Source organism: Lathyrus oleraceus, chromosome 7 (genome assembly GCF_024323335.1).
Source record: "Lathyrus oleraceus cultivar Zhongwan6 chromosome 7, CAAS_Psat_ZW6_1.0, whole genome shotgun sequence".
In the NCBI taxonomy this organism is placed as follows: Eukaryota; Viridiplantae; Streptophyta; class Magnoliopsida; order Fabales; family Fabaceae; genus Lathyrus; species Lathyrus oleraceus.
The window spans coordinates 353906397-353978485 of NC_066585.1; the positions used below are offsets into that span (position 1 = coordinate 353906397).

Consider the following 72089-nt stretch of genomic DNA (forward strand, 5'->3'; position numbering starts at 1 on the left):
TGCTTCACATTTCCCGACTATCAGCTGGTTCCTACAATGGAAGAGTTCTCCAAGCTTCTGGGTATACCTATTCTTGATCAGAAACCCTTCACAGGCTTGGAAAAAGAGCCTAAACCTGAAGTCATTGCTGCAGCCTTACATTTAAAGAAATCAGACATTGTCCTAGAAACAAGGAGTGGAGTTAAGGGTATTCTTGCTAAGGTATTGGTGGAGAAAGCTCAAGTATTCCTGAAGGCTATGAGTTATGATGCTTTTGAGGAGATCTTAGCCCTATTGATTTATGGCTTAGTACTGTTCCCCAATCCAGACCAGTTCATAGACGTACACGCCATCAACATATTTCTGACTCGCAATCCAGTGCCTACATTACTTGGAGACATCTTACACTCTCTTCATACCCGTACTACGAAGGCACGAGGAACTCTGATGTGTTACATACCTCTATTATCTAGGTGGTTTATTTCTCACCTTCCTCGATCAGTGATGAAGAATGAACAAGGGTTCAGGTGGTCCAAGAGGATTATGTCACTTTCCCATTCAGATATTCATTGGTGCTCTAGATCTATGGAGAATGTTACCATCATTGACCGTTGTGGGGAGTTCCATAATGTGCCACTCCTTGGCATAAGAGGGGGCATTACCTACAACCCTTCTTTAGCTCTACGTCAGTTTGGTTACGCTCGGACTGATGGTCCTCATGACATGCTTATTCAGGGTATTGTGTTCGACTACGACAACGATCTTCAAGGTTACCGTCAAAGGTTCATACGAGCATGGGGTAAAGTGAACAAGGTTGACAACAAGACTCTGGAACCCAAGTACACTATTCCTATGGAACCATATCTCAGATGGGTACGATCTCGTGCTCAGACTCTTATAATGCCATATCCTGCTATCCTGCCAGTTACCATGGAGCCTGTTGCTGAAGGAGATACTTCTTACATCATTCTTCATCCAGACATGCCCACTAACATGGAAGAGTTACAGAGGTCCTGGATCCAGTTGAAGGAGCAAAGAGATACTTTTGAGACTCATTACAAGGCAAGTCAGGAAAGAATCCTGGAGCTAACAAAACAACTTCACGAGGAGCGGAATCTTAACTCATACCTCAACACAAAGAGGAAACGTCCATGGGAGACTTAAAACCCCATTTTTTGTATTCATTTCATTTTTATTGTAAGCCCAAGGGGCAAACAAGTTTATTACTAATAAAAGTTTACTTTTTGGTGGTTTAAACAAATTTAAATCCTACGGTCCTTGAAAACATTGCATAAGCATCTACATACCATATTATTGCATCACAGGTTTCTTATGAACAGGTATCTTATCTTCTCGCTGTTTATTTCAGCAGAAATGGCTCTTGAACAGACTGTCAAAGATCTCCAGGCTCAGAATGCACAATTCCAAGAGTTGATTCTGAACTTGTCCAAGGGGCAAGATGAGTTGAAGACATTGCTGGCTAAGAAGAAGAAGAAGACTAGAAGATCAGGAGGCCTTATCAATCTGGGAAGAAGATTCAGAGGCCCTATCAAGACAAAGGAATAGGTTGATGATTATGAGTCTGAAAATTCTGGGAAAGAGGGAGGTAGTCCCCATGATATTGTGGGAGATTCTGATTCTGAAGCAAATTATTATCATGATCCTAATGAAGATAAGTACAAGATGCTGGTGGATAGAATGAATGCTATGGAGTTACAAAAATCTTCTGGGCTGGATTTTGAAGATCTAAGTTTAATATCTGGAGTGGTCATACCTATTGGTTTCAAGGTTCCTGCTTTTGTGGTGTATGATGGTGTCTCATGTCCCAAGCTGCATTTAAGATCCTATGTCCGGAGGATTCAACCACATACTGCTGATAAGAAGTTATGGATTCATTTCTTCCAAGAGAGCTTGTCTGGAGCTCAATTGGAATGGTACTATCAATTGGAGAGTGTCAATATCCGTGATTGGAATGATCTTGCTGAGGCCTTCTACAGGCAATACCAATACAATGCTGATTTAGCACCTACTCGCATGCAGCTACAAAGCATGTCCATGGGTGCTAAGGAGAATTTCAAGGAGTATGCCCAGAAATGGAGAGACCTGGCTGGCAGAGTTCAACCTCCTCTGACTGACAGGGAGCTAGTGGATATGTTTATGAGTACGCTGAATAGTCCTTTCTATAGTCACCTCATTGGAAGCTCATCATCTGGTTTCACTGAGCTGATAATAACTGGAGAGCGTGTGGAAAGTGGCATAAGAAGTGGTAAGATACAGGTGGGTGCCTCTTCATCAAGCACTGCAAAGAAGCCCCCTAGTGGAAAGAAGGAGTCTAATGCTGTGTATGGTCAACCTGGCCGTAACAGAAGTCACCAATCCGTAGGAGCAGTTCACATTTCTAATCCTACTCCTGCAACACCAGAGCTACCACAGAGTAATCAACAGAAGCCTAGAAGACAATTCACCAAGATCAACATGTCACTGGCCCAAGCCTTGCACCACATGTTGAAAGGGGAACTCATTACTTTGAAGGACCCTCCTCAGAATCCTAATACTTCCTCTCCTCGGTACAATCCTAATGCACGATGTGCCTATCATTCTAATTGTCCGGGACATGACACCAACAATTGCTGGGTGCTGAAAAATAAGATTCAAGATATGATTGAAGCTGGGGAGATTGAATTTGACCCTCCTGGGACTCCAAATGTGATTACTGCTCCCATGCCCAATCATGAGAAGACTGTTAATGCTGTTGATGAAGTTTCATATGTTTCCTCAGTAGCAGATGTGACTACTCCCTTATCTATTATCAAGAAGAAGCTGGTGCAGGCTGGATTCTTTCCAGGTTGCAACGAAGACTGTTTTTATTGTGCCTACAAACCTGATAGCTGCTGGAAGTTGAAAGATGGTATTCAACGCCTCATGGACAATTACACTATATTGTTTGAGAGAACTCCTTCTGTGGAAAGTATGTGTGAACACCTAACTCGAGGTAAGAAGTTTGAAGATGTGGATATGGTTGATAAAGTGCCAGTGAAGATTACCTCCAAAGGCCCTATCAAGATCGCTTCCAAGGGTCCTATCAAAATTACTGCTGAAGGCCTGGTGAAGACTGTTGCTGAAGTTAGAGTGCCTCCCATGATTATTACCACTCCTGGCCCTATTCCTTATACTTCTGATAAAGCTATACCCTGGAATTACGGTTTTGATGTTTATATCCATGGTGTTAAGCAGGAACCTTTGACTGATATACCTGTTACTGATGATAACCTTGATGTTGATAATATTGCTGGATCTAGTAAGATCACCAGAAGTGAAAGAATTTTCTCTCCTCCAGCTACCTCAAAAAATACAGTTCTTCCAACTACTACCTCCACTTCTGAGCCAAGTACTGATGCTCGAGGCAAAGGTCCTGTGGTTGAACCTGTGCAAGCTGAAGCACCAACTGCTGAAAATCTCTCTAAACAGATGGAAGAAGTGCTGAAGATCATTCGTAAGAGTCATTATGATATTGTTGACCAGTTGGGGCATACTCCTTCCAAAATTTCCATGTTGTCTTTGTTGCTGTGTTCTGAGGCTCATGCTAAAGCCTTGATCAAATTCTTAAGGACTGCTCATGTACCAAATGACATTTCTGTGGATCAATTTGAAAATTGTGTTGCACATCTGACTTATGATAATGGGTTAGGTTTTTCTGATGCTGACTTGACTCCTGCCAAAAGAAACCATAACAGAGCTTTACATATCTCCATTGAATGTAGGGGCACTACCTTGTCTCATGTGTTGATAGACAATGGCTCTTCATTGAATGTACTTCCCAAAGAGGTTCTGAACAAGCTCAGTCCTGAAGATGTTGTGTTAAGATCAAGTAATATAGTGGTGAGAGCCTTTGATGGTTCAAGAAGAGTGGTGCATGGAGAAATAGATCTCCCGATCAAAGTAGGCTCTCAAGTCTTCGATTCTACCTTCTATGTAATGGATATTCGTCCTGCGTACTCTTGTTTGCTTGGGCGCCCCTGGATCCACGGGGCAGGTGCTGTGACCTCCACTCTACATCAGAAGTTGAGATATCCAGTGAAGGGAAAGATCGTAACTGTTTATGGAGAGGAAGAATATATGGTCAGTCATGTGAATACATTTAAGTATGTTGAAGTGGAAGGTAAATATGTTGAGACTCCTTGCCAGACATTTGAAGTAGTTCCTTGGGTCGTTCCCGCTACTGAAGCTCCTCCTGTGGTTAAAAGAGTTCATGTGGTTACCAGAGTACCTCCTACAATGGCTTCCCTCAAAGATGCTAGAGCTGTGGTTGAAGAAGGTGGTTGTACTATTTGGGGTCAGCTTCCCGACATTCCTTACAAGTCTGACAAGTTTGGTTTGGGTTTCACTGCAGAGTCCCAGAAGGCTGTTCGTCGTGCTCGTGCTGTTCGTATCACCAATCCAGGGAACATGAAAGATCAAATCAATGTTGTGGGTGACTATAATGAAGACTACAATCTGGATAACTGGATTTTTCCTACTGTGGGTGATGGGCTCAACAATTGGAAGACTGAAGACGTTATTCCTATCTCCTTTAGTCAGGAGTAAATACTATTACTGTGTTGAACAATTAAACTTTTAAGCCTTGTGCCTTACCCGGGGCACAATGGTATGCTTGTTTCGGGATGTCATTTCATTTGCATACTTCATTCAATAAAAATCAATGGACGTTTCGTTTTCGTAAATATTGGGCTCTTTGTTTTTCTTTTATTTTATTTTCATCATCTATGTGTTCTTACACACACCCACATCACTAAAATGCAGATCCTTATCCACTCTGGGTCCTGTTGATAACAGTTCTACTATTGCCAATTATAATTTCGAGAATCCGATCTATCAAGCTGAAGATGGAAAGGATGAAGATTGTGAAGTACCTGTAGAGCTTGCTAGGTTATTACAACAAGAAGAGAAAGCTATACAGCCACATGAAGAGCCAATCGAAGTTGTGAATCTGGGAACTGAAGAAAACAGGAAAGAGGTCAAGATAGGAGCTGAATTAGAAGATGGTGTCAAGAGCAGATTAATTCAAATGTTACGTGATTATGTGGAAATCTTTGCTTGGTCCTATGAAGATATGCCAGGGTTGGATACGGACATTGTGGTTCACCATTTATCGGTAAAAGAAGATTGTCGTCCAAAGAAGCAGAAGGTTCGTCGCAGTATCCTGAAATGTCAGAAAAGATTAAAGCAGAGGTAATGAAACAATTTGATGCAGTGTTCTTAGCTGTGACTTATTATCCTCAATGGGTTGCAAATGTGGTACCGGTACCTAAGAAAGATGGTAAAGTACGTATGTGTGTAGACTACAGGGATTTGAATAAGGCCAGCCCCAAAGATGACTTTCCACTGCCTCATATTGATGTTCTGGTAGACAACACTGCTCAGCATAAAGTATTCTCTTTCATGGATGGTTTCTCTGGTTACAATCAAATCAAGATGGCACCTGAAGATATGGAGAAGACTACATTTATTACACAGTGGGGTACCTTTTGCTATAAAGTGATGCCATTTGGTTTGAAGAATGCCGGGGCAACATATCAGCGTGCTATGGTGGCTTTGTTTCACGATATGATTCATCATGAGATAGAGGTATATGTGGATGATATGATAGCCAGGTCCCAGAATGAAGAGCAACACCTTGATCATCTGCATAAGTTGTTTGAAAGGTTGAAGAAATACAAATTGAGATTGAACCCAAACAAGTGTACTTTTGGAGTTAGGTCTGGTAAACTCCTGGGTTTCATTGTCAGTGGAAAAGGTATTGAAGTAGACCCTGCAAAAGTGAAAGCTATACAAGAGATGCCAGCCCCCCGTACTGAGAAGGAAGTTAGAGGTTTCTTGGTACGGTTGAATTACATTGCAAGATTTATTTCCCAATTAACTGCTACCTGTGAACCAATCTTCAAGTTGTTAAAGAAAGATCAGGTAATGGAGTGGAATGATGAGTGCCAGACAGCCTTTGATGAAATCAAGAGATATCTCCTAGAACCTCCAATTTTGATGCCACCAGTTGATGGAAGACCCTTGATTATGTACTTAACAGTATTAGACAACTCAATGGGGTGTGTGTTGGGGCAACATGACGAGTCTGGTCGAAAAGAACAGGCAATATACTACCTTAGCAAAAAGTTTACCGACTGTGAAACAAGATACTCACTGCTCGATAAAACTTGCTGCGCTTTGGCATGAGCTGCTCACCGACTAAGACAGTATATGTTGACTCATACTACCTTATTGATTTCGAAGATGGATCCAATCAAGTACATATTCGAGAAACCTGCTCTCTCCGGATGAATAGCGAGATGGCAAATGATCTTAACAGAATATGATATACAGTACACTACTCAGAAGGCCATTAAAGGAAGTGTTGTAGCTGATCATTTGGCTCATCAGGCAGTGGATGATTATCAGTCAATGAGTTTTGAATTCCCCGATGAAGACATTATGATTATTACCAAAGAACCTGGACAATATGACGGACCTGAACAAGGATCCCGATGGACTATGGTTTTTGATGGAGCTTCTAATGCACTTGGTAATGGTGTTGGTGTTGTGATCATTTCCCCTGAAGGTTGTCATACCCCGATTACTGCAAGACTTTGTTTCTATTGTACCAATAACATGGCTGAGTATGAGGCATGTATCCTGGGCATCAAAGCTGCCATTGATATGAAAATTCAGTTCCTGGACGTATATGGAGATTCAGCCCTGGTAGTGAGTCATATTAAAGGAGATTGGGATACCAAGCATGAAAATCTTATTCCCTACAGAGAGCATGTGTTGTCTTTGATCCCACATTTTGAAGAGATTACCTTTGGACACATTCCACGAGGAGAGAATCAGTTGGCAGATACATTAGCCACCATGGCATCTATGTTTGAGATTAGCTGGGATGATGAAGCTCCCAAGATTACTATTGATAGATTTGAGAAGCCTGCATACTGCAATGAGATTGACACTGAAGGAGGAGAGGAAAAGCCTTGGTTCTATGAAGTAAAAAGATATCTTGAAACTCAGGAGTTCCCTGAAGGGGCATCTGTCAAAGATAAGAAGTTTCTGAGGAGGTTTTCTGCTAAGTTCTTATTGAGTAATGGAATTTTGTACAAACGCAATCATGATTCAACTTTGCTTCGTTGTGTGGATAAGAAGGAAGCAACAGAGATTATGGAAGACATGCATGATGGGATTTTTGGCACTCATTCTAGTGGTCATACTATGACAAAGAAGATATTGAGAGCAGGATACTATTGGTCTACCATGGAAGTTGACTGCTATCAACATTCCAGGACATGTCACAAGTGTCAAATCTATGTTGATAAAGTGCATATACCTCCGGCTCCATTAAATGTGTTGACTGCTCCTTGGCCTTTTGCCATGTGGGGCATTGATATGATTGGTGAGATCAAGCCTACTGCTTCTAATGGGCATCGTTTCATCCTAGTTGCTATTGATTACTTTACAAAGTGGGTAGAGGCAGCCTCATTCGCGTCTGTTACCAAGAATGTTGTGGCTTGATTCATTAAGAATAATCTCATATGTAGGTATGGCATCCCTGAAAGGATTATCACAGACAATGGCTCTAATCTGAACAATACCATGATTTCTGATCTCTGCATGCAGTTCAAGATTAAGCATCACAACTCTTCTCCATATCGTCTGAAGATGAATGGGGCAGTAGAAGCTGCTAATAAGAACATTAAGAAGATTCTACAGAAGATGACTGTTACTTACAAGGATTGGCACGAGATGTTACCATTTGCTCTTCATGGTTATCGTACTACAATACGTACTTCAACAGGGGCAACCCCATTCTCCTTAGTCTATGGTATGGAAGCAGTTCTGCCCATTGAAGTTCAGATCCCTTCCTTAAGAATCATGAAGGATGCAGGCTTGGATGAAGATGAGTGGATTCAGACTCGACTCGACCAGATAAATTTGATTGATGAGAAGAGGTTGGCAGCTGTTTGTCATGGTCAGATGTACCAGAAACGGATGATCAAAGCTTTCAATAAGAAGGTTAAGCCAAAGGTATATCAGGCTGGTGACCTGGTAATCAAGCGTATCATACTACCACAGGGTGATCCTAGGGGCAAGTGGACTCCTACATATGAAGCACCATTTGTGGTCAAAAGAGTATTCTCAGGAGGTGCCATGATGCTTACTACTATGGATGGTGAAGACTTTCCACAGCCTGTAAACGCAGACATAGTTAAAAAATACTACGCATAAAAAGAGACCCGCTAGGTTGACTGGCCTAGGCAAAAATAAGGGCATCCCGGCAAACCAAAAGGGTTCGGGCAAAAATTAGGGATATATATAAAAAAAATGTGTACCCGGCAAGTCGAAAACCTGAAAAGGCGGCTTGGGCAAAAAAGGGTATCCCGGTGGATTGAAAACCTGAAAGGGCAATCTAGGCAAAAGTTAGGGATTAAAGCGTATGACTATGTCTCGTTTGGATCACTCATGTAACTTCAACTGATGGTGCTACCTAAATCAAGTTCAAACAGATAAAGATCAATCCAATCATTTCTGTCTCAACAGCAGAAGATGAGATATTTGAAGATAATGGCAATAGTAGAATTGAAACTCAATAGGATCATTTTTCACATAGCTGTTTTCTTTGTTTTATAAAAAATTTACGACGAATTCCTCTTACTAGGATTTCTGTCTCCTTGTACAAACTTGCCTATGTATAGGTCACTTTGTGATATAAATAAAATTTTATCTTTGAATCCAGATTTACTTTTACTCTATTTACATAAGCGAAAACGTCCATTGGTTGTGTTTGAATGTATGTATGCTTTTGAATACGATTGATGTTTACCAGAAATGCATAAAATGCAGTAATAGTATTTACTAAGGACGAACGAGGGTAGTAGTTCAACGAAGCTTCGCCGGTTCATCCCCACTACAAATCCCCAGTAGAGCAAATCTATCTTTATAGATGCCTCGAATTACGTCTCCCCTTGAATTTATGTCCGTCTCTTTTATCCTCAGTCGGGATACTCAGGAACTTATTCCTTCAATAGAAGTACGACGAACGAATACGGGAAGTGACAAATACTATACTATCAAACAAGACGGGAACGAGTTCCTCATATTCTTCAGCAACGAATCGGGATTTATTTTCCCTAGCCAGCAGTTGTTATACAAAGATATCCGGACGCTTCAGGCCGCATGATTCATACATACATCATTTACATCATACCATGGCATATCCATAAGTGCATAATACATTTACTTAGATGCACCATGCCATGCATGCATACATATTGCATAAACTAACCTTTTCCTTGCAGGATGGTTATATACAGATAAAATACTATCAACAATTCACAACAGGTCAGAAACGATCTATACGAAGATCTAGTGCTGATACTTAATCATTACTCAAGGTGTCCTTGGATAGTAGGCAAACGGTCTATACGAAGATCTATTCCCTAGTCCAGGATGTTTTCAGGAGAGTTAATCCTGATACTCTTTTGTTCTTGGATAGTAGGCAAACGGTCTATACGAAGATCTATTCCCTAGTCCAGGATATTTTCAGGAGATTTCATCTTGACACTCTTTTGTTCTTGGATATTAGGCAAACGGTCTATACGAAGATCTATTCCCTAATCCAGGATATTTCCAGAAGAGATAATCATCACGAAGATTTATTTCTACTGGTCTATTCAACAATTCAAAACAGTTCAGAGACGATCTATACGAAGGTCTAGTGCTGATACTTAATTCAGAAAGAAATCGCCACGAAGATTTGGTTCTGACACTTAAATTAAAAGTATGTTCTTAGATACGATTCAGAGACGGCCTATACGAAGACCTAGTACTGATATCCAGTATCAACATCAAGATATTATCACCTCCTGATATTATGGATGGCATCTATAAGCCCATCTCCAGTTCTTCCAAGTGGCATCTTCAAGCCCACTTAAGCATATACAACCAGTCATCAGTGTTACTTTACGCACCAGCGAGTGCAAATTTTTGGGCTTTTGTGTTCAATCCCCTTCAACCTTCCAAGTCACGAATGGCACACAGGCCAATCTAACTCCTCAGGTTTCAGAAAATTGAACAGGGGCAGCTGTTGCACCCCAAAATTTGCCCTCTATTTTTAACTCTAACCAATTTTTTGTTTCACATTCATTTGCATCATCTTCATAGCATAACATTTTTTTCTGTCTTAATATTAGCCGGAATAATTTCTCGGAATTTACAAACAGACTAGTCAAATTAACTTTTTAACTGTGCCTAAAATTAGTCAACGAAAAAATGTCAAGTTTAAGTTTGCAAATGTCGGTAACATTAATCTGCGGTTCACGTGGCTTAATTTGACATGCTAAAAATATTTTTACGACTATTTTTGGTCATATGTTGATCAGTCTGAGCAGTTTAAACGGTCATAATTTTTATCTCAAAATCCGACCAAACGCTGTATTTTTCCGAGTCATTTATTTTGCGCTGATTATTTTGACGTGTTCATTTTATTTTTTCGAGCATTTTGGTGCCCGACTTTTTTTTTTTTGAGTCTATTTATTTTTATATTGGGTCTAGAATAAATAAATAGGTTAATTAGTTTTTATTTTAATTTTAACTATTTTAATTATTTAACTTTATTCAGTTTTTAATTTAATATTGGGTTTCAAAATAAACTTAGGCCCATTATCATTAACCTAATTTGTTCCTATATATATTTACTAGCATGACTGATAGAGGGAGGCCAAAAGACAGAACAAAAAAGAGAAACTGAGAGTGGGTGATCTATACTATCGTAAACACAGTTTGGTAATAGTTTATATATGATATATACTTTATCTATTTTGTTGATATATTTGTTACTGTGTTTCAAATACATGTTCATATGTGTGACTGTGTTATGTATTCCAGATACATGCGGTTTGGTTAAATATATCAGGATATCGCCGTTTTGCTTTTTTATGCACATAAGTATAACATGTATAATAATTTGGTTCATTGTATTATGTATTTGATGTGTTTGTTTTTATATAAGTTTTACATGTCTCATAATATATAATATAATATAATAATAATTTTGTTGTTAATAAAAATGCATATGGATCATATAATATATAATTTATAATATGTAACTAGTGTGTTAAATATATATATGTTTCTATTTTATGTTATAATTTGATTATGTTTTCGGATCGGATCGTGTCAATACGCCGTTTTCACATATACGTGTATGAGGCGTGACATTTGTGTTATCCGATCCAGTTGCGATGATCGCAATTTTGCGCTAGCTACGCCGTTGTTTTTTTTTTTTAATTCATATTTTTTTTTTAATACATATATTTAGATCTGCACATTTTTTTTCATAACTAACTACCCTGATTTTTCCTAAACCCTGACAATTTCGCCACAAACTCTAAATTTCAAACCTAAAACTTTAACCGTGTTATTTCCTCTAAACCATAAACCTTTTCTTAAACCTTAACAAACTTTATTATTATTTCCTATTTTCGCTCATATTTATGTTATTCATACACTGTAACTGCTTCGCCCTTGTAATATTTTAAGTTTTAACTTGTAATATTTTCAGTTTTACTTTTCGCCATCTTTATTATGTAACTGCACCAAAGCGTTGTAATAATTAGGGTTTTATTTTCTGCCATTTATTTTCTGCCATTTTATTTTTCTGCCATTTATTTTTCTGCCATTTAAATTCCTGACATTGATCCTATATTAACTGCGTGGTTTAGTAATGTAGGGCGTGAAAACCTACTAAATTAATTATTTAATATTTTTCTATAACCTTTATATTTTTTGTAAATAAATAATAAATACTAACTATTTTAATAACTTTTTTTATTACTTACTTATAATAATAAATCCTTATATATTTTGTAAATAAAATCTAATTGACCATTTTTCTAATTGAATAATAATAATAAACCTATTAATCTAATAATTTGATATTTTCTATAATCTTTATTTATTTTGTAAATAACTAACTTAATATTTTTCATATAACTCTTTTATTTTATAAGTTGTACATTAATGTATTTTAAATTCTTTTATTATTACTAATTTATTTTAAACTCATATTTTTCTAATAACTTCTAAAAAAATCTAACTTGTTTAACCTAAAATAATTTCTTTTAAAATTCTAACCTTTTTATTATCACTTTATTATTATTGTTATTTTATTATTGCTTTATTACCATTGTTTATTTATTATTTTATTATTATTTGCTTTTATCTATTCTATTTTTGCTTCATTATTTTCCTTATTTTAATTTTTTTTTATTTATAATATTAGGAACAAATGTATAGGTTGTAAATTTATTCTTTCTCGCCTGATTATTATGTATCTGTCCCATAGCCATGTAATAGTTTAGGAATTTATTTTTCTTGCTTTTATTTTTGTAAATATTTATTGCGTGGTTAGTAATTTAGGGAGTGCAAAAAACTAACTGTAAATAATTGAACTTAGAAAATTAAATTCAAGACAAATATCTGAAAAATAACACTCACACACGTAAGTCGATCTTTGATCGCCATCTGTACTTCCTAGGGTATTCCTCTTGGTTGCCTTCTTTAAATGGTCAATTCCCTCGAAAATAGGGGTGTCTTAAGCAAAGTCCCTTCAAACAGAAAAATCATCAAGTCCCTATAAACTTAAAAGATCAAGTCCCTACGAGGTTGCCTACGATATAATGATCTTGTCCCTTCGGTAAATATGATGATAGTCCCTACGAGTTGCTAAAGACACCCCTTATGTTGCCTTCATTGACCATACGATGACCCTACGCCCGTCCCTTAAACACATCCAAGGTAATGACTACCTATTCCTTAATAATAGGGACAGTCTTACCATTGAAAGAATATACGAGAACACGAAAGACTTAATCTAGGGTAGGTATCTCATAGTTACTTGCTCACACTTTTCGAAATTACTTTTACACCTCACAATTTCTAAACTAGGCTTTGTATACACCCATACGAGGGTCATTACAAAGTACTTAAAGAAATTTTTCTAATCACACACTACACTCTTGCAAACAAACAAAGTGAGCTAAGTAACTAAGAGCCCATGGATAACCATGGATATAAAGGGTGCTAATACCTTCCCTTTGTATAACCTACCCCCCGAACTCAAAATCTTTTTAAGGTCTTTCCTGTTCTTTTATGTCCTTTCCTTTTGGATAAAATAAAAGTCGGTGGCGACTCTTGCTATCCGCAACATTTAACTAAAGTCAGTTCTCCCACCGTGTTACACCATGCAAGCATGCATCATCCATTGCCAAATTTGGAAATTGAATTTGAAGGTGCAAATATCACAAGCAGCAGCTATAAATAGAGGCCTCTAGCATCAAAAATAAGGATCCTTGCGTGCCAACTTTCCTCCAATACCTCAAACCCTCACATTTGAAAGGAGAAACCTGAGAATTTTCTTTGAAAATTGAGTTTGAATCTCACTATTTGGAGATTCAAAACTCCAGGGATCCAAAGCTTTTGTTCAATTATAAACCACTTCTGCAAGCTTCCTGAGTGAGATCAAGCAAGAATCAAAGCAAAAGCAATCGAGTTCTGCACAACATTGAAGGTATTTTCCAAAAAAAACCTTCTCTTCGATTCTCTCTTAATTCTCATCAATTCTCTTGGATCCTTGGTTGTCTGAAGTCCTACCAATGTAGGCAAGAAGATTGAGATGCTTTGAGGTCAAATCGAAGCAACTCAGTTCATTTACCTCAAATTTCAACTCCATGTATCTCTCAATATACTTTGAGTTAGGATGAATTTAGGTCAGATTCGTGATCAGTGCCATTTTTAATTTAAAATCATGTCCTTCTTTTTCATTTTTGTGATGGTGATGAGTGGACCAGTCCGGCCAAGGTCGCCTGAGAAGATGGCCGGTTTTTGTGTTGGTGATAAGCTGGACTGTCCAGAGCCACATGATCATTCCATTATGTTTTAATCACGAACGTTAGTTTTAAATACTATTCGTGTGGCACGCTGACTCGTGTACATGGTGGAACACGCGTTCGGATCCACTTGATCTGCCACCTCAATTAATGAGGGAGATCAAGTGGTCCACGTTTTTTCTGAATATATGAATTTCATTTTATTTCCTTTATTTTCATTAATTCATATTAATTTTAATATTGATCCAAAAAATATGAGAGTTTCACCAAATAATTTTAAATAAAATCCTCTTTCATTTTCTGAATTAAAATCATTTTTTGGATCATTATTAATACTTTTCATGATTTAATAGATTTTGTGAATATTTTTATTTGTTTAAAAATACTTTTAAGTTTCCAAAAATTATGAAAAAAATTCTCCAAGGTCCTTTGACCTTGTTTGACCTATGATAAATCTCATGGCCATTTCTTTGGTATTTTGATGAGGTTTTAGGAAATTGATCAACCATTATTTAATTTAATGCATATTTTTATTATTTTTAATTGTTTAAATGCCAAATTAATTGTGTAGAGCCATTTTAATTGACTTGTTGAGTTTGACTTGTGTTGTTGAGCCTTGGTCAAGGTTGATTTGACTTTGTTAGGTTAAGATCATTAGATTTAGGGGATTGATGGAATGTACATTCCATCTCCCAAAATGAATGAATGATCTTAATTTGGTAAAAATCCTCCTTTGACCAATTTGTGTTGAATCTATTCCCCCTCCCTCTTCATCTTATTCCCCTTTTTCATTCATTCATGTAGTGGACCTATGACATCTCTATATCCTAAGGCTAGTTGATTGCAAAATCAACATGAGTATGGATGAGATTAGGTCCCCCATTTTGCATATTCTTTTTGTGTGTGGTATGTTTCGTGAGCATAGTTTATCATACTATGTCTCTAACATGCATTAACACCAAAATTCTATTGCCCGACCTTAAATAGTTGTGACTTCTACATAAGTCTAATTATGATTGCTTAACATAGCGCTAAATTTGTGACACAAAAGGCATAACATTCTAGTTAGTGATATTGTAAGTCTCCCCTCTTTCATGGTATTGTGTGGAAACTTGGCATTTTTTCCTTCCTTTGGAAGATGTCTTGGTTCAAGGATCCATGCTTGTGATAAGTGGGTTGAGTTTTCTCCAAAGAATGACTTAAATAAATCAAAGCAAAAGCAATACTATCTTATAATCAAATAACAACTAACATTTAATTTCAAGTCATTTACTTTTATGCACTTTAATTTTTAAGCTTTTAATTCATTTGCCATTATTCATACCATTCAATTTGTTTACTTTAATCCTATTTTCCCTTTGCCCACTTGGGCTATATTTTGTGATATATTGTGTTTGTGTATACTTGTTTGTTTGGTCTTTTGACCTTAATGTACATAATAAGAACAAAAACCCTAAAAACCATTTTTGTGTGGACTGTTGGTTTGATCTGAGACTATTGGACTTAGAATTTAGGCAACACTCCCTATGCAAAGGACTTGGCCAATGCCAACTTTCATGAAGTCAAGTACTTGTGAAGTGAACATTCATCTGATATAATATTGAAGATCCATTTGAGTTCATCTGCAACATGATCATTGTGAAGCTGTTATTATGAACATGTGTCTTATACCATCTTTGAAATCATCTGATACATGGGAAATTTTGAAGAAGATCATGGAGTTGCTAAGCTTGGATGTGGCTATCTTTATTTGATGCCTTGTCCTTCATCTTGCTACTTGTGTATTTATATTGCTTGATTCTAAAGTCCAAGGGAAATTTGGATTTCTATATGACATTCTTGTCTATTGGATTGCACCTCATTGGTCAGATCTTTTCAACTCTTAACTTTTAAATTTGTGCTTAGAATTAGTCTCTTCATCTCCTCCTCACTTCTTTAATTTCAAATCTCTCCCTCCTTTTAAAATCTTCTTTCCTTGTGTTTGTTTTCTAAGCTTAGACCATTTTGCAAATTAGAAACTTTGGCCTTATGCCATTGCATTTTCAAACTCTTTTCTTAAATAAACTTGTAAATAAACTTAACTATACTTGACTTAAAATTTTCAAAAAGCCAAAAAGAACTAACGCTCATTCAAACCATTTTTAGGCCTTTTGTGCCTTTGTCAAACTTTATTTTTTTTGTTAAAAGCAATGCACCCACTTTGAAATTGATACCACGAACTACGAGGTTTTGATCCCTCATTTTTATGTTGGTACGTAGGCACAAGTCCGAAGGTCTTTCAAACACAAAAATAATTAATGAATTCTTCTGTCATCCCTCCATTCCATTTTATTGCAAACATCATTTTGTACAAAAACACATATGCACACAAAAAAGGGCTCCCTAGGAGTATCTAGGACACTTTTGGTGCTAACACCTTCCCTCTGTATAACCAACCCCCTTACGTGTAATCTCTGGCATTTTATTAGTTTTGATTTGAAAACTTCTTATCTTTGGGTTTTGTTCTTACTTTTCCCTTTTCCCTTGGAAACAATAAAAGTGCGGTGGCGACTCTGGTTTTATTGACGTCTAGCTTATCCATAACTCGACGGTCATGAATTTACCGCTATAGAGCCCTTGTCATGGAAGATGTCTTGGTTTAAGGATTCATGCTTGTGAAAGAATGGTTGAGTATTCTCCAAATAATTACTTAATCAATTAAAAACAAACACCACTATCCCTTGACTAACATTTGATTAACTCTTGTTAATATTGCTTCACTTTCAAGTCATTTACTTTATGCAATTTAAATTTCAGTCATTTATCATTCATTTCCATTTACATTCCATTTAACTTGTTTATGTTTATGTTATTTTCACTTTGCTCATTTGAGCCATATCTTGTGATTGTATATATTGTTTGTGCATTTTAGTTTTGTTTGTGGTCTTAGGACCTTAAAATACTTAATAACAACAAAAACCCTAAAAAATGTCGGTGGACTGTTGATCTTGATTTAAACTTTTGGACTTAGAACTAGGCAACATTCCCTGTGCAAAAAGGACTTGGCCAATGCCAACATTTTGAAACCAAGCTATTATAGACTGAGCCTTCATCTGATGCAAGCCTTGGATCTTGTTTGAATTCATCTGCTACTCTGTCTTTGTGTTAATTATTATTTTGACCTTGTGTCTGATGCTCTGTTGTGAGTTGATCAAGGAATATTTCATCTGATACATTGGAAGACGATGAAGATTGATAGCTATTGGAGTTGCTTACTTGGATGTGGCTATCTTTATTTGATGCCTTGATCTTCATGATGTCTGGATATTGCTAATTGTTCCTTGATTATTGTTTGATTCAAAGTCCAAAGGAAAAGTCAGTTTTCTATATGACATTTTTGTCTGTTGGATTGCATCACATTGGTCAGATATTTTTAACTCTTAACTTTTAATTTATACTTAGGATAGTCTCTTCCTCTTCTCCCACTTCTTAAATTTCAAAATCTCTCCCCCTTTTCAAAAACTTTCTTTGCTTGTGATTTCAAACTTAGACCTTATTTTAAGTAGAAACTTTGGCCTGATGCCAATGGATTTTAAAACTCTTTCTTAAATCAAATTTGTAAATAAACTTAATCATATTGACTTAACATTTCAAAAAGACAAAAAGGAATTAACAACTTCATTCAAACTTCTGGACCTTTTGTGCCTTTCTTATTAACCTTTTGTTAAAAGCAATTCACCAACTTTGAAATTATTACCACGAACTACGAGGTTTTGATCCCTCATTTTTATGTTGGTACGTAGGCACAAGTCCGAAGGTCTTGTCAAACACAAAAATATAATTAATTAATTCTTTTCTCATCCCCACACTCTATTTTTCTCAAACATCTTTTATGCCAAAAACACATACACACATAAAAAAGGGTTCCCTGGGACACTTTGGGTGCTAACACCTTCCCTTTGTGTAACCAACCCCTTGCCTGTAATCTCTGGCATTTTATTAGTTTTGATTTAAAAACTTCTTATATTTGGGTTTTTTTCGTACTTTTCCCTTTTCCTTTGGAAATAATAAAAGTGCGGTGGCGACTCTGGTTTTATTGACATTAAGCTTATCCATAGCTTGATGGTCATGAATTTACCGCTACAAAAATTAAGTGGCGACTCTGCTGGGGAGTAGTTCTCAATGGGTTTAGCCTACCTTTTTATGTGTATTTATTTGTATATTTGATGTTTGTATATTTGTTTGTGTGATATAATTTTTCTGTTGTGCTTGGTGGTCTCTGAGTGGTGAGATAAGTTCTAACCCGAACTTGAGTGCAATTAAGATAGGAGGATGGTATAGTCATGTTCAACTTGTGTGGAGTAGTCCTTAACGAGTTAGCTTGAAACCCATCTACTCAGTGGAGACCCTTTTGGAGTTACTAATGGCACACAAGTTATTTGTGGTTAGGCATTACTTTCTCTGATTTGGGGTCCGAGAAGCTGAGGACCGTAGAAAATTTAATCCAACTTGGCCTATTTAGGACGTAGTGCGGAGACTGTTCAGGTTTAGACCTGATAACAATTGTTACGTGATACTACACTCAGACGAGTTTCTCTTGAGAATATTATGGGTTGATGAGTCAATCATCATAACCTGTAATATCTGATATATGGGATTAAGACTCTGGTAACTCTTTTAGAACATGATCTACAGATTTTATCCTTAGTACACTCCTTTGGGATGGTTCTTAACCTGACTCCATGCTCGTGACTCACAACAAACCCTTTGATTCTCGGTTGATCCGATCAAGTCTCATCAATATCAATGGAACTTGGGTATTGATAAGGTGAAAACCATAATCCACCAAAATGGATGATTGATCTTGATGATGACTTGATCCATCCCTTGACCTTTGTTTGTGTTTTCCTTGTGTGTGATCCCTTGTTTCTGATTGTTGCGTTCATGCATACATGCGCATCATAACATTCATCACAGAAAAATAAATTTCAAGGAACTGAGGTCTCATTTGCAAATATTTTCAGACCATGGATTGTGGATGAAGGAACACTAAGAAGTACGACTTTAGATGTCCTGATTTGAAAGAGCTAAGGAAGTTGTCATCTTCTGTATTAGATCCCTTGGACTTCCAGCAACGTCATGGGAAGCTCTTGTCTGTGTTATCTACTGATGTGGTTGAAGGACTTCTGAGTGTTTTGGTTCAGTTCTATGATCCTCTCTACCAATGCTTAACTTTTCCTGATTATCAGCTTGTGCCTACGTTAGAGGAGTATGCCCATATTTGGGTATACCCGTATCTGACAAAGTACCTTTCAGTGGATTGGAGGAGATTTCCAAATCTCATATTATAGCTGAAGCTCTTCATCTGAAGAAATACGAGATTGGTGCTCATTTAGTGAAGAAAAGAGGTATTCTTGGGTTGACTTCTGAGTTCCTCATTGGTAAAGCTACTTTTTTTGCTCAAGATGGAAACGTGGATACTTTTGAAGCCATCTTTGTATTGCTCATTTGTGATCTAGCTTTATTCCCTAACATTGACGGCTTTGTTGATGTTAACGCCATTAGAAACTTCTTGATTGGGAATCATGTTCCTACCCTGTTGGGTGACATGTATTTCTCTTTGCATTTGAGGAACTCTAAAGGTGGTGGGATTATTGTTTGTTGTGTTCCTCTTTTGTACAAGTGGTTTATTTCGCACTTGCCTCATACGCCTGCTTTCTTGGAGAACAAGCAATGTCTACGGTGGTCTCAGAGATTTATGTCTCTCACTAATGAAGATATTGGTTGGTATGATTCTGCATTGAGTAGTGTGGACATTATTGATAGTTGTGGTGAATTCTCTAATGTGCCTCTCATTGGTATCCAAGGAGGAATTAACTATAACCCTACTTTGGCTCGTCGTCAACTTGGGTTCCCCTTGAGAGATAAACCTAATAACACTCAGTTAGAAAATCTTTTCTATCAAGAGGGTAAAGATCCCCAACATCTGAAGCAAAGGATGATACATGCTTGGCATAATGTGCATAGGAAAGGAAGATCCAAGTTTGGTCTGTGCAACTGTGTAGCTTTGGAAGCTTACACTATTTGGGTGAAAAAGAGAGCTTTGGAGCTAAAGATGTCGTATGCTTGTGAAAGACCTATGTCTTTGGTTGTGGTTGAGCCATTAACTCTCCCTAACCAAGATGTAGAGGAGTTGGAAGACGCATTCACCAAGATGAAGCAAGAGAGAGATATGTGGGAAGAACGGTTCCATGCTTTGAGTCGAAAGCATGAAGAGTTGCAGCTTGAGTCTAAGGGCAAGGATGCGCTTATTGAGATTCTTGAAGACTAGGCAGTGAAGAGACTGAGAGAGCCAAAGGGTCTATCTTTGTAACACCCTAAACTGCTTTCAGGATTATCGACTAACCCCACAAACCAACACAGGCCTTTTCAGCATGTTTTGTCCTTACTCTGACGCTTCCTGGGAAACTTTCCAGAAGGTCACCCATCCCAATACTACTCCAAGTCAAGCACGCTTAACTATGGAGTTCTTATTGGTTAGGCTACCGAAAAGAAGATGCATCTTGTTGGTATAGGTAGTACCAATTAATCCTTATAAGCCTTCATTCAAGCATGCAGTCCCATACCTGCATAGCCTCAGGATCCCTTTCATTCTGATGTGAATTCGATTTTTCCCCTAGAAGCTGCTAGGAGTGTCTCATTGTCATGCCTCATGCATCGACAACCACTCATATCGCCCTCGTATGTTACATGTAACCACTCTTCGGCCTCTCCGACCTCAGGTGTTACATGCCCACCAGCTTCCGCTTGGTTCGTCTCCGAACCACATCGTACTGGGAGAGGTATGGCTCTGATACCACTATGTAACACCCTAAACCTCAAAATAATTTATTTATAAAAGAAACTACTTTCTAGGATGTTACTTCATCACAAAAACTCAATAAGTAATGTGTATTTATTAAAAACCATAGCGAAAGTAAAGATAAACATGTAATGGTCTGAACAAAACATCTCCAACAATAAAATCTATAAGAGTAATAAAATCCAATACATAAGGAAAAACAACCGCCCAAAATCCCAGTGTTACAGTTAAGAGCATTTTATTCGACTAAATGGAAAAATAGTATAGTAAATGCTGAGAGGCATCATGCCGTCTCACAGTACTCACGATCTTACCCCTCATGTTGATCACCTGTCCCCAAGTCGTATAGACAACATCAAACAAAGAGAAAAGGGGTGAGAATACATTTACATGTAATAACGATGAAATTTTAGCAACAAAATGACATTAAAGAAACACAACAATCATACATAAATGGTATATATCAATCAAATATAATCCCAAACACACATCACAATAAAATGCAATGCTATGATCCACCAACCCCATCACCTATATGCATGTGGTACCAAAAATATATTGTGGAATTAGAGGAATGTTATCGATCTTATTCCATTAGTCCCTGGTCATTCCCACCCAGACCAGCGATCCCCACCAGTGGATCTGAGATTCGCCCCTGGTCTTTTCCACCAAGACCAACGATCCCCACCAATGGATCTGAGGCCACCAAAATGGACCGAAGTCCCACCTAAACTCCAAAATACATGAATGCATGGTAATATGAATCACGAATATGCATTTCATGGACAAACATCATAATTCACCAAAATTATGTATAATAATTCTTATAAACACCAAAATTATCCCAAAGGATATCACTAAAATAGGTTCCATTCACGAACCACAGATTATCCAATAAGGATCGCCCAAATTCAAATCACCTAAAATTCTATTTATAAAACAATATATTCACTTTTCTTACACCCAAAATTATTTAGCTAATTATATTCCTAAAAGTGAGTTAAATATTCTAATATTTTTATAATATTTTATAAAAGGTATATTTTATTGTTTTAGGACTATTTTATCACCATTTTAACTTTAAAAAATCAATTGGATGATCTTCAAACTCAAAATGACAAAAGCAACAAAATTACAAAAATGCCCCTGAGCCGTTGCCGGTCAGCCGTCATCTGATTCGTCGCCGCCAGTTCATCGTCGCCGCCCGATCCGTCGTTGCATCCCGATTTCGCTGCCGCCAGTGGCGGATTAGAAATATTTTAATGTGGGGACAAAAGTATAACTTATAATTATTATTATTTGTTTTTTAAAAAAATATTTTAATATTATTATTTTTATTAGAGATATTAGAATATAATTTTTAAGATATAAAAATTATATAATAAATAAACATTTAACGTTTTAAGGACTAAATTTTTAGGATTTTTTACCAATATACCCCACATTTTCAATTAATTTCCCAAAATAACCCACGTTTCAAAAAATTTCCCAATCTACCCCAGTTTTAGGAGGAGGCGCCAATTGGATTGGCGACCCCTCTTAAAAATTACAAGGAGGCGCCAATCCAATTGGCGACTCCCTTAAAAAAGCCTCAAATGAAAAAACCTTCAACATGAAAGTTGTAGATCTTTTCAAGACAATGAATTTGGATATAAATTTTGCATCATTTGGATTTTTTATGAGAAAGTTATGGGCAGTTGAAGTTGGACTTCTGAGTTTTTCAACTGTAATCTGACCTATAATGTCTTGCATTATTTCATGTGTTTCTTTTAGAGTTATGAAATTTTGTCCAACATAACATTTGAAGTAGACATATTAAATTTTCCAATGCACTTGGTCCCACCTCAAAATAATTAAAAATGAGTGAGGTAGGTCCTTGCGAACTTGACCCAAAATTAGGGTTTCAACTGTAATCTGACCTATAATGTCTTGCATTATTTCATGTGTTTCTTTTAGAGTTATGAAATTTTGTCCAACATAACATTTGAAGTAGACATCTTAAATTTTCTAATGCACTTGGTCCCACCTCAAAATAATTAAAAATGAGTGAGTTAGGTCCCTGCGAAGTTGACCTAAAATTAGGGTTTCTGTCAAAATGATCTATAATGTTTTGAAATGAATGATGAGCTTCCAAGTTTCAAATGGATTTTTGATGAACATGAAAGTTGCTCATATGGCGACTGTTGTTAAAACTTGAATGGAGGCGCCAGTTGGAATGGCTAGGGCAGGTGCCCTAGGCTAGGGCAGGTACCCTAGGCTAGGGTAGGTGCCCTAGCCAATCCAATTGAGAAGACGGTTGAGTTAAAGCATACCCAGCATTCACCACCTTCTTGCGAAGATTCTTATCTTTTATAGCACGCATGAAGTTTTGTGCAATGTGTCTGATACAGTAGACATGTGTAGAAGGAGGATCATGCCATCCGTTGTCATGGTTGTTGTAGGCACTTTCGATGGCAGCATGTCTATCAGAAATCAAACATAGATTGGCTTGTGGAGCGACATGCGTTCTGAGATGTCGAAGAAAGAAACCCCATCCACCAGCCGTTTCACCTTCAACAAGAGCAAAGGCAATGGGAAATACATTGTTGTTACCGTCTTGTGCAACTGCCATGAGCAACGTACCCTTATATTTTCCGTATAACCAAGTGCCATCAATTTGTAGGAGAGGTTTGCAGAAAGCGAAACCTCTGATGCACGGGTCAAATGCCCAAAAGAGACGGTGAAATATTCTATTACCTGTAGCACAGGTTCCGTCTGGCATCATTGCTGGCACTGTCTCCAGAATTGCCACAGTTCCTGGGACATAAGTTTTTAGTGCCCATAAAAACCGTGGTAATTCCTTGAATGAGTCCTCCCAGTTTCCGAAAACCTGCTCAACAGCCTTTGTCCTCGCAATCCATGCTTTCTTGTAAGATGGAGTATAATTATATGTTGTTCGGATATGGGATATAATTATACTCACCTTCACTGATGGGTCTTTATTTACCAATGGCAGAATGTCTCGACATATCAAAGCTGTGCTCAGTTTACGGTGATCTTGTTCAACCGTTGTTGCGACGCAACTGTGTGGTGGGTCTATTGAAGCGATCTCCCAAGAGTCATTTTTCTTCTTGTAAGATGCAGCCAAACGAAATTTACAAAGCATGTTACGACATTCGATAACATACCTTCTAGAATCAGTGCGTTTCACCGTAAAGTCAGCAAAGTTGTTCATGTGGTATTTTTTGATTGCCAAGACACATTCCTCTTTGGTACGAAACATGTCTCCCACCTTTAATTCGCCTACTGGTCTCGGATACGGATTATAGAAGACACTGTCGGACATTTCATCGTCGTTAAGAGCCATATTTGTCATATGTTGAGGAGGAATATAGGCATGAGTAGGAGGTATTGGTGGTGGTTGAGCCTCATCTTCATCGTCGTTATTCAGGATGTGATCAACCTGTATCTCAGTCTCCTCTTCTTCTTCATCAATAACGTCGACCTCTACTTCTGCTTCTGGGTTGAGTTCATCTGACCATTGTGCATCATCTGCAGCATCTCCACCAGCTGGATCCTGATCTGTTAGTTGAGACTGTTGAGACGGTATACATGGCTGTAGAGTAATGTACAACTCGATACAATCCATGCCTGAATGTTCATGACTAAGAAACATGCTTTCAACATCTTCATCGTCTCGTATCTTTAGGGGGAAAAACTTGCATTGACCATTCTCAAAAAATATAGGATTCTGATATGTCATCTTTGACACATTACCTGATGCTATGAAGGATTGTATTCTTTTTTTGAAATGCAAAAAGGTTGCATTTCTCTTCATCGTCACTCTAATGGTATCAGTGTTTTTAAAACAAAAACCATGAATCTCAGACTCAAAAGTTTCACCGTTGCAGTGAACGTTGATACTGTATAATGATGAAGATGACATTTTGGAGATGAAAACTATTTTGCAAGTGCAGATGAATGTGAGTGAAGATGCTAGGTATTTTGCAGATGATAAGTATTAATGTGAGTGAAGATGAATGTGAGTGAAGATGAAAAGGATTTTGCAAGTGCAGATGAATATGATAGTAAGACACTTAAATAGATGGTATCAGTGTCTCACATTGAAGCAAGTCTGAGATACCGTGTCAAGCATGCAAGTAATTTCATAGATGAGGTGTTTGTCATGCAATACAGTGTGACTTGATGTGTCAAGCATGCTAGGTAGTCAAGAGTTGATGTGTCTGTCATGCAAGACAGAAGTGAGTATTCAGCATGCAGAATAGTAGAGAGCCACGTGTCTGAGATGATGTGTCAATCCTGCAAGACAGTGTGAGTTGATGTGTCAGCCAGGCAAGCTATCAAGAAGGTAGTCATCAGCATACAGGAGACAAGACAGACACGTGTCGGACACCTAAGATGGTCAGAGATGAGGTGTCAATCATGCAAGCCAACCATAAGTGTTTTGTTAAGCATGCAGGAGACAACAATGCCACGTGTCAGACATGCAGAAGGTGGCGCCAATTGGTTTGGCGCCTACCTTTATGGCTTGTACATGGTCGCCAATTTGAATGGCGCCCCCATGTAGTCAGTCCTCAAAACCATGCATTCAGAACTAGCCTTGCATGCATGTACCCTATGGTGTCGCCAATTTGAATGGCGCCCCCTCCTTAAAATTGTACATGGTCGCCAAATGAGGTGGAGACACCATGCAAACACATTTTTTCATGCACTCCTCCATTTGCCTATAAATTGATCCACTCCTTCAACAATTCTTCCACACAAACATTCTCACTACCTCATCTACATTTCTCACTACTTCATCTACATTACTTCTTTTCCATTTTCATCTACACCAACTCCCCAACAATATGTCTTTACTCACAATGGGCGAAGCACATAGAGGAACAGTTGCAAACATCGCGACATACGTAAGTTTTTTCGTGTACTTCTTTTTTATGTTTCATCTCCACCAACCCCATTTTATTTTGAAATACCGACTTAGTCAAGTGTTACATTATTTCTATTATAGGATGTCTCAAGGTTTCGCACTCGAGTCCACGAATTTGTCCCAATGGACCCGATGATTCAACCTTATGTTGAACTCGCCGGTTTTGGTCACCTTAGCAAAATTATGTCTTGGTCTATAGATAACAAATTCATTCTAGCCTTATGCGAAAGATGGAGGCCAGAGACACACACATTTTGGTTTCCAACCGGTGAGTGTACCGTGACGTTAGAAGACGTCTACATGCTTTTAGGACTACGAATTGAAGGCAAAGCTGTTAATGGTAAGACCAACTTTCCAAATTCAATTTGCATGGAGCTTTTAAACGTTGATTTGTTAGATGATAATGCTAGGGGACAAGGTATACTACTATCACGCCTAAAGTCATATTATAATAGTTTTTATTTAGATGAGCATTCTACCGAAGATGCTCGAATCATCAAAACTAGGTGTTACATTATGTTGTTACTAGGATCCTTTTTATTTCCCGAAGGTAGTGGTTCTAGCATGCATATTATGTACTTACCTTTACTTAGACATATAGATAGAATAGGTAGTTATAGTTGGGGATCCGCATGTCTAGCCTATCTGTATAGTTCTTTGTGCAAAAACTGCCACAAAGATACTTCTACATTTTCTAGATGTGCTGTTTTGCTACAAGCATGGGGATGGTCAAGACTACCGTCTCTAGCACCGGTCAATAGCAACCCCTTCACTTTTCCATATGCAAAAAAGTAAGTTGTTTAAATTGCTATATCTTTACATCCTTCCTTACAGTTTATTACCCATAACTAATTTATTTTAACTTTTTGGTGTAGATGGTCGGCACGCGGTATGAATTACAGTAGATGTCCGAGACACTGTATTACTCAATATCGCAACCTTTTGGATCACCTTCGACCGGCAGACGTAAGCAAAATAATTACATTATTTCTTCATATTATATTGACTTTTTCTACATTCATTTAAATCCTATTGTCTTTAACATTTCAGTTCATTTGGCGTCCATACCTTAATATGGATCATGAGCATCAGATCAACCCTGAAGACGCAGCCGTATGGACAACATGCACACCAATAATACGGTTCACAACAGTGGAGCTGCACAACACCGATCGTGTGAAGCTGCAGTTTGGTATGGTCCAGAATATCCCAGATCCCCCAGCTAGCCTAGGAGAATGGCATATGCGTAAAGTGAACGACCAATGGAACTACAACCCTTGGCAACAATTCGCAAGATCAGAGTGTCGCAAGTGGAAGCACCGTCATGACCATGTCTTAACTGACGCAGTCATGCCAAATGAGGTAAAACCAAGTCGTACTTATATGGCTTAGTATAGATCAGTTGGATTTCAATTCATCGCCGATGATATGTACCTCTACGACCCACGCCAGACAAGTTACACACAAGAAGGCTCAACATCTAACCCCCAACAACATTCTCAGCCCGATTACTCACAACCACCTATCCGACAAACTTTCCGTTCCACAAACACACAAACATACAACCAAAACATGCCATTCACCCAACCCCAAAACCAAGAACATCCCCCATACCACCACCAACAAATGGACCATCAACCTTCGACCGAACATCGCTTCGCACCCACACCATCACCCTACCAAAGTCGCCTTACCCAAAACACTAACCGCCCCATCACCTACCGTAGCCAAGAACCCCAAACATCACAATACCAAAACATCCCACAACCATATCTCTTCCAAACACCCCAACAACCTTTCCAACCTTTCCTAGACCCATCATTGTCACCCATGTCCCCCTTCAACCGTCCTGGTCGCCCATCCATGACTCAACCACACCCCAACTTCTCTGGCATGGGTCATAAGCTCAGCTACGCCGGTACACCATCATTGAATACTGAAGACTATGCTGAGTTGGCTGAATACCTCAACGGACCTTCTCCTGTAGGCGGTAATGACGCTCCTGGACCATCAGATGAACAAACACCGGTGCAGAATCGTCAACGTGGGTTAGGGCCAAGGGTTAGGGTAGCTAGGGGATGTGGGACCGGAGGTCGGTTAGGTGATCCCGGTCATCACCATTAGGATTCATTGTGTAAAATCCAAATTTTATTAATATCAATTCGTATTATGTCAAATTTATCTTTGTGTATTCTCCAAACATTAAGTTTCTTTCATAATTCTAAAATAAACACATATCATAAAACAAAAATTTATAGGTCAGAAACCCTAATTCAAGGACTTCTTATTGTTATGTTGAAGGGCTTGAATTTGGTCCCTTTTGGCAAAATACACATACACTTGTTTTGACAGAAACCCTAATTTTGGGTCAAGTTCGCAGGGACATAACTCACTCATTTTTAATTATTTTGATGTGGGACCAAGTGCATTGGAAAATTTAAGATGTCTACTTCAAATGTTATGTTGGACAAAAATTCATATTCCTAAAAGAAACACATGCAATAATACAAAACATTATGACTCAGATAACAGTTAAAATGTCAAAGAGTCCAAGTTCAGGTGCCCATACCTTTCTCATAAAAATTGCAAATGATGCAAAACTTTAGTCCAAATTCATTATCTTTAAAATATCTACAACTTTTATGTTGAAGGTTTTGTCATTTGAGGCTTTTATCATTCAAACTAAAGGGCTTGAAGTTGGTCCCTTTTGGCAAAATTCACATACACTTGTTTTGACAGAAACCCTAATTTTGGGTCAAGTTTGCAGGGACATAACTCACTCATTTTTAATCATTTTGATGTGGGACCAAGTGCATTGGAAAATTTAAGATGTCTACTTCAAATGTTATGTTGGACAAAAATTCATATTCCTAAAAGAAACACATGCAATAATACAAAACATTATGACTCAGATACTAGTTGAAAAACTCAGAAGTCCAACTTCAACTGTCCATAACTTTCTCAAAAAAAATCCAAATGTTGCAAAATTTATATCCAAATTCATTGTCTTGAAAAGATCTACAACTTTCATGTTGGAAGTTTTTCCATTTGAGGCTTTTTTAAGGGAGGCGCCAATTGGATTGGCGCCCCCTCTTAAAAATTACACATAGGCGCCAATTGGATTGGCTAGGGCAGGTGCCCTAGCCAATCCAATTGGCGCCTCCTTGCAATTTTTAAGAGGGGGCGCCAATCCAATTGACGCCTCCCTCTAAAAGTGGGGTATATTGGGAAATTTTTTGAAACCTGGGTTATTTTGGGAAATTAATTGAAAATGTGGGGTATATTGGTAAAAAATCCAAATTTTTATCTCTTTTCTTTTTCTAAATAAAAAAATACTCCTTACTTTAAGTATGCTCAGTTCTGAGAAAATAAGTCATTTGGGAAAAAATAGACTTATTTGTCATTTTGAGAAAAATACAGTTTTCTGAACTTTATGAGAAAGAGTTTTTCATTATCGATACAATACATCAAAATCTGTGAAATTATAAAACTCTGATTACAAATTATATTATAATAATTTTATTGTTAATTTATAGGGTTAAAACCCAAATCATCAACCTTCTCTCTATCTCACGCACGTTTCCTTGTCAAAATCTGGATAATGATCAAATGGGATCATCCCATTTTGGATACAGATCCAATAATCCATCAATTAAAAAGTGACCAAATGGAAAAATACAAAAATACCAAATTCACATATTTATTTGCATATGCATAAAAAAAACATATAATTGCCCATAAAGGGTTTGATCAAACCCCATGGGATCAAACACATAAATTTGTATATTGATTTGATACATGATAGATCACATATCAAATGAAAAAAATCATAGTTGATGAGAGGGAAAGGGTATCCTCATCATCCTGCTGACTAAACCCATCATACATTAAATAATCTCCCCCCTTACCTGATAATTGCAGCTTTCACAAATCTTGAAAAGTTATGCGTTCCTCCCTCACTCTCCAGAATGGCTTTCCCAGAATTTCTTCTCAATTCTACTGTATTTTCCCTCGTGCTAATTCTAAGGTTGGAATTATATTCCTAATAATTGCTAATTATTTATTGATAATAATAAAAATCCCAATAATTACTGTGTTCCCTAACGGTAACAACACTTAAACTTTCAAATGTTTCTCTTCCTACTTAAACATTCTCCTGTAACGGTAAAACACTTGTAATATTATTTTAATCCCAATTAAATAATTATTCCAAAATAATACAATTAAATATTTATATTTGTCACACTTAAATAAATCTTAAATAAATCTTTAATATAATAACTTGTTTTCAATTATTCTAACTACTATAATTATTATAACATACTATTTTATTATTTCTAATTAATTAAATTAAAAGCCTAATTTCATTTCTCCACACACCAAATATATAATTCCCTTAACTATAAAATTACTAAAATAACCTTACAACTTCAAAAATCATCAAAAATATCACAATAACTAAATAACTAACACACTGCATCATTTTAGTAATATATATGATAATATAATATTAAAATAAATTAGGGGTGTTACAACTCTCCCCCACTAAAAAGGATTTTCGCCCTCGAAAATTACCTGACGAGAATAGCTCAGGATAGGATTCCTTCATCCGGCTCTCCAGCTCCCAACTCATGTTACCTCCAGCAGGTCCTCGCCAAACAACCTTCACAAGAATAATTTCTTTACCGCGTAGTTGCTTCACTTCTCTATCCACGATCCGAATAGGTGACGCTTCAAATAGGTCCTCCCTGAACCAGGCTCTGATACCATTTGTAACACCCCAAACTGCTTTCAGAATTATCGACTAACCCCACAAACCAACACAGGCCTTTTCAGCATGTTTTATCCTCACTCGCACGCTTTCTGGGAAACTTCCCAGAAGGTCACCCATCCCAATACTACTCCAATCCAAGCATGTTTAACTATGGAGTTTTTATTGGTTAGGCTACCGAAAAGAAGATGCATCTTGTTGGTATAGGTAGTACCAATTAATCCTTATAAGCCTTTATTCAACCATGCAGTCCCATACCTACATAGCCTCAGGATCCCTCTCATTCTGATGTGAATTTGGTCTTTCCCCTAGAAGCTGCTAGGTGTGTCTCATTGTCATGCCTCATGCATCGACAACCACTCCTATCACCCTCGGATGTTACATGTAACCACTCTCCGGCCTCTCCGACCTCGGGTGTTACAATCTTCCTCTAGATGCCTCAGCCTTCCAATGCTTGGAATAAGATTGTTGATCAGCTTGTCCTTGAGAAGGCTCGGATGAAGACGTCCTTTGAGTCCGAGATTCGACGCATCCGGAGGAAGTACGCGCCCACATCTAGATCATCTGATATTGTTGCTAAGGGATCCTTAGGATGATAGTTTCCTTTTCTCTTGTACTTGTATTTTGGTTTCTGAAATTATACTCAGTGTAATCCTTCCATTTTTATGAATAAAAAGAGATTTTTATGGTCAATCAAATTGTTATTATTATCATATATTTGCAAAAAAGAAGTTCATATGTTCCTTGAAATTAAACAATAAAAAAAATTGTATTTCATGCATCATTTGCATAACAGGTTTTCTTCCGCCAGATGTCTTATCAGTTCTTCTTCCTTGCTTCAGCCAAGCTGACTCACCGCTATAACACTCACGCTAATCAACCAAGGATCATGTAGCATCTATAGCAAGACAACAGAGAGCTGAAGGATGAGATTGTCAGGTTAACGGCACCGATGGAATTTGTCATTGCTGCACAGAACCAGTCTTCACCAACTCCCATAACTCCTCCCTAGAGGACTATTATTTCTGAGGTTGCTATTGTTACCATTGCTGGCAGTCAATCCGGTCCTTCTATGCCTGTTGGATTCCCTTGGGGGATGCCATCCAACTTTATGCCAAAAGGGTATGCACCCACCTTTATTTCAATGCCGGCATCTAATCAGGTCATGTTAGTGCCACCACCTATTGTTCATACTCTGCCTCGTGTTAAGGATAGTATCTATCATTCTGAGCCATCTGAGGGTCCAGATGTGTATGAGAAAATAGATGAAAAGAAAGACCAATTCCTAGAGCTGCGTAAAGAGTTGAAGACTTTAAGAGGAAAGGACTTGTTTGGGAATAGTGATGCTGAGCTCTGCCTGGTCCCCAATGTTAAAATCCCGATGAAGTTCAAGGTCTCCGACTTTGAAAAGTATAAAGGGAACACTTGTCCGCTAAGCCATCTTGTGATGTACGCTAGAAAAATGTATACTTAAACTGATAATGATCAGTTGCTGATTCTCTATTTCCAAGACAGTTTGACTGGAGCCTCTTTGAGGTGGTATATGGGTTTGGACAGTGCAAGCGTTCATACTTTCAATGACTTAGGCGAGGCCTTTGTCAAACAGTACAAGTACAACTTGGACACGGCGCCTGATAGAGACCAGTTGAGGTCTATGTCTCAGAAGGATAAGGAGACATTCAAAGAGTATGCCCAGAGATTGATGGAGTTGGCTTCCCAGATTAGTCCACCTCTTGAGGAGAAAGAAATGACGAAGATCTTCTTGAAAATGCTGAGTTTGTTTTACTACGAACGGATAATCGCAAGTTCCCCAATGACTTTACCGAAATGGTAAATATGGGGATGCGGATAGAAGAAGGAGTCTGTGACGGACGTCTGTCTAAAGAAGAAGCATCGTCTAGCAAGAAATATGGTGGGAGTTTCTCCAAGAGGAATGAGGGAGAAACTAATTCAGTGTCTGTGGGGAGGCAGATGAGGCCTCGTGTCAGAAAGAGTTCTCAACCTCGTCAACATCAACATCAATTTTCATCAATAATTCATGTATTTTCCAACAATTCCAACAATCAATCAGTTCCGATTCAGCAACAACAACGTCAACAACAACCGTAACAAAGAACCAACTACAACAATAACAATAATAACCAACAAAGCTTTGAGAGGAAGAAGGTCTCCTTTGACCCTATTCCTATGTCGTATGTATAATTATACCCGTCCTTGGTTCTCAAGAACCTCATTCAACCAAGAAATCCTCCAGAAATTCCTGAGCCACTTCCATGGTGGTTCAAACCTGACCTACATTGTACTTTTCACCAGGGAGCCCCTGGCCATGACATAGAGAAATGTTATCCGTTGAAATATGAAGTGAAAAATCTTGTAAAGAGTAGAATGGTATCCTTTGAGGACAGAGTGCCTAATGTGAAAGCCAACCCTTTGCCCGCTCATGGTAACACTTCTATCAATATGGTAGATGGTTGTCTTGGTGAGTTCAAGGTTTATGATGTTCGCCATATCAGACAATCTTTGGTGGCAATTCATAAAGACAGTTGTTTGGTCAGTGAATATGAGCATAACCATGATGGTTGTGTGATTTGCAGTGTGAACCCTCGTGGATGTGTTATTGTCAAGAGGGATATCCAAAAGTTGATGGATGAAGGACTTATTCAGGTTTTCCAGTCCCGTCATTTGGAAGATAATATGAATGTAATCGTACCAGTATTCAAGACCCCTGAGCGGGTGGTTATCCTGTTTAATAGCAGCAACAGCAACAATGTCAACAGATCGGTATCGTTGTTGGTTATACGGTTAGCAGGCCATGTCCCCTATGCATCCGATAAAGATGTGTCATACCAATACAATGCCACAATGATAGAAAATGGTCAAGAGGTTCCTCTACCAGTTGCAGACTCCATAGTGAACATTGTTGGTATTGCAAAGGTGACCCGTAACGGTCATGTGTTTGGTCCAGTTTTTCCGAAAGAAATAGAAGATGTTGCAAGAAGTAAGAAGGCAAAGATTCTAGTGGTGAATCTGGTTAGTACTTCAATGTGTCATTCTGGTGAACCCAACAAACTGAAGGCTAACGATGATGATGAAGTTTTGAAGCTGATCAAAAGAAGTGAGTTCAGTGTTGTGGAGCAGATACTTCAAACTCCGTCAAAGATCTCCGTGTTGTCATTGTTTATGAACTTTGAAGCACATAGGGGGCATTGCAGAAAGTACTAGAGCAGGCTTACATTGAGCATGATGTGACTGTGGATCAGTTTGGCCACCTTGTTGCCAATATTACTTCTTGCAATAATCTGAGCTTTTGTGATGAAGAACTTCCCGAGGAAGGCCGAAATCACAATTTGGCGTTGCATATTTCAATGAATTGAAAGAAGGACGCTTTGTCCAATGTGTTGGTTGATATTGGTTCATCATTGAATGTATTACCGAAATCAACTTTGTCAAGACTCTCTTATCAAGGCACCCCAATGAGGTACATCGGCATGATTGTCAAAGCGTTCGACGGTTCTCGTAAAACTGTCATTGGTGAAGTGGACCTTCCCGTGAATATAGGTCCAAGTGATTTCCATATTACTTTCCAGGTAATGGATATCCACCCGGCCTACAGTTATTTGTTGGGAAGGCCATGGATTCATGAAGCGGGAGTTCTGACGTCTACTCTACACCAGAAGTTGGAATTTGTGAAGAACAACAAGCTTGTCGTTATTGGTGGAGAGAAGGCGGTATTGGTAAGCCATATGTCATCTTTTACATATGTTAAAGCTGGGGAGGAGGTTGGAACACCGTTCCAAGCCTTGTCTATTGCTGATGAGTTGAAGAAAACTGGGGCACCCATGTCTTCTTTAAAAGATGCACAAAAGGCTATTGAGGTTGGCATCATTGATCAATGGGGTCGTATGATAGAGATTGCTGAGAACAAGAATAGGGATGGATTCGGATTTTAACCAGGGTCGTTCGACATCAGAGCTGAAGTTATGCAACCAAGTTTCCGCAGTGGGGGGTTCATTCATGGGAATGATCAACACTCAGTTGCCGTGATTGAAGATAGTGATGATGAAGATGAAGCTTGCGCCAACTTTGTGACGCATGGACAGACTTGCAACAATTTGGTTGTTGTTGATGTTCCTACTGTTATTCATCGCTCTAAGTAATTTGTTTTCATTTTTTTAAAGAAAAATCCTTCTCCTATGCCTAAGGGAGAAGTGAACATTGTTGGGCATTTTTATTATTATCATCAATAAAATACAATTTTATTCATCCACATCTATGATGTTTTATTTTTACCTTTTGCTTTTCTAAAAATGGTAATCACAAAAAACATAAATAAATAATAATCTTCCATTTGCATAATATTTGGTCGCACTCCACTTCTCTAAAATCAAAATATCAAATCATTATGCAGGTTGGTTCTCAAACCCATTGAATACAATGATCCTACTCCCTCTCCAAACTTTGATTTCCCTGTGTTTGAAGCTGGGGAAGAGATTGATGATGAAGAAGTATCTGATGAGTTATCTCATTTACTTGAGCACGAGGAAAAAGCCATTCAGCCGTTCGAAGAGCAGATTGAACTAGTCAACTTGGGTTCTGAGGGTGATGTGAAAGAAGTCAAGATTGGGTCTCAACTGTGTCCAGAAGATAAGAAGGGGTTGATTGATCTTCTTCGAGAATATTCTGATGTGTTTGCTTGGTCCTATCAAGACCTACTTGGGTTGGATTCTGAGATTGTGGAGCATAGATTGTCGTTGAATCCAGAATGCACGCCGGTCAAGCAGAAGTTGAAAAGGACTCATCCTGATATGGCAGTTAAGATCAAAGAGGAAGTGCAGAAGCAGATTGATGTTGGTTTTCTCGTAACCTCCGAGTATCCGTAGTGGGTGGCCAATATTGTGCATGTTCCCAAGAAAGATGGAAAAGTCTGCATGTGTGTTGATTATAGAGATTAGAAAAAAGCTATCCCGAAAGATGATTTCCTCTGCCACACATTGACATGTTGGTAGACAATACAGCTAAATTCAAAGTCTTTTTGTTTATGGATGGATTTTCCAGTTATAATCAGATCAAGATGGCACCTGAAGATATGTGGAAGACCACATTCATTACACCCTGGGGAACATTCTGTTATAGAATGACGCCTTTCGGTTTAAGCAATGTTGGTGTGACATACCAGATATCTATGACCACTCTTTTTCATGATATGATGCATAAAGAGATTGAAGTTAATGTTGATGATATTGAGCATTTATTGAAGTTATTCCAGCGTTTGAGGAAGTACAAACTCCGCTTGAATCCCAATAAGTGTATTTTTGGTGTTTGTTCTGGTAAGTTGTTGGGTTTTATTGTCAGTGAGAAGGGTATTGAAGTTGATCCTGCCAAGGTCAAAGCAATACAAGAAATGCCTGCGTCCAAAACCTAGAAGCAAGTCATAGGATTTCTCGACTACTTGAATTATATCTCAAGATTTATATCGCATATGATCGCCACTTATGCGCCTTTATTCAAGCTTCTCCAGAAAGATCAATCTTGTGATTGGACCGAAGATTTCCAGAAAGCTTTTGATAGTATCAAAGAGTATCTGCTTGAACCTCTGATTCTGTCTCCGCCTGTTGAAGGAAGACCGTTGATCATGTATTTGATTGTGCTTGATGAGAGTATGGGTTGTGTTCTTGGTCAGCAAGATGAATCTGGAAAGAAAAAAATATGCAATTTACTACCTCAGTAAGAAGTTCACCGACTGTGAGACTAAGTATTCTATGCTTGAGAAGACATGCTGAGCATTGGCTTGGGCTGCTAAGCGTCTGCGCCAGTATATGTTGAATCATACTACTTGGTTGTGTAGTACCCCAAAATTTGCCCTCCCTCTTTGTTTTTCATCTCAGTCATGATCTGAGACTCATTCATGTGCATCATTTATTCTTGATTGATACTTACTGACAAGCCTCGGAGATTCGATGCTTATGGTGGATAAAGTCAGGACTTTGGCCTGAAGATTGTGATATTGTTCATCACGTGGAGAAACTTTGATTGATGGATTCTTTGAAACCTTGATTCTTGAAGATGGCACCTTGATATTCATCTGGGCATCAAAACCTTAATTCTTGATCTTGGCTTCATTGTGATTTTATGTCTGACCTTCTGTCACTGACTTGAATTTCAAACCCTAATTGGGGGCCTTTGAACTTTGTCCTTGATTAGAAACCCTAATCCTTGATCCTGGAATTGGTAGTCCTTGAGGTTTGTTTTGAAGGGTTGGAAACCTTAATTTGGTTCATGGCATTGATAGACAGGGTTTGAGACTTTTGGCTTTTTCCTGATATTTGACCTTTGGCCTAGATAAACCCTGGTCCTTGGTTTGTTATGATTGGTCCAACGCATGCTTATATCCCATTACATGTTGTCACTTCATCCACTGGCTATCTTGGTCATCATCTGATCCAGGTTTCACCCATTGGTCCCTTTGTGGGTCAGAGGTTCATTTGAAATCAAGTGATTCAAGGATTCATCACTTGTTTGGACCAATCATTTCATAATCATTAAGGGTTCTTCATTCATTCATGGTACTTGTTTTCAATTGGTTGTCTTGGAAAAGGGTCATTTTATTATTTTGTTAGAACATTCACTTTAATTAGGAATTACCTTGCATTTATAGAGTCCACTTAATATAAGGTACAATAAGCATTGCCTTGAAAAATTACAAAGAATTTCACAATTTTTTGCATAAGTTGACTTTAGGTCAACCCTTGACTTTTTGGTCAACTGGTTGACCAAAGTCAACTCTTCATTTCCCAACCCATAAGTTCTAAGGGTCTTTGGTTGTTAGGCATTTCTTGAACCATTCAGTTCCAATCATTCCATTCAAATTACAATTTCAAAACCAAAATACAAATACAATAATTCCTTTTCATACACCACTTGAAACATGACCATTACCATGAATTCACTCACATCCAAAATTTGTCAATCCATATATAATCAAGTTTCACAACATTCATTTAAAAAACTAAAACTCAATTCAAGTGCATAACATTCCATAAATCAATACAAAATCATTACATAACCTGTGCAATTTCATATTTCCAATCATGATTTACATGTTTTAATTTGATTTAAACATTGTATAAAGAAGAAAACTAGAAGGAGTTTCAACCAAGTTCTAAATTATGTCCAAAGTCATGACCTATACACATTTACATTGCATTGGTTAGTTTGATTACAATGTTTCCAAGCCTAATTCCAAATTTCCTCAAACCAAAAGCTAATCCATCTTTCAAGTTGTGCGCACACGAGCATTCGACCATGAACCTTCAAACAAAACCAAAATCATGAGCCATTAACAATTTAAAACCAAATCCAAAAATTATAAAATTATAATCTAAACATGAACTATGATCACCCTCCTTGCCAATCCATTCCAATTCTCACACCATTGTTTTGATCCATCACTCCATGAAGGGGGACCAAACATGATTCAAACACAATTGGTCAAAACAAATCCATTTAAGCCAGTTTCTGCATTTCAACACCTAGCATTCAATAACATTAACATAAATAATCGACATTTCAAAACAGTTCATGTATCTACCTATGCAATCCTTTTCAAACAAGCAAATGCACATAAGCCGACACAAATCTTACTCAACAATCATTGCAAATACCAGCATGAGTATATTGATAGTAATAACCACAACTTGACATTCAGCGACATCACGACTTTATGTCAACAGCAGGAAACCACAATAACAATGCACAATGCATCTTGCATCATCATAACAACAGCAGTCATAAGCCTTCATAGACCTATCCAACATCAACAATGCATTCATTTCAAACCATTTCCAAACCAACTAAACAAAGAATTAAAGTCATAACAGCAGGGGAATATCAATAATGCATTCATTCACATTCATCTAACACTTCGAATATTTCAATCATAACAGTCCTGTAATATTCATTAGCAGCAGTTCATACAAACAAACAAAACAATGCAAAACCATAACACAAGCGTCAGCTAATGTGCCAACATAAGTCTGCACCAAGTTGAATATCAAGGTTGAACCACAAACCGCCTGCTACAACATAATTTCAAACTCATAAATAAAGTTCCCCTTGGGTCAACTAACAGCTAGCAACATGGAAATTCATTCACAAAACAAGCTGATAACAGAAATTGGCAGCAAGGCAACTTGAAAGCTAGCAACTAACACAAAGCAGTTTTATAATAGAGAATTAACTAACAGAATTCGAATAAAAACTGAATAATTTTAACAGTTCACCAAATCAGTTACAACGCATCCACTCGAATTTCTAAATTGATTTCTCATTCTTCAATGTAAATGAATTATTCCATTTGAATTAAACTATCGCTTAACCACTTCTAACTGTCATTAACTAACAAGCTACCCGAACTGCCCGCAATCAACAACCTGCCCCAATTAGTTACATGATCCCTCTCTATAAATTCCGATGTCGTTCATCATCAAGAAAATAATTTTTTCATTCAGATTCATTTTCATCTCCTTCAATTATCACTCTCGAGTTCTCTTTCTCTCATGTCTTCACACACACCCTCAACCCTCACTCAGAGCTCATACTCCATAACCATTGAAGCTTCACCTCGAAGCTTCAATCTGGTTGAGCTAAACCTCACTCCCTTCACTGATCCATTCGCATAGCAAGAAGAAGGCGAAGCAGGTTGAAGAAGAAGAAAAAAAATAAGCAAAGAAGGTGGAGGAAGAAGTAGAAGAGCAAGCGGAGAAGGAAACGGAATGAGTCATACCTGAAATCACATCGGAACTTGGAACCAAGAACGAATCGAAGATCCTCCAATCTTCGTCTTCACCTCAACATAAGCGAGCGGGATCTTCGAGCCTCATCTCGGAACGCAACGCGCCGAATTCGCTCTTCGCCGTCAACTACACGTCGCGACAAACAACAAATCAGAATCCGAACAGAAGAAGAGGTTCGAACAGAACGCAATGAAAAAAATCAAGGGGAAGAAGAAGATCAAATCAAGGTGAATTCATTACCTGTGCAATGGATTAAGCTCTCTTCTATTTCGTTCCTGTTTTCCTTCCCACTTTCGTTCAAGGAGATGAAGCCGCCGTTGAACGTTGAATGAAGCATGAGCGGTCATCCTTCGCGATTGGAGGAGAGGCGGCAACGTGTATTTGAAATACGGTGGAAGGGGGAACGATGAAGAGGTAGGTTTCTGCAGCAACACTGAGTTTCCTAAGGAAATACATGAAGGCTTTGGATTCGGGTAGCATTTGGATACTCAAGGTGTGTGTGCGTGGTTTGGGCCTAAGGCCCAAACTTACTTTCGGCACTTCCATTGCTACTTCACAACACAATACCGGAGCTTCTTGGAGAGGGTTTCGTTGGGCCAGCAAGCATTAGCCCAGCCTGTTTTGCTAAAATAATACCATTCACAGGCATGCACCCCTCTTTTCTTTATTATTCTTGATCTTTACTTTGTTAATCATGTTTAGAAGTTAATTAGGATAATCCAATTAGAATTAGATTAATTAGGACTTAATTCTTGATTAGTATTTGGTTAATTAGAACTTTAACTTAATTAAATTTAGTTGGGATTAATTCATTTTTTAGGATTACCCTAGATTTTAGAATCTTTAATTAGGACTAATCAGATGTTTTAGGATTTAATCAAATGAGTTGTGACTAATTAGGTTATTTATTAGTATTAAATCTTTGTTTGGGTTAATTGGAACTTAGTGTTAAAACTTAATTAGGATTGGTAGAAATAGTTAGAATTAAAAATATTAATCTCTAGTCTTAATTAGGTTTGATCCCTTTAAATTAGATTTAATGGATTTGGTTTAAGAACTTAGATTTGATTTGTAGTTGATTTTTTTACTTGAGTAGAAATTTAATCAAATATTTTGTAAGATGACCATTTTACCCTTTAGGGGTTATTTTGATGTTTTAGCCATATAATCACATGTTCCTTTAGCATTCTAACATAGAATTTTTGATCAAGATTTTAACTAACCATAACATGCTCCCTTAGGACTTTTAGCATAGGATTCTTAATCAACTTGGATTAACCAACACATGACCCCTTAGGATAGGTTGGTTATTCTCTAACCATTAGATTAGGTTATAACCTAGTTTCTAAATCATTTCAAACCTCCGATTTAAATTGATCAAAAGCAATTTTGATTAATTGAATCCTTTGAACTTGTATAATCTCGTAGTCTAAAGTGAGTGACCAAGAGACCCTTGGTCACTCAATAAGAATTTTCTCCTAAGCTGTGGAGCTCGAAGCCTCAAGTAAAGATCTTCAATCAAGGCGTCCTCAATCATACCAAGCAATGGATAATACAAGCGATCAAAAGTGGCAAACTACAAGAGCTTGTTAAATCAAAGTTAGAATTGTGTGGCATGAGCCTTAAGTAATAGAGAAGGAATGGGAATGGAGAATTCCTACCCCATTCTAGATATCTTTGGGTATGGGACGAATGACCCAACGCTCATTGTATTCACCTCTATTCATAGACTTTAGCACAATTCTAAGCATACGATTGGAAAGCCTCTCCCTCTTCATAAAGCTTCATGCAATAAGCAAGGACTTCATCAACAACTTATCAATCATGAATCCAGTTGTACGATACGAGGCTTAAGCAATAGAGAAGGAATGGGACTGGAGAATTCCTACCCCCATTCTGGATATCTTTGGGTATGGGACGAATGACCCAGCGATCATCGTATTCACCTCTATTCATAGACTTTAGTGCAATTCGAGTCGAACGATTGATAAAGTCTTCATCTATTACAAGAAACAACAACAAAGATTCTCCTCTCTTCGCTTGAAAGTTGGGGCGAGAATTACATGCCATGAGCCTTAAGTAGTAAAGAAGGAATGAGACTGGAGCTTTCCTACACTCATGGCAGTTAACCTCTGGAATTAGGTTTGTCTTGTGAGCCCCTGTTGCTTGGACAAATACCTTTTTGATACCATTATGTTGGTATACGTCATTTCTTTTCATCACTGTTTGTCTCTCTCTATCCTCGTGGTTCTGAACTACGATTGCTCTGACTTTCTCATTGCATGATGAGAATATGTAGGCACGAGGATGTGAATCCTTGGCGAGCATACTTCTAATTATTCCTCCTTCCGCCTTAGGGAACCATCCATATCTTTCACAATCCATTATCTACCTTCGATCATAAATCGTTCACTCAGTGATATACTACTTCTTTGAGACCAGGAACACCCTTTCTTTGGAATTCCACATACACCATTTTAGGACGCTTAATGTAAAGTCTGCATTTCTACCTAGAGTTGTTTGGGACTGTGCCCAAACACTTAATTCCTTCCTTTTTGGCTAATCACCTTATAATGGTGGTCCTACTAGTCCACGTATAGGTTTAAATTGTTTCCCTCTATGATATAAATCTCATTTCTCTTATGGATTCCAGTACACTTTCACCTTTCGATTTCAAACAATACTTCTTCAATCACTTATCACCAAATATCAAATTATGTGACTTTGGTCACTTCATTCCGTTCATCTCCACAATACATTCATATTCTACCTTCCTTCACTCCACGTGATATACCAGATATTTGAGCCAAATACACTACTTCTTTGTGCTCCTTCTTGCGTCACCTTGTGAACCAAGAGATGTTTGGGACTGTGCCCAAACACTTATTTCTTCGTCTTTTTGGCTTTACCCTATAGTGGCGGTCTTACTAGCCCACATACTAGTAATAGCTACCTTACTCTTGGGTTCATCTTTTCACCCTTGTTGAAGTTCAAAACACCATCCTTTGGTTCAGACCATACTTTATCATAACTCTTTTCACCTCCCACTTCTAGTTCCTTGAACTACGAAGCTCTGAATTCCTCATTGCACTACGAGGATACGTAGGCATGAGGGCCCTAATCCTCACCGAGCACTTTATCTATTTCTCTTCCTTTTCCCCTATTCTTTTGAGAGTAATCTTTAGATATCACACTTATTCAAGCGAGAACAATCAAAATGGTTCCCATGGAGTACCATGGATGTTTGGGGTGCTAATACCTTCCCCTTGCATAACGGACTTCCTTACCCATCATACCTCTTTTCCCCCGAGTTTTATCGATGTTTTCCCCTTCCTTCTGGAATAAATAAAGTTTGATGGTGACTCTGTTGTATGTTTGAGCGTGCGATACGTTCGGGTATATTTCCACTAGTTTCAGATTGATATCCAAAATGGATCCAATCAAGTACATTTTTGAGAAGCCTGCTTTAACCGGGAGGATTGCCCGTTTGCAGATGTTGTTATCCGAATATTATATTGAACACTGATCTAAAAAAGCTATTAAGGGTAGTGTCTTGGCTAACCATTTGGCTCACCAACCTATTGAAGATTATCAGTCAGTGCAATATGATTTTCCTAACGAAGAGATTTTGTACCTGAAGATGAAAGATTGTGACGAACCATTGCTTGAAGAAGGGCTAGAACCTGGTTCCCGTTGGGGCATGGTATTTCATGGAGTTGTTAATTCATATGGTAATGGCATTGAGGCAGTGATTATTACTCCTCAAGGCACTCATTTTCCGTTTACAGCTAGATTGACCTTCAAGTTTATAAACAATATGGCTGAGTATGAAGTCTGCATTATGGGGCTTGAAGAGGCCATTGATCTTAGAATAAAATATCTAGACGTCTATGGATATTTGGCTTTGGTGGTGAATCAGATCAAAGGTGAATGGGAGATGAATCAACCTGGTTTGATACCATATATAGATTATGCAAGGAGGATTTCAACTTTCTTTACAAAGGTTGAGTTTCATCATATCCCTCGAGATGAAAACCGGATGGCGGATGCTCTTGCAACGTTGGCTTCAATGATTGTAGTGAAACTTTGGAATGATGTTCCTAATTTGACTGTGATGTGTCTTGATAGGCCAGCTCATGTTTTTACTATTGAAGAGGTCAAAGATAAAAAGCCGTGGTATTTTGATATCAAGTGTTTCCTGCAAAGTCATATTTACCCGTCTGGGGAATCTTTGAAAGATAAGAAGACCTTGAGAAGATTAGCTGGCAACTTCTACCTGAATGGTGATGTGCTTTACAAGAAAATTTTTGATATGGTTCTGCTCAGATGCGTGGATAGATACGAAGAAAACTTATTGATGACTGAAGTCCATGAAGGTTCTTTTGGTACTCATTCCAATGGACATGCTATGGCAAATAAGATGTTGAGAGAAGGTTACTATTGGCTGACAATGGAATCTGACTGTTGCAATTTTGTGAAGAAATGCCACAAGTGTCAAATTTATGTAGATAAGATTTCATGTTCCTCCGACACTGTTGAATGTCATTTCCTCTCCATGTCCCTTCTCCATGTGGGGAATTTATATGATTGGTATGATTGAGCCCAAAGCTTCGAATGGACATCGTTTCATTCTGGTGGCTATTGATTACTTCACAAAGTGGGTTGAAGCGACATCATATGCAAATGTAACCAAGCAAGTCGTTGTGAGGTTTATCAAGAATCAGATTATATGCTAGTATGGTGTGCCAAGTAATATTATTACTGATAATGCATCGAACTTGAATAATAATATGGTGGAAGCCCTTTGCAAAGACTTCAAAATTGCACATCATAATTCTTCTCCCTACAGACCCGAGATGAATGGGGTTGTTGAAGCTGCAAATAAAAACATCAAGAAGATCATTTAGAAGATGGTAATGACATATAAAGATTGGCATGAGATGCTCCCATTTGCTTTGCATGGGTACCGTACATCCATCCGCACTTCAACAGGGGCACCCCCTTTCTCTCTCGTTTATGGCATGGAAGTTGTGCTTCCAATAGAGGTTGAGATCCCATCATTGCGCGTCTTGATGGAAGCCAAGTTGACAGAAGTTGAATGGTGTCAGACCAGATATGATCACTTGAATTTGATTGAAGATAAGAGATTGACTGACATGTGTCATGGTTAGTCATATCAGCAAAGAATGAAGAAGGCATTTGATAAGAAGGCCATGCCTCGTATGTTTAGAGAAGGTGACCTCATGCTCAAGAAGATTCTATCTTTCAAACCTGAGGCCAGGGGCAAATGGACTCCTAATTATGAAGGCCCATATGTTATGAAAAGAGACTTTTCAGGCGGTGCTTTGATTTTTACAACTATGGATGGTGAAGAGTTCACTCGTCCTGTGAATGCCGATGTAGTCAAAAAATACTTTGCCTAAAAAAGAAAAGAACAACTCACTAAGTTGAGAACCCGAAAGGGCGGCTTAGGCAAAAATGAGCGTCTCGGTGGATTGAAAACCCGAAAGGGTGATCCAGGCAACAGTTAGAGACATAAAACAGAAAATTATCCTGGTAGATTGAGTACCCCACCTTGGTGAAATCTAGGCAAAATTATGGATTATGGCAAGTAACTGCATTTGGTTGGTCCTAATCATGGAGGCAGTTTTGAGCAAGTCATCTGGGTCTGATTCATTATTCTCAACCAAAACCAAGAGCACAATGGATATTGAAGTTGGTAGGGAGAGTAGTGATCATTGTATTCAACGTAGCCATTTTCCATGTAAATTACCATTTCCAACTTTGTAAAGATCTATGGAGTCCCGTCATTTATGGACTACCATTCTATTAAATAAAGTTGAGCTTTTTATCCAATTGTTTCTACTCTTATTTATTTTCGCTAAATAAAAATTGAACTTTTATGATGATAACTTTGAAATAAATTAATGAATAAAAATTATCTTTCTTAAAAAATAATAAAAACAATTACTTTAAGAATAATCGATTTCAGCAAGGAATATCAACAACAATCTGAGAAATAGGTAAGTCTTGAAGTACGAAGCCTTGTTGGTCTTCCCCAAATATTCGGTTTAGTAATTTTTCCCCAACAGTTCGTCAGGTATCCCCAGCAGAGTTGTAGGTTCACATCCCCAATAGAGCTGATGATCAGTCCCTATCCCACAGTTGCAGCACCCCTTTTGATATCCTCCAGTTTTTAACTTCGAAGGTCCGAAACCTTTATTTGGTTTTCATTCGCATATTTGTGTTGCATGAATTTGGCAGTTCATCAGATCCGATTATCTTTTCCTTGGAATTGGTTTTTTCACAATTTCCTAAAGGAACTTGATAATTTTTTAGGGATGCAACGATCTTGGTCATAGTATCCTCAGTATTTTGCTTAGATCCCCGTGCAGAGTTTTATCTCTTGTATTCCCCGACGAAGTTCATCTTCAGATATGGAAGATCCCTCGTTCTCGGCAGTTTTGGATTTTGAGTAGTATTTTGGTTTTGTCCCCTGCAGGGTTGTCTACCATTTGATATGATGCTGACCTAAAATTCCCCGCAGAATTGATAATTTGGATCCTCAACAAATATTTTCTCTTTCCCCATCTAGGTTTGAGTTATTCAGAGCTAGATGACTTATGTCCATCCCCAGCATTTTCTCCAGTTGGTTTTTCCATCTTGTTGAGATTAGCCGAGTGTTCCAGCGATGATTCAAATCTGTGATATTTGTATCCTTGGTGTTGTTTTGTCAGCATAATTATAATCAGATACATACATATTCATGCATAAAACACATCATCAGATATTTCATTATGTATTTTATTGCATTTGGTTCCCTTATTCTGGTCCCCTGCTACGGTGATATTATTTCCCCATGCAGGTTTGATGTGTCTGTCCTCCTTCAATTGTAGAGTGTCAGTCCCCCTTTAGGCAGAAAGAGTTTAACCTTTCTCATTTTCCACTGAGTTATTTCCTCGTGTATGATCATTATTTCATGGAAATTTCCCTCGCGTCTCCAGCAGTTTTCAAGTCGTAGCCTAGCCTAAGCATAACTTTTATCCCCTAGAGTCTTTGTCTCCCCAGTGAGTTTTCCTTATGGAATGCAGTATGCTCTTGTAGACTTTCAGTTTCTCCAGATTCTTTCCTTTGTGGCAACTTATTCCCCACAAAGATTATTTTAACATTCATATCATATGCATTATGAGGTCTCTTAGGGACCAAAATTTATTTCTTTGTATTGTTATTTAAGTCCACTCTACTAAGTTGATACGAAGATTTTAACCTTCACATCCTCAATCAGAATTTCCTTAAATAGGGGCATTTGTAAGACCCTAATTTTGACCCTAAGATCCCTCATGCTATCTCATCATATGCATTAGCTTTGGGATCACACTTTGGCATCCTCATTCCCCTTCATTCACTGAGTTTGCATTAGGAGAGGTCACCAAACACATTTGATTGTACCATACTTTGTTTTTCATTATTTACTAACCAAAAAACCAAAAATATGTCAATGTATAATTTACTTCTTTTGTAGGTAATGTGTGTGTTCACCCATGCTCCATCAAGCTCATATCTAGAGTTTGAGACCCTTAATAAAAAGAGACTAATCAAGAGATGGTTCACATTGACTCTAGACATCATATATGGATCCCCATGGTCTTCACTTATCATTTTGATCAAGAAATCATCAAAAGTTTGAAGCTTGTTTGCCTTGGAAGCCCTAATTCATCTGGGTATCTTGTGTGACTTCCTTAGCAAGTTTCTTCACCATTTGATCAAATATTGCAAGGGATACTTCATATTACATCATATTATGCATATATGATCCTCCATGAGTCCAAGAGATCAAGATAACTTCAAGTTTGCAAGTTGGTTCATGGTGGTTGACCAGAGAAAGTCAACTAGTCAAGACATGGGTCTCCTAGACCCTATCTCCTACAATGTTTGTCATATGAAAATTATTCCAAGAGAAATGTTACTCTTTATGACATTACAAACAACTTTCATGTTTAAGTCAAGAGCTAGTTTTTCTTGGAAAGTCACTTTTTATGGTGAAAGAGTATAGGTCATTTTGTCTGAACCCTAGTTAGGAGGTCAACTTCCAAGGATCGTGACTTGCTCAATATTTATGAGATGAAAGCCATTCAAGTTTCATTATAAAACTCAATATTTCTTCTCCAACTTTTATGCTTGGAATAAATTCAAATTCAACTTTCAAATGCATGTGCCAAGAGGAAACATTATAGGTCATTTTGGGCCATTACCATTGAACAAGTGATTTCCTCAACTTCTAAAATGCATAACTCCTCCATGCCAAATCAAAATGAGGTTAAATTTGTGACCAAATTTAAGATGTTTTAAAGAGATACAACGTTTATGAAGGAACTTTTTCCATTTGAAACCCATAGAAAAAGTTATTCAAGGTGGAAGAAGTGAACATTTGGCTTGGTACTTAGAAAATTTTCAAATATGTTTGATTTCCCAAACTTCCACCTCAAAATTCATCATGATCCAAGCTTTAAATGGAAAAGTGTTCAACATGAAAGTTGTTCCCCTTGATCTCACCTTTCCAAAAAGTAGAAGATCATCTCATTTGGCCAAGAAATAGAGGACTTACGCATGGTTTCTTTTCAAGGGTTCATTTGGATGGAATTCATGATCACATCTCAATTACCATTACATGATCACATGACATGATTTCAGCATTGCACATGAGGGATTTTGGACCTGATCACATCATTTCATAGGCCTATCAGACGCCTACGCAAGCATACAAGTGAATTGCTATTTTTGGCCAAATTTTGGAAATGTGTAGAAAACAATTGCCTTACCTATAAATAAGACCCTCATTGCTCAGAATTAAAGACATCTTGCCCAAGCTTTGAACCTGCAATTGAAACCCTCACCATTAGAGGATAATCGTGAAGGTTTTCATTTGAAAATCGAGCTTCAAATCTCCTTTTATTTTTAAACTCCAAGAATCGAAGCCTTTCCTTGATCCAATTCAACTCCTGCAAGCTTCTGAAGTCAAGCCAAGGCCAATTGGAAGCAAGTTCAAGCAAGTTTGAAGCTCACTCGAAGGTGATTTTCCAAAATTTGCATCTCCTCGATTGTCTCTCAATTCTTCACCATTCTTTGTGATTTTTGGTTGGATGAAGTCCTACCAATGTAGGAAACAAGATTGAGTTGCTTTGAGGTCAAATCGAAGCAACTCAGTTCATGATCCTCAAAATTCAAATCCCTGTATCTTTCTATATACTTGGAATTGGAGAAAATTGAGGCCAGATTCGTGATCCCGAGCAATTTCTCTTTGAAATACTGTCCTTGTTTTTCATTTTTCATTGAGATGAAGTTGGACTAGTCCGGTGGAGGTCACTGGAGAAGATGACCGGAGCCCTAGCTCCGGTGGTATGTTGGCACACCTCCTAGCCATCTGATCATGATTGGATGTTATAATCTAGACCATTGCTTTTGATTACCACACGTACATCTCTTTGACTGATGACCACCATTGAACACGCATGGCTGGTCATCAGGTATGCCACCTCAATTAATGAGGGAGATCTGATGGCCCTTGTTTTTTCTATTTTTATTTTTATTTCTGATTTTATGTTTAATCCTTTTATTTTGTTTAATTCATATTAATTTCATTTTTAATCCAAAAAATATGGGACTTTCACCAAAAATCTCTAAATATTTTTATCTTTCATATTCTGAATTAAAATTATTTTTTCGAATAATTTTGATATTTTTCATGAATTAAATGTTTTTGTGCATATTTTTAATTGTTTAAAAATACATCTGACTTTTTAAAAAACATGAAAAAAATTGTCTAAGGTCCTTTGATCTTGTTTGACCTAGGATAAATCTCTTGCTCATTTATTTGGTGTTTTGAAGAGATTTTAGGTTTTGACTAAATAAAAATGTATTTTAATTCATTTTTAATTGAATTTTTAATTGATTAAATGTGTAAAAATTATGTTGAGCCATTTTTATGGTCTTGTGATGTTTGAATTTCTGTTTGGGCCTTGGTCAAGGTTGATTTGACTTTTGTTGGATAAAAACCATTGGATTTAGGGGATTGATGAAATGTACATTTCATCTCCCAAAATGGACGAATGGTTTTGATTTGATAAAATCCTCCCTTGGTCAATTTGTGTTTCCATCTCCCCATCCCTCTTCATCTTCATCCCTATTATTTCCCATTCATTCATTTGACCTATGAAATCTCTAATGTCTTAAGACTAATTGGTCCATCAATGACCTTGTGTCAGATGAACCAATACAAGGATAATTGGTCCATCTTGATCTTTTCTTTTAGTGTGTGGTATGTTTTAGGAGTTTCGTTCTTCATACCAAATCTCTAACATGTATTAACACCTAAATTTCTATTGTCCGACCTCAGATAGTTGTGACTTCTACATAAGTCCAATTATGATTGCTTAACATAGAGCTAAATTTGACCCTAAAGGCATAACATTCTAGTAAGTGAGATTGTAAGTCTCCCATTCTTCATGGTATTATGTGAAAACTTTACCTTTTTTCCTTTCATGAGAGCTAGTGGCATACTTGTTGAATTATCCTAGTTGGAGCCCTTCTCATGGAATATGTCTTGGTTTAAGGATTCATGCTTGTGAAAAAATGGTTGAGTGTTCTCCAAAGAATGAATTAATCAATTAAAAAAAACACCACTAACCCTTGACTAATATTTGACTAACTCTTGTTAATATTGCTTCACTTTCAAGTCATTTACTTTATGCAATTTAAATTTTAGTCATTTATCATTCATTGCCATTTACATTCCATTTAACTTGTTTATGTTTATGTCATTTTGACTTTGATCATTTGAGCCATATCTTGTGATTGTATATATTGTTTGTGCGTTTTAGTTTTGTTTGTGGTCTTAGGACCTTAAAATACTTAATAACAACAAAAACCCTAAAAAAATGTCTGGTGGACTGTTGATCTTGATCTGAACTCTTGGACTTAGAACTAGGCAACATTCCCTGTGCAAAAAGGACTTGGCCAATGCCTTGGATCTTGTTTGAATTCATCTGCTACTATGTCTTTGTGCTAATTGTTATCTTGACCTTGTGTCTGATGCTATGTTGTGAGTTGAGCAAGGAATATTTTATCTGATACATTGGGAGACAATGAAGATTGCTAGCTATTGGAGTTGCTTTCTTGGATGTGCCTATCTTTATTTGATGCCTTGATCTTCATGATGTTTGGATATTGCTCATTGTTCCTAGATTATTGTTTGATTCAAAGTCCTAAGAGAAAGTGGGTTTTCTATATGACATTCTTGTCTGTTGGATTGCATCCTATTGGTTAGATCCTTTCAACTCTTAACTTTTAATTTATGCTTAGGATAGTCTCTTCATCTTCTCCCACTTCTTAAATTTCAAAATCTCTCCCCCTTTTCAAAAACTTTGTTTGCTTGTGATTTCAAACTTAGACCTTATGCCAATGGATTTTAAAACTTTTTCTTAAATCAAATTTGTAAATAAACTTAATCATATTGACTTAGCATTTCAAAAAGACAAAAAGGAATTCACAACTTCATTCAAACTTTTGGGCCTTTTGTGCCTTTCTTATTAACCTTTTGTTAAAAGCAACTCACCAACTTTGAAATTGTTACCACAAACTATGAGGTTTTGATCCCTCATTTTTACGTTGGTATGTAGGCAGAAGTCCGAAGGTCTTGTCAAACACAAAAATATAATCAATGAATTCTTTTCTCATCCCCACACTCTATTTTTCTCAAACATCTTTTATGCCAAAAACATATACACACATAAAAAAGGGCTTCCTAGGAGTACCTATGACACTTTGGGTGTTAACACCTTCCCTCTGTGTAACCAACCCCCTTACCTGTAATCTCTGGCATTTTATTAGTTTTGATTTGAAAACTTATTACCTTTGGGTTTTGTTGGTACTTTTCCTTTTTCCTTTGGAAACAATAAAAGCGCAGTGGCGATTCTGGTTTTATTGATGTTAAGCTTATCCATAGCTTGATGGTCATGAATTTACCGCTATAGAGCCCAAAAATGATATGGTAGTTTCTTAGCATGAAGCATGACCCTGGAACATTCTTGAATAGTCTTATTCTTACACTCAACTACACCATTCTATTGAAGGGTTATGGGTGAAGAGAACTTATGACTAATCCCTTCAGAAGTGCATAATTCATCAAACTTGCTATTTTCAAATTCCTTCCCATGGTCACTTCTAATTCTGACAATACCACAATCCTTCTCTCTTTGAACCTTTTGATAGAGTTCTTTAAATACTTCAAACACTTTAGACTTTTCTTTGATGAAGTTCACCCAGGTGAACCTTGAGAAGTCATCAATAACAACATAGGCATACCTTTTTCCTCCAAGGCTTTCAACCTGCATAGGTCCCATCAAGTCCATATGAAGTAGCTCCAGAACTTTTGAAGTGGTCAGATGTTGGAGCTGCTTATGTGACATCTTTGTTTGCTTCCCAATTTGACATTCACCACTGATCTTCCTTCATCATATTTTAGCTTGGGAATACCTCTGACTGCTTCCTTTTACAAAACTTTCTTCTTACCTTTCATATGTAAGTGACCAAGCTTTTGATGCCATAGCTTAGCCTCATCTTCTTTTGACATTAAGCAAGTGGAGAAACAATTTGTTTCTTAAGGAGTCCACAAATAGCAGTTATCTTTTAATTTGGCTCCCTTCATGATAACTTCATTCTTCTCATTTGTTACCATGCATTCATATTTACTAAAGTTAACTTTGAGACCTTGGTCACATAGTTGACTAATACTTATCAAATTAGCAGTTAAACCTTTAACAAACAGTACATCATCAAGACTATGCAGTCCGGAATAATCCGTCTTTCCAATACCCTTTATTTCTCCTTTTGATCCATCTCCAAAGGTGACATATCTAGTGGAATATGATTTAATATCCACCAAAAATTTCTTGACACCAGTCATGTGTCTAGAACAGCCACTATCAAAATACCAATCCTATCTAGCAGAGGCTCCGAGGGAGGTATCAACTATGAGTTCAGACGTACCATTTATAGGAATCCACTTTTTCTTTTCTTTAACAATAGTCTATTTTCTTCTGGGCTGTGAAGCAGGTTTGGGATAGCCATATAGTTTGTGGCAGTAAGGTTTTATGTGACCAAACCTCCCATAATGATGAAACTTCCATAGTTGGGTCTTGCATCCTGAGTAATCATCCTGGTGTCTTTGCTGATGTTGGGACATTTGATTTGATATATTTTGTTCCTGTTTTCTTTTAGGTTGAACAAAATTCATTGCAAACCCTTTTCCTATGTTCATCACAACTTGATTATCATAACCAAGGCCTTGAACATTTCCAGCATTCTTACCAGTTTGAAGAATCTCATCCAACACATCAGAACTACTGTTAAGCATTCTTACAGACTTAGTCATATTGTCAAGTTTTGAATTGAGAAATACAACTTCATCCTTTAGATCAGAGATGATAGACAGATGCTCCACTTTTTCAGCCTGTAGTTAAGCAATAACTTTCTTTTGATCTTTTCCTAGTTGACACACTTCTTCACTTTTGAGGCACAAATCCTGTAAGAATCAACAAGTTCCTCAAAAGTGAGTTCCTCACAATCTGATTCTTCATCAGAATCACAAATTCCAGTCAAGGCAGTAACCTATTTGATAGGTTCCACTTTAGGATCATTTTCAGAATCATCTTCTTACCATGACACAGACAGACCCTTCTTCTACTTCTTAAGATAAGTGGGACACTCAGCTCTTATGTGTCCAAACCCTTCACATACATGACATTGGATTCATTTTCCTTAGTTAGTCTTTTCTTCAGTTTTGGGCCTTCTCACAAAATCCTGATTTTTGTTGATGTCAAATGACTTGTTCTTGACATTTGATATTGTCTTTCACTCAATCTTCTTCATCACTTTGTTGAATTGTCTTCCAAGTAATACAATAACATTATATATCCCTTCATCTGTATCCAGGTCACATTCATCTTCGAAGTCTTCAACATTAGAAACAAAGGCTATGTTTTTCTTCTTTTTAGATTCTTCACTGATCCCTAATTCAAAGGTCTGAAGAGATCCCATAAGTTTATCAACTTTCATGTTGTTTATATCTTGGGTTTCTTCACTGGTACCTTCATGTCAAATCTCTTTGGAAAAGATATGAGGATTTTTATGACCAACTTAGCTTCTGACATCTTCTCCCTCGGGGCACTTGAGGCATTGTCTATCTCAATGATATTCATGTGAAAGTCATGGATGCTCTCATCCTCCTTCATTCTTAAGTTCTCAAACTTGGTGGTAAGAAGTTGAAGTCTTGAGATCTTCACCTTAGAGGTTCCTTCATGAGCATTCTTCAAGATCTCCCAAGCATCTTTAGCAACAATATAATTATTTATCAGTTTGAAGATGTTCTTGTCCACTCCATTGAACAGGACATTCAATGCTTTGGAGTTTCCCTGAGCTAGTTTATCATTTTCATCATCCCATTCTTCCTCGGCCTTCAGCACATCAGTAATCTTACCATCTTTATCTCTAGTCATTGGTGGATCCCATCCCTTGACCACATATTTCCAAGCCTTGTTGTCCAGGGATTTACTAAAGGACACCGTACGAGCTTTCCAGTAGTTATAGTTGGTTCTATCAAGAATGGGTGGTCTGTTCACAAATCCTCCTTCCTTGTACATTGTACCAGAAAGTATCTTCCCTGAATCTCACACAGACACATGGCAAGATGCCTGCTCTGATACTAATTGAACTTCTGGTATGCAGATATTAGATGTCCTAAGACATATCGGGACACTGATATCTGATCAAAACACAATGACAATATAACATACAAATATGTGAACAGAAAATAACATAACACACAGAGTTGTTAACCCAGTTTGGTGTATAATAACACCTAGATCTGGAGGCTACCAAGCTAGGGAGGAAGTCCACTAAATAGTATCAGTTTGTTGACTTTCAACTGCTATCTCTAGTTTATAATCTACTCCTTAATCACTACCCATGCTTAACTTCTACCCCAGACACGCCTAGGTACGAGACCATTACCACTTCCCTTTCAATCACAATAGTTATGAATCAATATAATTTCAAAAATTTGAGAAGTAACACTTCACAGACACACAATCACTTAATGCTTAAAAGCTAATGAGTGATTGACAGAACTTATAACTCAATAGAGACAATCCTACTCTTATATCAAGATGATATTAGAGAGGCTCATAATTAACAAGAACACTCAAACCCTAACAACTCACTCAAACAATATTTTATGCATGCTCCAATTAGGTTTGAGGCATTCTATATATAACCATAGTTTAGGCTAGATTTGGGATTCATACACATGGCGAGACAACTGCACAAAGTTAGGTCAATAATCAAAAGTTTCCTAAAATGTCTCAACATTTAGAAAACAAAATAACTTAAATTCAAATAGAATCTCTGATTCCTCAATCTTGGACGCCACATAGGATTACTTAATATTCTTATAATATCCAGTAATTTGTTAATCAATCAACCCTTACCAAGAGAAAACATGTTTCAAACAAGATGTCGGATCCACATATTAGGACATCTTGTTCAACATGTCGATGTTAAATTAGTTTTACAAAAATTACTACCAATCATGAAACCAGAGAATTAACACAAATACAGACTATTTTAGGAAAAACAAACACTAGATGATTAATAAATTCCTGCTCATGTGCACAGAGACAACATTTTTTTTATCAAAAATCATACAAAAACGAAAAAGGCGTTGCTTCATAGCCAATTTATCGTGGCATGCAAGACACATAGTCATCAGTACCCTCGGTCTAGCAACATTACAATGGAATAATTTCCTCCAATTAACTTGGGGGGTATCTTTACACACCACCTTGTACACCTCTTTCATCTTAAACATATTACTATTTAACACAAGATCCTAAAATTGTTGAATATCATTCAAAGTGACCCTTTGTTTGAAGATGGTTTTCGTAATCCATGAGTTATGGCTTTTGATGGTAATGGTCATCAACTCCTCATATTTCAGATAATAAGTATGTATCCATTTGACCCACAATTTATAAGACTTACCATTGAGGTTCCAGAGTAGCTTCAGCATAGCAATTTTATTCCATAATTTTAGGTCAATAATATCTAAGCCTTCATGGTCCCGAGGTCTACTGATATTAGAGCTACATATCCATAAGTAAGACCCCAATTTTGACCCTAAGATTCCTCATGCCATCTCATCAACTTGGCATTACCATTGGGATCACATCTTGGTATTCTCCTCACCCCCTCATTCATTGGGTTTGCATTAGGAGAGATTACCAATCACATTTGATTGTATCATAATTTATTTTTCTTTATTTTCTAACTAAAATACCAAAAATATGTCTAGTGTAGCTTTGTTTCATTTGTAGGTAGTGTGTGTGTCCACATGTGCCTCATCAAGCTCACAACTAGGGTTTGAGACCCTCAATGCAAGGAATAAAGAAAGAAATGGTCCAATTGAGTTATAAGAATCATATATGTATTCCCATATCCCTCATTTGTTATTTTGATCAAGAATTCATCAAGAGTTTGAAGCTTGTTTGTCAAGGAAGCCCTAATTCATCAAGGTATCTTGTGTGCCTTCCTTAACAAGTTTCTTTAACAATTGGTCAAACATATTATGGGATACTTCATTGAACATCATATTAATCATATATGATCCTCCATGACCCCCAAAGAGCAAAAGAACTTTAAGTTTGCAAGTTGGTTCAAAGAGGTTGACCAGAAAAGTCAACTGGTCAAATCTAGGGTTCCCTAGACTCCATCTCCTACAATTTTTGTCATATGAAAATTATTAAAAGATAAAAGTTACTATTTATGACATTCCAAACAAATTTCATGTTTACATAAAGAGCTAATTGTTCTTGTAAAGTCATATTTTATGGTGAAATATTATATGTCATTTTGTTTGTGCCCTAGATGGAAGGTCAACTTCCAAGAACCATAAATTGCTCAATTTTCATGATATGAAGATTATACAAGTTTTGATCAATTTCAAGATGTCTTATACAACTTTTCTTCTTTTAGAAATGTCAAATTCTACTTGCAAGGGCATGTTCCATGAGGAAACATTATAGGTCATTTTGGGCCATTACCATTGAACATGCATTTTTCCTCAACTTATAAAATCCATAACTCCGTCATTAAAGATCCAAATTGTGTCAAATTTGTACCCAAATTGAATATAATTGAAATGTATACAACTTTGTAGAAGGAATGAAAGTCATTTAAAGCTCATAACAAATGTTATTCAAGGTGGGAAAAGGGGTCATCTGACTTTTAACTTAGAAAATTTTCAAGTATGTTTGATTCCTCCAACTTCAACACAAAAATTCATCATGATCCAAGCTTCAAATGGAAAAAGTTCTAACATCAAAGTTGTTCCCCTTCATGCTAGATTTCCAAAGAGTCCAATATCATTCTATTTGGATCAAAATTAAGGGACATGCGCATGGTTCCTTTGGATGGTTTGTTTTGGCAGTCTTTGAATGGCTCCACATGTTTTGTGCACATTTGGATGGCTCCATGTTATGATCTCAACATGTTTTGTGCACGGATTTGGACTTAATGCAATCATCATTTGGGCATAAATGCATGCCCATGCACACAAGTTGCTATTTTGGGCCAATTTTTCAAATGGTGTGGAAATGAATTCCATAGCCTATAAATACATGTGCATTGCCTCAGAATTAAAGGACCCTTGCCCAAGCTTTGATCTACAAATCACCTAACCTCCATTGATAGAACAACCTTGAAGATTTCTTTGAAATCGAGTTTTTGCTCAAATTTTGTTTGTGAGATAAAACTCCAAGGGTTCATTTCCATTTGTGTTCTAATCATCTTCTGAAAGCAAGAGTCAGCCAAACCAAAAATAATTGGATCAAAATCGAGCTTCATCACTGCAACCAAAAGGTGATTTTTCCAAATTTTTAAGTCTTCGATTCTCTCTCAGTTCTCCATAACTTTGCTTGATTTATGGTTGGCTAAAGTACTACCAATGTAGGCAACAAGATTGAGTTGCTTTGAGGATAAATCGAAGCAACTCAGTTTGCATACCTCATTTTCAACTCTACGTATCTCTTCATATAGTGAGAGTTGGAGAAATTGGAGGTCATATTCGAGATCCTCATCATTTTCTCTTCAAAACCATATATGATCTATCCATTTTGGTGATGCTTTGGTTCTGACATTCCGGCAAGGGTGACCGGAAAAGATGACCGGAGCTCGGGCTCTGGTGATGCGCTGGCTTTGTCCAAGCCATCTGATCTGGTTCCCACGTTTTAATCTCAACCATCCAATCTGATTACCATGTTTGCACACGTGTGGACTTTGGAACACCATGGACATGATGCGCGTGACCATCAGATCTGCCACCTCAATTAATGAGGGAGATCTGATGGCCCTTGTTTTTTTGTTTTATTCAATTTTCTGAATTAATATTTTAAATGCCATTTTCTTATTTAACTCACTATAAATGCAATTTTAATCCAAAAAATATGGTACTTTCACCAAAAAAATTCAAAAAATTTCCTCTTCCATTTTCTAAATTAGAATTATTTTTTGGATTAGGTTTGATATTTTTAGTGAATTAAATGATTTTTGACTTGTTTTTAATTTATTTTAAATACTTATGACTTTCAAAAATTCCCCCAAAAATTAGTCAAACGTCCTTTGACCTTGTTTGACCTATGATAAACCCCTTGGCCATTTATTTGGTGATTTGAAGGGATTTGAGTACTTTCATCTTTAAAAATGCATTTTCATTCATTTAAAAATTGAAATTAATTTTATTTAATTGCATAAAATTAGGTTGAGCTATTTGTTTGACTTTGTGATTGACTCCTCTTCTATTTGGCCCTGATCTTGGTTGAATTGGACTTCAATTTGATCAAAACAATTGGATTTAGGGGGTTGATGAAGTTTGAACTTCATCCCCCAAAATGAATGGATGGTATTGATCAAATTGAAGTTCATCCCTTGATCAATTTGGGATTTCTTTTCACTTCATCTTCTCATATTCATCTCCTTCTTCCCCAATCCTTCATTGACCAATGACTTCTCAAATATCAAATGCTAGTTGATTCATCAATGACCTTGTGTCAGATGAATCAATGTGAGCTTTATTGAGATATGTTCATTCCATTTTATTTTTGTGTGTTGTATGCTTTAGGAGCTTGGTTCATTGTACCATGTCTCTAGCATGCATTAACACTAATATTTTTATTGCCCAACATCAGATAATTGTGACTTCTATATAGGTACAATTATGATTGCTTAACATATAGCTAAATTTGTCCCAAAGGCATAGAATTTTTATAAGTTAGATTGTAAGTCTCCCATTCCTCATGGTATTGTATGAAGATTTAACCTTTTTTCCATTTGTGAGAGTTAGTGACATAATTGTTGATTTATCCAAGTTGGAGCCCTTCTCATGGATGATGTCTTGGTTCATATCTTCATGCTTATGAGTGGATGGTTGAGTGTTATCTAAAAATGACTTAAAAAAACTTTTCTTCTTCCACTAACATTGACTAACACCTTTTGTATTGCCATTATTTTAATGCAATTTAAAATTATGCACTTTATCATTCATTGCCATATACATTTCATGCAACTTGTTTATGTTTCAGTCATTTTCACTTTGCTCACTTGAGCCATACTTTGTGCTTGTATTATATTATGCTTGTGATTTTGTTTTGTTTGTGGTCTTAGGACATTAAAATACTTAATAACAATAAAAACCCTAAAAAATGCATTGGTGGACTGATGAGCTTCTATCTGAGACTTGATTGGGACTTAGAGTAGACAACCTCCCTATGTTATGGAGACGTGGCCAATACCATTATTTGAGACCTTTATTGGCCAATGCCATTCATATAATACAAGCCTAGAGAAACTCCATTGGTTTACCTGTTACTTTGTCTTTGTGCTCAAGCTATTATTTTGATCTTATTGTTTATACCTGATGCTTGTTTCTGTGAGTTTGTGTCAAGGAATATTCATCTGATACATTTGAAGACATTGAAGACTGCTTGCTTGTGGAGTGCTTGCTTGGATGTTTTGGCTATCTTTATTTGATGCCATTTGGTCTTCATACTAATTGCTTGGGTGATTATGCTTATTGCTTGCCTAAAAGTCCAAAGGAAATGGGTTTCTATATGACATTCTTGTCTTGTGGATTGCTTCCCATTTGTTAGATCTTTTCAACTCTAAACTTTTAAATCTTGTCTAGGATAGTCCCTTCATCTCCTCCCACTTATTTAATTTCAAAATCTCTCCCTCATTTCAAAACCTTCTTTGCTTGTGATTTCAAACTTAGACATGTTTTAATGGATAGCAACCTTGGCCTTATGCCATTGAATTTTCAAAACATTTTCTTAAATCAAACTTGTAAATAAACTTAACTATATTGAATTTAATTTCAAAAGAAAGAACTAGCAACCTCATCTAATCTTTTGGCCATTTTTGTGCCTCTTCTTTTTAAACTTTTCAAAATATAGCATTTAGATTTGAGTTATCTTTGGTAGAGATATAATTCTCCCATTTCCATGATATTGTGATCATAAGTCTTTCCATTTATTAGGGGTTAGTGGCACACTTGTTGATTAAATCCAAGTTGGAGCCATCCCTCTTAAATCTTGTAAAGCACTCATTATCGGTGGATGTTTGGTTGAGTATTCTCCCTTTGATAACAAAATATATTTAAGCTTTTGTTAAAATCAATCCACCCATTTCTTTGAAAATTTTTCCATGAACCACGAGGTTTTTATCCCTCATTTTTATGTTGGTACGTAGGCATAAGACCAAAGGTCTTGTCAAACACAACAATATAATTAATGAATTCTTTTCTCATCCCCTCATTCTTTTTTATCAAACATCATTTTCAACCAAAACACTTACACACAAAAAGGGCTCCCTAGGAGTACCTAAGACAGTTTGTATGCTAATACCTTCCCTCTGTGTAACCAACCCCCTTACCTGTAATCTCTGACATTTTATTAGTTTTGATTTGAAAACCTCTCATCTTTGGGTTTTGTTTGTGATTTTCCCTTTTTCCTTTGGAAATAATAAAAGTGCGGTGGCGACTCTAGTTTTATTGACATTGAGCTAACCAATAGCTCAATGGTCACAAATTTACCGCTACAGATAGGAAAGCATTACATCCAATAGTTCATAATGAAAAAAGTAACACTTCTGATAAGTTGAACATGCCCTGTATAACTAAGAAGTTTGGTGCTCCACTGATTAATTCTACTCATTATCTTATCAATCAGCGACATATAATGATAGATGGATAATTTTTTACAGGTCAGAGGAACCCCGAGATACCTGAAGGGGAGAGGCCCCTCTCCAAAGGTAGTAAGCTTCATGATATCCTGCTTTGCACTCACGTCCACACCCCCAAAATAAATTTTGCACTTTGTCGGGTTGAGTTTGAGGCTAGTGGATGCAGAAAAAATGTTGAAAGCCTCCATCATAAGATCAACAGACTCCTCTCAAGAATAAAAGTAAATCATATGCAAAAGAAAGGTTAGTAATGTGAAGCTTTTCACACTTGGCGTGATGGTTAAAATTAGGGTTCCTCTACATTTTGTGAAGGCACCTATTCAGGTATTCCATAATAATGACAAATAATAGAGCATAAATTGGATATTCTTGTCTAATAACATTAATGGGGATCATACGAGAACTATTCGGGCCTAAGGTAATGTTTTCTTATGTTATTTATTATCTGCTTAGTTTATTTATTTACAAAGGATATATCATTATTAAAAGAAAAATGTTTGATTAGAAGGAAGGACACAAAATTTTTCTTTGGTTATTGTACTTGCTAGAGTTTTACAACCCTATGCCTACGTACCTCAAGTAATATGAAGAATCAGAGTACCGTAGTTCGTCTAGAAAATGATTGTTTGTTTCATATTTTTAGATTGTGAAAAATCTCAACATATCAGGGATAGAGATGTTCGATTTAAAAAAAAATGCTTCGATACACATAGCCAGGGGACTTATAGTTTGACTATGTGGAATTGATTTTAATTGAATTTGTTAATTGCAAAATGTTATAGTTAATTTAGTTTAGGAAAATAATATTTGTACATATATTTATCTAATAAAAATAGAAAATTATGCAATGTTATATTTTTAATATTTTTTCTTAATTATTTAGCCCTAATTATTGAGTAATCTAATTAGCTTAATTAACCCTAATTTCTTTCTTAATATTAGTCATAACATTAATCATAAAAATTATCCTAAAAAAATATTAATTAGATTTTAGATGATTTTTTTGTATTTCTTGTTAATAAGATAAAAACTTTAATTAATTTTTTTAATTATTTTTTTAATCAACCTAATTAAAATAAGTATTAATACTAATCCTACATTAATCAAGAATTAACCTAATAATAATATTTATTAAGAAAACAAAGATAAAGAAAATGAATAAATAACTAAATAAATAAAAATGTGGGGGTGTATATTTAACTATACTAGAAATGGGCCTCTAACTAGGGGGTGCTAACAGTAAGGGGATATAGTCTATTAGACTCTGAGCCTAACTTGTAGTCAGGGAGTCCATGAAGAGAGTCATCGATTGGCTCTCATCCAGAAGCTTTGGATTAATCCAACGAAGTCTAAGCAGATCTTTTATGGCGCGTTGGACGAGTATACTTAGTCAAAGTAATAACAATGGAGGGACCAGATTGATAGTTAACATGAGATGTATGATAAACGTGTGGCAGAGGACCATCAGTTAAATTAGATGGTCAACTGATCGGGAGCCTCACCGAGTGCCACTTGGCATGCATCAGAGGGAACGTGGAGGAGGTATTTATTCAAAAATCCTTTCATCCATTTCATTTTATTATTCTTTTTCTCTATATACTATGACTTCTCTCTAGATGCTCTCTCTCTCCCTCACCCCGATTCTTTCCCCAACCAGCATCCTCAGCCCAAAGTCGCCCCTAAAACTACAACCAAACCCATATCTCCAATTGAAGTTCAATCGGGATCTTCATACCTTCAAACGCCCAACCAAGAAATTTTCCAGATCAAGAACCCTAACATGGAACCCTAACCCTAACCTCTTTATGGATGAAACCTAACCCAAAAATGAAGAAACCTTACCCTCTTGGATGAACCCTAACCACGAAGAAGATGAATCTTCATTTTCTTCCTCAACCTAACCCTAACCCTAACCTAACTTAAACCCAAATTCATTCATAAACCACCCAGATCAAACCCCCGATAACCGTAAACAACAAATCCAACTTTGTTTGTAACCAAATATCCCCTCAAACCCTTAACCCTAATCAAATAGAACAAAACCCTATATCTACAATTCATACATAAGAAACATACACAAGTCGGGAAAATAATAATAATCAAATAGAAAGGATTGCAAGTTACCAACCTACGGAGATGAGACGTTCTCTGGCCAAAAGGTAACAACTTTCTAATCTTCGAATAATTTTATTTTTTCCTTTTGATCCGCCTCTTCTGACTTCTCCTTCTTCTTCTTATATTGTGAGGTTCAAAATGGGATTAAAGTTGGAGGTTGAGCTCTGATTACTTAGGGCTTCAAGGCAAAGGATCCTAAGTATCAAGGTTGCAAAGAGATTTCGTGTTTGGTTAGGTTTGCAGCAGCAATAGCTTTTGGGTTTTGATTTTTTGTGTGTCCCTTTTATGTTTTAATCTTAAGTTTTTGTAGCATTAGGATTAAGTTTAACATTCAATTATCCAATTTGTTTTAGGGAATTTTTGATGTAATCAGATTCATTATTTGATTAGAATTATTTATTTATTTGATTGATATGATTTAATTAGGGTTTTCTGATTTGATGTATTTGTATGATTTCCCTTGCAACTAGAATCATGTAATGTATATATAAATTTAGATGGTTTTGATCGAATTGAATTGCAAGCTGTTTTATTCATTTTTGTTTCAAACTGCACGCAGATTATGGTTTCTGGGGAATTGGCGATGAACCTGGGTCATGAGCTTAACCCGGTTCGGCGATGGACTTTGGGTCTTGCTTGACCCAATTGGATTATGGGCCTGGACTTGACTTGGTCAACACCTTAACCGACCACAACAAATAAAAAAATCATCACCATTTTAATAAAATTTGAAAAAATAACTATCAATAAAATATTAATCCAATTAAATTAATTAATACTATAAACTAATCTAATCTAATCTAATTAACTTAACTAACCTATTCAAAAATAATTTAATTATACATTAATTTAAAATGCAATTAATTTAATTAATATTATAAATTAATTAATATTTTATTAATTTAATTAATCAAAATCCAACTAATTTAATTAATCAAAATCCAATGAATTTAATTTATCAATATCTAATTAATTTCATAATATTAATCTTTAATTAGTGCAACCCCCTAAACTATAATTCCTTAATTAAAAAAAAATCTTACTAATTAAATTTTTTAATGGTTAATAACTAAAGGCTCTAAGAAAAACAAAATATTATGTTAAACTAAACTCTAGATTATCCTAAAATAACAGTTAATTAAAATGGGATCAGAGACTTAAAAAAAGTTAAAATGATTCCCCTTTGACTTTTTAGGTCATTGGGGTTGACCAGACGACTTATATGGGCTCTAAATATGTTGGTGATCTAGATCCTAAGTTAGGAGAAGGGTGGTCAAAATATGGGGTACGACACATGCACCTATTTAATAAGCTTTAAACTGGGAGAATGATGACAATAAGCATTTATCCTCTCGGGAAGAGCTGATTAAATATAGAGAGGGACCCTAATTTTGAACCCGTAGTTAGTAGATTCTGGGAATGAGCAAGGATTGAACAATCCTTGATGCTCTGTTGGTATCCAAACTAACCTATGATGGAACCCCAATTATACCTTGTTAATTAATTTCAGCCCATCTGGGTGAAACTTGCATACAATTCTCATGATCATCCGATCATTTTACAGAAATCGGGTAGGACTCGGACGATCCTCCAGTCATTTCTTGATAAACCCTTGATATAACCCCTTTGATAAGTTTCAGCCCGCCCAGATGAAGCTTACATACAATTCTTATGATCATCCGATCATTTTACGGGAACTGGGTAGGACACTAACGATCCTCGGTCATTGCAATTCCTATGGTCATCTAATCATTTGGAATCTTGGTAGGACTCTGACGATCCTCTGGCAATTGTAATTCCTATGATCATCCGATCATTTAAAATCTTGGTAGGACTCTGACGATCCTCCGGTCGTTGCAATTCATATTATCAACCGATCATATGGAATCTTGTTAGGACTCTAATGATCCTCCGGTCGTTGCAATTCCTATGATCATCCGATCATTTTAGAATTTTGGTTGGAATCTAACGATCCTCCGGTCGTTATGATTCCTATGATCATCCGATCATTTTGGAATTTTTATAGGAGTCTAACGATTCTCCGGTTGTTATGATTCCTATGATCATCCAATCATTTTGGAATTTTTGTAGGACTCTGACGATCCTCTGGTCGTTATGATTCCTATGACCATCCGATCATTTTGGAATTTTGGTAGGACTCTGACGATCCTCCGATCGTTATTTGATGAAACCCTGTGTATTTGGTGGAACTTATCCTGTATGAGGGATAGGTTGCTAAACTGTGAATATGAGAGGCATACACCTGCTCACTGGTTGATAACGATCATTCAGGATGACCGATTTACTGGGTATGTTTTTGTGAAGACTCTCGGCGTGTAAGCTTGCTAGGTAAATCCTTTGTTGAAAGGTGCCCGTGGAAAGATTAGTTACTGGGGAAGCCCAATAAGTATCCCTACCTGGGGAATTATATTGATATAGATGGGGATTGGACTTCTAAGAGCGGTCACAAATCCCATGTCATGTTACGCATGTTCATGCAAATGCATGTTTTTTAAAGTGATATGTGTGCTTATGCATGATGCATTATTTGGGCTAACACCTATTTTATGATATGCATTATGAATATGCGAAATTGCGGGGAATTATGGGAATCGAGGTTTCCGTAACATTTCGACTCACCGACCCCTTGAGACTTTGATATGTCCATGGAACAAGCCATGATACTCTTGCTTTTTGAGACTTCTCTATATGACTTGAAAGGAAGAGACTTTTGTGCTGGTTAATTGATTAAGTACCTTGCGTCATGCTTGGGATGCATTACTGGAAGACTACAGTCCCTTTGATGTTTCGAAATCAAAGTAAAACATGTTTTTGAAAGCTTTTTATTATACCGAATGTTTCAATGCATTATTAAAATATAATTGACATTTTCCAATCAAGCAGGAAAAAATTAAAAACAAGTAATAAGGTTTGAAGAAACAAAAACTTGATTTGTTTAACTTGATATGTAAATGGGCAATAATACATAAGGAAATAATTCTTGTAAGAAGAGATTATTGAAAACTGATAAAGGAAGAAAAAAATATGGCAATGAAACAGATTATTCATGTTCTTATTGAACCCGACACGTGCTACTACTCCTAGCTCCGTGAGGTCACAATACTTTGCTTCTGACGATGATGATTGAATTGATTATTCACATCTGAGTTCTTCTTGTAGTATGACTTAAGTGCTACAGTCATATGCCTTTTGCATATCCCTAATTTTTGCATAGACCGCTCTTTTCGAGTGTTAGTCCACTGTGATGATATACCATTTTTTTGCCTAAGTCGTCCTTTTGGGTTTTCGACTTATCGGGTTTTATCATTTTATACAAGTCCCTAATTTTTGCATGGATTGCTCTTTCTAGTTTTCAATCCACCGGGACGCCATAATTTTTGCCTAAGTCTCCCTCTCGGGTTTTCAACTTAGCGGGATTTTATCCTCTTTTTCTAGGCATAGTATTTCTTGACTGCGTCGGAGTTCACAGGTTGTGGTAACTCCATTTCATCCATGGTTGTGAGAATTAAGGCTGTGTTAGAGAAGGCCGTTTTCACGACGTACGACCCTTTGTAGTTTGTGCTCCATTTGGCGGGAGGATCTTTATGGATGAGTAAGATTTTCCTGAGCACTAGGTCACCTTCTTCAAACAGGCGAGGATGAACTTTCTTGTCGAACACTTTCTTCAACATTCGCTGAAACAATTGTCTGTGGCATACTGCAACCATTTGCTTCTCTTCTATGAGGTTTAATTTATCGAATCTGGTTTGTACCCATTCCGCCCAATTCAATTTAGTTTTCATGAAGACTCTTAATGGATGGATCTAAACTTTGATAGGGAGTATTGTCTCTGTACCATATACCAGGGAGAAAGGGGTTTCTTATGTCGAAGTCCGAATTGAAGTTCTATAGCCATGTAGTGTAAATGGTAGCATCTCATGCCAATCTTGTAGGTTTTTACCATTGTCTGGACAATCTTTTTGATATTTTTGTTGGTTGTTTATACTGTGCAATTCATCTTCGGTCTGTAGGGTGACGAGTTATGGTGTTCAAATTTAAGAACTTTCGCATAACTCTTCCATTACTTTTTTTAGATTCAACTCATTATCAGTGATAATCTTATTAGGAATGTCGTAGCGACAAATAATCTCTTTTTTGATGAACCGTGCGATCACTTGTCTCGTCACGTTGGTGCAAGAAGCAGCTTCTACCCACGTGGTGAAGTAATCAATAACAACTAGAATGAATCGGTGTTTATTCCAGCGTTTGGCTCGATCAACCCGATTATGTGTATACCCACATGGAGAAAGGTTGTGGAGCGGTCATGACATTGAAGGGAGCTTGAGTTTCTTTTCTAGCTTGATGATGCCATGATAATGTAGTGCTAGTTAATGTGTTTGATGTATGGTTGCATGTGGGGTCATACATGATGTCTTGACATCCTGACTGTGATAATTTATTTTTCTTCGAAGAAGATTATTTTTGTGAGAGTTTGTTTTTCTCTGATGTTGTGCTTTGTGAGGTTGGGTTTTATCTTTTTCTGTCGTGTATGCCTCTGATGTGTCTTGGTGAAGTTCCAATTTTCATTATGCATTATTTTTTCTTTTGAGGTAATGATGAAGTTTTACCTTCTTTAAAGATAAGTATGTTAGTGTATCCCTCATGCTCTTGGTTGTTTGTGCAAGTTTATTGGTATATGTAAGATGAGTTATGCAAAGGTTGTTTTAGCCAAAATTTTCCAAATGGGGAGATTGTTAGGTTGGTTGTGTTGTGATTCGCCGCATTTTCTTAAAAAAAGTGCTGGTACAACATCGTAGCGTGCCTTGTTTCACATTCTTGGAAGATTTGTTTCAAGCATGAGATCAATGAAGATTCTTCAAAGATATGATTCACGTATAATACGGTCCAAGAAACATATGTTTGTAGAAGAAGCAAAGGTTGGTTCAAGCTTTGTCGTGTTTCCTAAGAATGGTTTTCAAAACTTTTAAGGAAACATTCTATTCTCTTCTGAAGTTTATGCTGGAGATCGTTATTGATCTGCTGTTTGTTTAGCCTGAATTGATCATTAAGCCCATGCTTATCTCAGGATATTTAAAAGAAAAAATCTAAACCTAAGTGTAAGACCCCAATTTTGACCCTAAGATCCCTCATGCCATCTCATCATATACATTGGCATTAGGATCACACCTTTCCATCTTCCTTACCCCTCATTCAATGAGTTTGCATTGGGAGAGGTCACCAAGCATATTTAATTGTATCATAATTTGTTTTTTATTATTTACTAACCAAAATACCAAAAATATTCCAATGTATAGTTTGTTACTTTTGTAGGTAGTGTGTGTGTTCACCCATGCTCCATCAAGCTCATATATAGCGTTTAAGACCCTAAATGCAAGGAGACCAATCAATAAATGGTTTACTTTGACTCTAGAAATCATATATGGATCCCCATGGTTTTCACATATCATTTTGATCAATAAATCATCAAGAGTTTAAAGCTTGTTTGCCTTGGAAGCCCTAATTCATCTGGGTATCTTATGTGACTTCCTCAACAAGTTTATTCATCATTTGATCAAATATTTCAAGGTATACTTCATATTACATAATCTTATACATATATTATCCTCCATGAGTTCCAAAGATCAAGAGAATAACAAGTTTGCAAGTTAGTTCATGGTGGTTGACCAGAGAAAGTCAACTGGTCAAAACTGGGGTTCCCTAGACCCTATCTCCTACAATTTTTGTCATATGAAAATTATTACAAGATAAAGGTTACTCATAATGACATTCCAAACAACTTTCATGTTTAAGTCAAGATCTAGTTTTGCTTGGAAAGTCATTTTTTATGGTGAAATATTATAGGTCATTTTGTTTGAACCCTAGTTAGAAGGTCAACTTCCAAAGCCCATAACTTGCTCAATTTTTATGAGATGAAATCCATTCAAGTTTCATGATCAAATTTTAGATGTCCTCTCCAACTTTTATGTTTGGAATAAGTTCAAATTCAACTTGCAAGAGCATGTTCCAAGAGGAAACATTATAGGTCATTTTGGGCCATTACCATTGAACAAGTGATTTTCCTCAACTTCTAAAATGCATAACTCCTTCATGCCAAATCCAAATGCCCAAGCTTTGAACCTGCGATCCAAACCCTCACCATTAAAGGATAATATTGAAGGTTTTCATTTGAAAATCAAGCTTCAAATCTCATTCTGTTTTGAGATTGAAACTCCAAGAGTCCAAGACATTTTCTGATCTTAATCACTTCCTACAAGCTTCTGAAACAAAGCCAAGCACAATTGGGATCGAGATCAAGCAAGGTTGAAGCTCCCTTGAAGGTAATTTTTTAGAATTTTCATCTCTTCGATTCTCCCTCAATTCTTCACTATTCTTTGTGATTTTTGGTTGGCTGAAGTCCTACCAATGTAGGAAACAAGATTGAATTGCTTTGAGGTTAAATCGAAGCAACTCAGTTCATGATCCTCAAAATTCAAATCCCTGTATCTTTTTATATACTTGGAATTGGAGAAAATTGAGGTCAGATTCGAGCTCCTGAGCATTTTTTCTTTAAATCCATGTCCTTGTTTTTCATTTTAGTGGTGGTTGGTGATGGACTAGTCCGATGAGGGTCACTAGAGAAGAAGACCGGAGCCTAGCTCCGGTGGTGTGTTGGCACGCCTCCTAACCATCAGATCATGTTCAAATGTTTTAATCTCAACCTCCCATTGTGATTACCACGCGTGTGATGCATTGACTGAGGTGCACCGTAGATAGCTCGCGCGTGGCCATCAGATCTGCCACCTCAATTAATGAGGGAGATCTGATGACCCTTGTTTTTTTGTATTTTCTGATTTTTCACTTAATTGCTTTATTTTGATTAATTCATAATAATTTCCTTTTTAATCCAAAAAATATGGGACTTTCACCAAAAATCTTTAAATATTTTCCTCTTTCATTTTCTGAATTAAAATTATATTTTGGATTAATTTTGATATTTTTCATGAATTAAATTCTTTTGTGCATATTTTTAATTGTTTAAAAATACTTCTGACATTTCAAAAATGATGAAATTTTTTGTCTAAGGTCCTTTGACCTTGTTTGACCTAGGATAAATCTCTTGGCCAATTATTTGGTGCTTTGAAGAGGTTTTAGGTTTTGAACAAATTAAATTGAATTTTAATGCATTTTAAATTTGATTTTTAATTGATTAATTGTGTAAAAATTATGTTGAGCCATTTTTATGGATTTGTGATGTTTGACTATTTGTTTGGGCCTTGGTCAAGGTTGATTTGACTTTTGTTGGATTAAAATTATTGGATTTAGGGGATTGATGAAATGTACATTTCATCTCCCAAAATTAATGAATGATTTTAATTTGATAAATTTCCTCCCATGACCAATTTGTGTTTCTCTCATTCCCCTCCCCCCTTCATCTTCATCCCTATTCTTTCCTATTCTTTTCATTGACCGATGAAATCTCAAATATCCTAAGGCTAATGGTTCATCAATGACTTTGTGTTAGATGAACCAATACAAGTATGGATGAGATAGGTTCATCCCTCTTGATCCTTTATTTTAGTGTGTGGTATGTTTTAGGAGTTTGGTTTATTATACCAAATTTCTAACATGCATTAACACCTAAATTTTCATTGCTCGGCCTCAGATAGTTGTGACTTCTACATAAGTCCAATTACGATTTCTTAACATAGAGCTAAATTTGACCATAAAGGCATAACATTCTAGTAAATGAGATTGTAAGTCTCCCATCTTTCATGGTATTATGTGGAAACTTGGCCTTTTTTCCTTCCTATGGAAGATGTCTTGGTTCAAGGATTCATACTTGTGAATAGATGGTTGAGTGTTCTCCAAGGAATGACCTAATCAATTAAAAAGAAAAACACTACTAACATTCAATTAACTTTGATTAAAATTTGACTAACTCTTATTAATATTGCTTTACTTTCAAGTCATTTACTTTATGCAATTTAATTTCTAGTCATTTATCATCCACTGCCATTTATATTTCATTTCATTTTTTATGTTTATGACATTTTCACTTTGCTCACTTGAGCCATATATTGTGATTGTATATATTTTGTTTGTATATTTTGATTGTGTTTGTGGTCTTAGGACCTTAAAATACTTAATAAACAACAAAAACCCTAAAAAAATGTTTGGTGGACTGTTGATCTTGATCTGAACTATTGAACTTAGGATTAGGCAACATTCCCTGTGCAAAAAGGACTTGGTCAATGCCAACATTCTTAGACCAAGTTATTGTGAACTGGGCCTTCATCTGACGCAAGTCTTAAGATCTATTTGAATTCATCTGCTACGTTATCTTGGTGCAAATTGTTATTTTGATCTTGTGTCTAATGCTTTATTCTGAGTTAATCAAGGAGTATTCCATATGATACATGAGAAGACAAAGAAGACTGCTAGCTATGGATTTGCTTGCTTGGATGTGACTATCTTTATTTGATGACTTGATCTTAATGATGTCTGATATTACTGATTGCTTGTTGATAATAGCTTGATTCAAAGTCCAAAGGGAAAATGGGTTTTCTATATGACATTCTTGTCTATTGGATTGCATCCCATTGGTTAGATATTTTCAACTCTTAACTTTTAATTTTTTGCTTAGGATAGCCTCTTCATCTCCTCCCACTTCTTAAATTTCAAATCTCTCCCCCTTTTCAAAAACTTTCTTTGCTTGTGATTTCAAACTTAGACCTCATTTCAAGTAGAAACTTTAGCCTTATGCCATTGAATTTTTGAACTTTCTTTTTTTCTTAAATCAAACTTGTAAATAAATCTAATCATATTGACTTAAAATTTCAAAAGACAAAAAGAACTAACAACTTAATTCAAACTTTTGGGCCTTTCTTATTAACCTTTTATTAAAATCAACCCACTCATTTTGAAATTGTTACCACGAACTACGAGGTTTTGATCCCTCATTTTTATGTTGGTACGTAGGCACAAGACCGAAGGTCTTGTCAAACACAAAAATATAATCAATGAATTATTTTCTCATCCCCACACTCTATTTTTCTCAAACATCATTTATACCAAAAATGCATACACACATAAAAAAGGGCTCCCTAGGAGTACCTAGGACACTTTGGGTGCTAACACCTTCCCCCTGTGTAACCAAACCCCTTACCTGTAATCTCTGGCATTTTATTAGTTTTGATTTGAAAACTTCTTATCTTTGGGTTTTGTTCGTACTTTTCCCTTTTCCTTTGGAAACAATAAAAGTGCGGTGGCGACTCTGGTTTTATTAACGTCAAGTTTATACATAGCTTGATGGTCATGAATTTACCGCTACACTAAGAAGGTATATTGTATGTGTGATAGTGTGAATTAGGTTTTAGTATGTTCATTGTTG

The 72089-nt window shown here is 36.8% G+C and overlaps 1 protein-coding gene and 1 long non-coding RNA gene across 5 annotated transcripts; one reads left to right on the top strand and one right to left on the bottom strand.

Annotated features, from left to right (window-relative positions):
* Positions 1 to 25792: 25792 nt before the first annotated feature.
* Positions 25793 to 27856, top strand: LOC127106252 (protein MAIN-LIKE 2-like). The gene is made up of 3 exons (XM_051043554.1): positions 25793 to 26466; positions 26551 to 26641; positions 26726 to 27856. The coding sequence occupies exons 1-3, from the start codon at positions 25799 to 25801 to the stop codon at positions 27065 to 27067; spliced, it is 1101 nt and encodes a 366-aa protein (XP_050899511.1). The 5' UTR covers positions 25793 to 25798; the 3' UTR covers positions 27068 to 27856.
* Positions 27857 to 37459: 9603 nt separating this feature from the next.
* LOC127105294 (uncharacterized) lies at positions 37460 to 39704 on the bottom strand. Of its 4 annotated transcripts, none has more exons than XR_007794982.1 (4): positions 39479 to 39704; positions 39229 to 39364; positions 38088 to 38249; positions 37460 to 37975 (listed from the first exon to the last, which is right to left on the bottom strand). It is a non-coding gene; the product is annotated as an uncharacterized LOC127105294 (long non-coding RNA). The 4 variants fall into 4 exon arrangements; XR_007794983.1 differs by having other exon boundaries at positions 37460 to 37961; positions 38035 to 38249; XR_007794984.1 differs by having other exon boundaries at positions 37460 to 37754; positions 37846 to 38249.
* Between the last annotated feature and the right edge of the window lie 32385 nt (positions 39705 to 72089).

Excerpts from the sequence above, each read along its gene's own strand:
- LOC127106252 (XM_051043554.1), top strand. The coding sequence starts at position 25,799 with ATGGACCCGATGATTCAACCTTATGTTGAACTCGCCGGTTTTGGTCAC. Across the intron at positions 26,467-26,550 it reads ACTTTTCCATATGCAAAAAA|ATGGTCGGCACGCGGTATGA; the intron begins GTAAGTTGTTTA and ends TTTTTGGTGTAG. Across the intron at positions 26,642-26,725 it reads ATCACCTTCGACCGGCAGAC|TTCATTTGGCGTCCATACCT; the intron begins GTAAGCAAAATA and ends TTAACATTTCAG.